The sequence below is a fragment of the Pistacia vera genome, unplaced genomic scaffold (genome assembly GCF_008641045.1).
Source record: "Pistacia vera cultivar Batoury unplaced genomic scaffold, PisVer_v2 Contig462, whole genome shotgun sequence".
Lineage (NCBI taxonomy): Eukaryota > Viridiplantae > Streptophyta > Magnoliopsida > Sapindales > Anacardiaceae > Pistacia > Pistacia vera.
The window spans coordinates 399,133-471,221 of NW_022196293.1; the positions used below are offsets into that span (position 1 = coordinate 399,133).

At 34.8% G+C, this 72,089-nt stretch overlaps 5 protein-coding genes across 6 annotated transcripts; 3 read left to right on the forward strand and 2 right to left on the reverse strand.

Moving 5' to 3' along the window:
- Positions 1 to 6,624: 6,624 nt before the first annotated feature.
- On the forward strand, positions 6,625 to 7,933 carry LOC116145508 (squamosa promoter-binding-like protein 6). Its single transcript, XM_031430967.1, has 2 exons — positions 6,625 to 7,292; positions 7,900 to 7,933. Exons 1-2 carry the CDS (start codon positions 6,625 to 6,627, stop codon positions 7,931 to 7,933), a joined length of 702 nt encoding a protein of 233 aa, XP_031286827.1.
- A 17,856-nt stretch (positions 7,934 to 25,789) lies between these two features.
- On the forward strand, positions 25,790 to 27,396 carry LOC116145509 (G-type lectin S-receptor-like serine/threonine-protein kinase At5g24080). The gene is made up of 3 exons (XM_031430968.1): positions 25,790 to 26,013; positions 26,175 to 26,370; positions 26,635 to 27,396. The coding sequence occupies exons 1-3, from the start codon at positions 25,790 to 25,792 to the stop codon at positions 27,394 to 27,396; spliced, it is 1,182 nt and encodes a 393-aa protein (XP_031286828.1).
- Positions 27,397 to 51,210: 23,814 nt separating this feature from the next.
- LOC116145510 (probable protein phosphatase 2C 80) lies at positions 51,211 to 54,468 on the reverse strand. The gene is made up of 3 exons (XM_031430969.1): positions 54,341 to 54,468; positions 54,212 to 54,245; positions 51,211 to 52,053 (listed from the first exon to the last, which is right to left on the reverse strand). The coding sequence occupies exons 1-3, from the start codon at positions 54,466 to 54,468 to the stop codon at positions 51,211 to 51,213; spliced, it is 1,005 nt and encodes a 334-aa protein (XP_031286829.1).
- Positions 53,992 to 55,941, reverse strand: LOC116145588 (putative pentatricopeptide repeat-containing protein At1g53330). Its single transcript, XM_031431040.1, has one exon. It carries the CDS (start codon positions 55,919 to 55,921, stop codon positions 54,530 to 54,532), a length of 1,392 nt encoding a protein of 463 aa, XP_031286900.1. The 5' UTR covers positions 55,922 to 55,941; the 3' UTR covers positions 53,992 to 54,529.
- Positions 55,942 to 63,207: 7,266 nt separating this feature from the next.
- LOC116145497 (anaphase-promoting complex subunit 6) lies at positions 63,208 to 71,783 on the forward strand. Of its 2 annotated transcripts, none has more exons than XM_031430954.1 (16): positions 63,208 to 63,571; positions 63,737 to 63,871; positions 63,979 to 64,052; positions 65,285 to 65,324; positions 65,743 to 65,788; positions 66,118 to 66,197; positions 66,370 to 66,551; positions 66,642 to 66,767; positions 67,838 to 67,930; positions 68,789 to 68,914; positions 70,022 to 70,091; positions 70,171 to 70,253; positions 70,719 to 70,832; positions 70,988 to 71,087; positions 71,237 to 71,272; positions 71,413 to 71,783. In XM_031430954.1, exons 1-16 carry the CDS (start codon positions 63,326 to 63,328, stop codon positions 71,515 to 71,517), a joined length of 1,656 nt encoding a protein of 551 aa, XP_031286814.1. In that variant the 5' UTR covers positions 63,208 to 63,325; the 3' UTR covers positions 71,518 to 71,783. The 2 variants fall into 2 exon arrangements, with proteins under 2 accessions (XP_031286814.1, XP_031286815.1); XM_031430955.1 differs by having other exon boundaries at positions 67,856 to 67,930; positions 71,413 to 71,781.
- The last annotated feature ends 306 nt before the right edge of the window (positions 71,784 to 72,089 follow it).

Sequence of the window (72,089 nt, forward strand, 5' to 3'; positions counted from 1 at the left end):
TCTGTCAGATTGTGAACCTTCTAACTCAGGTTTGGAAACACGATTTGTGTCACTAGTGGAACCATGTGAGCTATTTAAAGTACCAGTTGAGGCTATATGTGTTGAACAGTTGTACAAATCTATTGCATTGAATTTTTCAAGTCTTATTTCATACTTCTGCAGTAAAAATTAGGCCTCTTGCAGTGTGACAGAATCAAATTTTAACTCAATGCGTGATGTTAAATTCACTACCACAGCATCAAATTCAGGTCCTAGCCCATCAAGAACATATTGTAATAGATCCTCATCAGCAATTACCATTCCATTAGCTGACAAACTCTCAGCAATTTCTTTCATTTTTTTTTTTTAACATAATCACCTACACTTAGATTGCCTTTTTGCGTAGTTTGAAGAAGATTCTTAAAATGTAATGCTCTAGCCTTTGAGTCAGTAATGAATTCATTCTCTAAGGCAAACCATATTTCAATGGAATTCCTACACTTTGATACACATCCAAACATACTTTCAGAAATTGATGCCAAGAGCCAACTGACTAGAAATTTATCAGTTCTTTTCCACATTATATAGGCAGGATTCAATTGTTCATTTACAAAAACATTACTTGATTTAACCTCACCACTAATTCGACCTAAATCTTGAGTAATTTCAAAATCGGCAATGATAAGAGGTGAGGGACATGCAATCTTACCAAGAAGATGATCCTCAAGTTCATGTGAGCCAACGATAGATAATACCTGAGAACTCCAAAAGTGATAATTGCTTTGAGTGAGTTTGGGATTGATGACTTGTAAGCTGGTGGCTAGAGCTGATGAAGTTCGATTTGTTGAATGGTTTAACAATTCATTTGAATTGTTGAGTCCATTAGTAGGTTTAGAAGGATTTGCCATTGACGCAAGTCAGTGGCTCTGATACCATGTACACAAGGATGGATATTGAGTTGAATAAGAAGAAAAACGGAAAAAAGGGCAAAATGCTTTCTTGATTGTTAACTGAAGAGTAAAACAGTTACACTTATACAGAACAGTTCAGTAGCTACTTCAGTAGCTCAACTGATTCTCAAAAACGACAGTGTATAAGTACAAAACTTAACAAGCTAAACGACAGCATACATGTGCAATTATTAGCACTTTGACTCATTTAGGGAACATCAACTTTGTATGATCAATACTAGTTATGGTGAGAGATTTCAGTATTGGTGATCAAAGCTGGTTTTAGAGTTGCAAATATGTTTATAGAAATGATATTATATAAATATGAATGTTCTATTGCACATTGAAATGATTTTAGAAAGGGTTTTTAGAAAGCACCCACTCACTGGGTATTTCCGCTCACCCCTCTTTTTCAAATGTTCCCCCCGACGCCCCCCTAGGTCAAGAAGGAGATCGTGCCGAGGAGTGATTTCACTCAAGGTTGGGCCAACATGACGTCTTTTTCATTTGAGTGAAGCATGACATGTTTTGTTTTCCTGCTGCTTAATTAATATTTTTATCAGGCATTCTATCTTATGTTTTTAGATTGTAAATGATTTGGAAAACTGATACCATATGTTACTATTGGATTTGTAAAAGATGTGTTTATGAGTGTTTGTTATGAAAATTATGAGAAATGTTTCATGATGTTATTCAGAAAAATAGGTTTTATATTTTTTAGCTTTTCCCACATGACACGTCTCGATCACCTGAGTATCATGGGTGCACCCGAAGCCTATAGGATAAGGAGGGTCGGGTCAGATCGTGTCAAAGACCAATTATATGTCAGTTGTGGCTGCTCTAATGTTGCAATTGGCCTTGTAAATTGTGAATCGGCAAAACCTTCTAACTTCATAACCAATGAACCTTTCCCAATTTCAAGGTTAGGCTATATATTTTATAACAAATCCTTCAGAGATATCAAGGAATAGTTTCATAACCAAAGAAACGAAGAAGGAAATATCTTCTTAAAAATAAAAAAGTTCGGAAAGAGACCAAGTCACTTGAAAGTCTCCAGTTCTGATTGTTTTATGACTTTACCAAGTTCATTAAACTTAAGTGGAATGGGTTAAACATGTTCATTTGTGTTTGTGGGTTTGTTCATTCATCATCAACATAATCTAAACATCCATGACGTAATGTAAAGCACACAAATCAATTTTACATGGTTTGGCCAACTGCCTACATCCATGGGACCAAGTCCAGACGAAGCTAATCTAGTATGATAAACATTTATAACTTAATTATAAAGCCAAAGTTAAGCACCAGTTGTAAAACACTCCTTGTTATGATAACACTTCAAACTTCACCCTCTGGTTGGACTTCGTTCTACCACAACTAGCTTTACACCAGGAAACAACCTGGACAACCTTGAGCTCCACTCAAGGTTCAATGCCGAAGACACCCTTCAACTCCAATAACTCAAAATCCCATCAAGCATCATCAAAGGAAACTTGTTCCAACAACACTAACAACAAAGGTTAACAAGGTATTTTAAAGCTTACCAAAGCATATAGAACCTGATTAAAAATAAAGAAAACCTCAAATGATAATCAAAGAAAAATCAAAGGTATATTAAGGCTCAAAAGATAATGCAAGGTTAAAGACGAATACAAAAAAAAACTTGCTCAACAATGCACTAGACAACCAGTCGACAATTTCTTACATGTTTAGTTATTTTGGGAAAGTTTTCATCTACTTTCTTAGACCATTTTTGAAAAGCTAAATGAATTTTATTAACATGTGTACATGGACCACTCTCTCATATCTTTGGTCTCGAGAATATCCTAATGTCTAATGAAGACATGACATGTGTAAGAAAAATTTGACTGGGCAATTGTCTCGACACTAACACTAAGTGTCATGGCAACAGAAAGCTACAAAAACAATTGTGCATAAACACTATGATGTCCTAACATCAAAATTTAATGTAGCCACACAGAATTCATAAGTTGACAAAAATACATATAAGTTTCATTACAAGTTGTGATAATATGAGAGTTGAAAAAATTAGGCCACTTACAAAATAAGGGGGCAACTTCCCTGATAGCCTCTCTTAATATAAAAAAGAATTTGCTATATATATTATATAGAGCACCAGAAACAGCAGGCTGCAGACTTTCCACTAGTAGCAATAGTGTCATGCATACTGAACTTTTTTGTCCCCGGCAATCTGAAAGAAACCACTGTATTTTTAGTCAATACGTCAGTCAAATATTGCCTTCATGACAACAGCAGTTGATAATTCTAATACAAGATGTACCCATCCTTATAAATAAAAATAGTACTTTTGCCGGCCATAAATCTCAGTAGACAAGAGTCCAAGCATTTTCCTAGTTATATATATTAAAATAAATCTGAGTAAACAGATAAGTCAATCTGCAAATTATTTTTCCCATTTAGAATTAATGGTCTGTTATTGACATATTGTGTTGGTGTACTCTTATTAAAATAAGGATGGGCTCTTAAATTCTGAAGATATATGGCTGACGAAGAACATCCAAATTGTAGATAGATTTGAAGCTAAAACAGTAGAAGGAAGGGCTGCCAATAGAGGCACGAGGTATAATCGTACATGGTTATCTAATCAAGGAAAACAACTTCGATCTAATTTAAGCATCAAAAATTAATTCCAAGTTTCCAATTTCAGCAAAAGCAATGCATGTAATTTTGCTAGGTTACTTCATTTAAATTAATTTCATGAAAAGCCAAAAACGTATCACGTAATTATCATACCAAAAAAAAAAGTATCATGTAATTATTAATTATTTGCACATTTATTGTTTCGCATAAATTCTATTAATCGAAGAGTAAACAACTTTTTCCCACTCTAATAATGGCTTAATGACACTTTCTCACCCATAAACTTTTAAAATATCATTTTACTATCCAAATTTATATTTCAATTCTGATTCCAACCTCGTTCCGACCTCACACCACCGTCATTCTCTTATCTGATCATTACTCACCAAAACCCTCAAACCCTACTCCCGCAGACTCTGCCAACGAAAATAGCGCGATTAGGGTTTGTGCAGCCGTCCCTCCCAAGTCAAATTCCGATCAATCTCAAACACCAAAATCCAACCTTTCACCACCAAAATACTTATCTACCTCCCCTCTTCAAAAGCCCTAATAGTCTAAACCAAGTTTGCTCTCTGTTTACCACTGGAATATAAATTTAGGTAGTAAAGTAGTATTTTAAAAGTCTATAGGTGAAAAAGTATTATTAAGCTATTATTTGGGTGAGAAAAAAATCCTTGACTCATTAATTGAAATATAAAGTATGCATATATGTCGATTGAATAACAACTTTTATTGCAAGTATTGATGGAGATGAGAGGTATGAGTATGACAACAAAAGTCCCATATGAATTGCTAAAAGAGAATTACATGCACTAGCATAGATGTTTTGCTATTATTCATATGAAACACAATATGAAAATGCATGAGAAGAATAATTAATAAAACCATAATTCCATTCTAGCCCCATCATGACCAACTCTCAAATTGGTCTACGACTGATCTGGTAGGGAGGACACTGTTGGCGGTGGTTGCGACGGCCGTCATGGCCAGATCCATGAGTGCTTGGACCGAATCTTAAAACTCGATGATCAAGATCTATCAGGGCGGCCACAGGTAATTGTGCATTCCATGTGGGCTTGGACCAGATCCTAAAATACGATGATAAGGTTCAATGTTCAAGATCAAGAGTTCCCAAGCATGCAACACGATAGTGAGAAGAACATTGTAATTGTGAAAAGGATAATACTACACTTACAACTCAATCTCACAAACTTTCTCTCACAATTCCGACATGACAGCTCGCAATGGATCTCGTCTGCTCAATTACGAACTGACCAATTGCGAGCTGTTACATCGGGATTGTGAAAAAAAGTTTGTAAAATTTGGTTGTGAGCCAATCTTTATTATAGCAAAAAGGAGAAATGTCATTCTCAGGTTAGACATGTTAGATAGATTGGTTTTAGAGCTGGTTGGATACATTGATGTTGTTCTATATTCATTTATTTATAAGGATTTAAATAATACCTAAAAATGGAAAATAGTCTGGACATTCAATTTATGATAAAATGACAGGTATATACAAAAAAGAATGCAAAGATCTAGCTGATACAATCAAGAAAATTCGAATTTGTGATGAATATAAAAATATATCATCTATTTATAGGGATGTCAATAATACCAAAAAATGAGAAAAAGAATTTGATCGAACATGAAATATCTATGGTAAAATGTATATATGGAACAAGATGCAAAAATCAAATACATAAACCAATAATCTGATATGCCTTGACCTAAGAATTAGAAAAGTTCATTGATTGAAGCTTTGTGCCGTTTGGCCTTCTGTTTTTTTTTTTTTTTTTTTTTTTTTTTTTTTCTTTTAGTATTCTTTTTATAATCTTTTCCTATTTTTTTTTTTATCCTAAGTCTATTCGAATGGAAAATTTTGTATTTTGACATGTGGTTTTTTTTCAATTGAAAGTAATAATTATAATAAAAAGTTATTTTAGTAATTTCCATAAATCAATTATTTTTAACTGGTAGGCCCATAAATGGCCCCTTTTTTAACTTTAAGTAGATTCACAATTTGATGTTCTTTATACATGTAAGTTGTTGCACATAAATTGTCCTATTTGATAATCGGATTGTTCTTATCTTTTGTGTCTTAACCTACAAATTTAAAAAAAAAAAACAACAAAAAAAAAAAAAAAAAAAAAAATAGCTTTTCCTTGCCTTTCATTGGGCTTCCTTTGTCTTGAGATGGAAAGTGTTAAAGCTTCTAGATCTTGTTTTACGAGCGATCATCTTCTATACTTCAAAATCACAAATTGTAAAATAAATAAAATAAAAGAGAATCCTGAAAAGTGAAAAGTAGACCTGGCAAAACGGGTCTAGACCCACGGGTTGGACCGTACCTGGGTAAAAAATATAGGGTATGGGTCCAATTTATTAAACCCGTTTTTTTAGACCCATACCCGTACCCAGCCCAAAAACACACGGTTTATACGGGTGAACCCGCGAGCACCCATATTTGCAGTAATGAATTTTTTTTTAATCCCTAATTTTTTCACACATTCGCCATTCAGCCATTCACGCAGCACTGCAACAGTCACGCACTCACGCCTCACTCTCTCAGTCTCATCTCATCTCTGATCTCTCACTCTCATCTCATCTCTGATCTCTCACATCTCTGATCTATTTTTGGTATTTTTGGTTGTGCTATTTTTGGTTAGTCTTTGCACGAACAAGATCTTTCACTTCCCTTGGTTCGTTGTTTGTTTCATTATTGAATTCAAGTGTATGTGCTGTCAAAGTTTGAAGCTTTTTTGTTCGTATCTGTCTGCGTTCTTGTGCTGCTGCTTTTTTCTAATGGTTTTTCTTTTTTGGTGCATTTGATATCTCAGGGACTGAGTTTCTTGACTGTTTGAGCTTTCAAAGAAGGAAACTTTTGGCTTTTCTTTTGTGGGTTATGTACTCTCTCAAGCGTTAGTAAAGTTCTTCAATGGATACTCTTGAGCAGGGTGAAACTTGTTAGGATTTTAAATTTAATTAAGCTTGGTGTTTGGGTAAAAGTGTTTAAAGAAAAAGTTTAAATTTGTTGCTTGAATTGAAGTGTGTTAGGTTTGTATGCAATTTAATGGAGTCTTGGAGCCATGTTTCTGGGGGGAAAGGATCTATCGCAAATGATACAATTTCACCTTCGGATTCTTCTGCAAGAAGTAAAAACATATTGATAGGCTGGGAATTGAAAAGTTTTGGTAATAACATGTTAGTCTCAGGTCAACAACAAGCTATTGAGAACCAAGGTTTTAGTGAATTTGGTATTCAAGAATTGGTAGGAAAAAGAATACCTAGCAATCCAATTAGAGATGTTTTGAGTAGAAAAGAAAGTAGTGGAAGAATGATGAGTCCATTTATGCCTACCTCAAGCTCATTTCTTGTTGAAGATGAGTCCACTTCAAAGCTTTCAAGCTCTGTGGTGGACTCCAACAGCAGTAGGGACTCATCACTTTTTGATCTAAAGCTAGGCAGGTTTGTTGAGCAAAGAGATGCTCATGCTCATAACTCTAAGATTTCTAGAGGAGCCCCTCTCTTGTCTTCTTCGGAGTCGTCTACGCCTCCAAAGAGAGCGAGATTAGCCGAACTTACTTCGCATACTGCCTTTTGCCAAGTTTATGGTTGTAATAAGGATCTCAGCTCCTCAAAAGACTACCACAAGAGGCATAAAGTTTGTGAGGTTCACTCAAAGACAGCTAAAGTTATTGTGAATGGCCTTGAGCAGAGATTTTGTCAACAATGTAGCAGGTTGGTTATGTTTTATCAAGTCCTTTCTAACTCTATTGTAATTTTTGAAGCTTTCAAAAAACAATTCCCCTTTTTGTTTCTTCTTGTCATTCATAACAGAGGACTAAGAAACACTGAGTTCACCCGTATCCACCCGTACCCGTACAGGGTAGGGCACGGGTCCAACATTTTGCACCCGTATAAGGACCCGTACCCGTTTGACCCGTACCTGTTTGACCTGAACCGTACTCGGCCCACCCACCCGTTTTGTGAGGTCTAGTGAAAAGGGATGAAAGTGCAATAATATATTAAGAGAGGGACTAAACAAACTCAAAGAGAATAGTATGACTTTAATTTATTTCTCAAGTGACTTCACTTAACATGGAATACTTCACAAATGGAAACGGCCCTATTTATAGGAAACTAAACTGGCAACTCTAAAATTACCTGTCGGATAAGAATTTCAATGACCACTCATATTAAACGTTGAGGTGAATCAAACTCGGAACCTCTTGAGTAATACTCTCAAAAGTCTTACTTGACCACTTGGTCACCCAGTGGTGGTTTACTTGCCATAAACTTGTCTTCATTGAAATTTTCTATTTGTCAAGTATTTTTCATTTGTCAGGCAGAATGCCATATGTGATGTAAAATGTGGTTAATAATTTTTCCCTTATACAATTTAAAAAAAAAAAAAAAGTGATTAAATTGATAATACCCTGTAGAAATAATCAATTTTACCACTCTTGACAGAGACATTTTTCATTATTGAAGCTATATGTTTCTACATCTATTCATTTTTATTTCTAATTGTATAGACTTTCCTCCCAGCTCTGAAATCATAAACACAAGACAGTGCTTCACATTGATAGCAAATTTTCCCATCAAACTAACAATAAATTAAATCATTGATGTATGATATAATATTTTATAAAAAAATATGATCATAAAACAGACTTTTGGTTTATAAATACATGTGTAATGGTTGATATTCAAAAGCTTAGGAACTACAGAGTGTTTTCTAGCAAGTTGAGAGTCATCCTTCATCCTTTGATAGAGAAAGAATATTAAATACAACACATATATATATTCACTAACAACACATATTTCATAGAGTCAAAGTACATGAATATTTCAAGGTTTGATCAATATGATTATTTTGTTTTGCACAACACTTTAACTAGCTAGAATTTCAAAGTAATTGATTTTGGAACTGAAACATATGACACACTTATAAATCACCAAGAGAGAAGAAGTATTATTCTATCTTTGTTGAGAGTAAATGTTTTCTAATTTCCAATTCCAGGACTAGGAACTGATCTCTTCAGAACTGGGACATCCTTTGCAATGTTCATGCCACTCAACTTTTCATTTGTACCCAGTTTATAATCAAACTGTTTCCCAGAAGAAAGTGTACTTGTGGCCTCCTTATTAAAGCCACTCAAAACCAAATTTTCCTCCAGAGAAGGGACGGCCTTCATTTTCTCCACGCTCAAGATTTTTCTACCTTCAAAAGAAGGTACATAGAAGATTGTGATGACAAGAACATAGACGAGAGCAGTTTTGCTCAAAGAAGCCATGGAAAATGGTTGAAGAGAAAATATAGGCAAATGTTTGCAGATAAGATAAATGGTTGAGTAGTAAGGTCTAGGGGTTCTGGTTTAAGAATTGCAAGCTACTCTAAATTTATAATGGGGAAGAGGCGCAAGGGTCAAATTATTTTTAAGTGTCCTTGAAACAATGCCTTCTGAATGCTGGGTTAGGCAGATTTGAACTAAGTTGAGGGGCTCTGTTCCTATTACTTTCATGTCATTTCTTGGAGCCATTATTAGTCCTCGACATTATTGACCAGTGCAAGCAATATCAGAGAATTAGAAACACGTACGCATGGATAATTAATATAGTCATAAAAATGGGATTAAGAACACAAACTGAGGGCTACCGTTCTTTTTCATGCATACAAAATTTCAACATCCTATAGTGAAACTTTACACAAATTAAATGCATGTACCCAATTATTACAGTACTAGAGCGTTAAGTCGCAATAGTTTTTCTAATTATAGATTACGTCCAGAAAAAGTTTCAAGAGGCTACGCAAATTCTTGGTTCTATTTGGAGTTGATGAGCCGATTTTAATTCTAGTTCAGTGGATCGAATATTTGTGGAAAGTCACTTCATACGAAGTAGTGCTCTTGGTAAGGTAATTTTGTAGATTGCGACATTAATTGCGTAAATGGCTTCACAAATTGCAGCACAAGAATTTAGTGGACGCCAGCAAGTTCTACGACTAAAACTGAATGCTCATTAGTTCCTGGGAAGTATATAGGAACAAAATAACCTAGAGCAATGATTTAACTTAACTTGTGAGACAGAAAGCAGTGCTTATATTCAACCATTTCAATCACAACTTTTCTTTGCTTTGTAGAATTACGTGTTTGAATTTTCCTACAAATAGTATTAGAAAAGTGGAAAAAAGATGTAGGGAATAAAACTATAAAAGTAAGCACCAAACCCACCAAAAATTATGAAACTAAGATTGACAAGGAAACTCTCCAGCAAACCATAAATTGATCTTTAATTTCAAAGGCCTTTAAGATTGACAAGTAATCCCAGTGTAATGTTTTGTCGATTTCATTCCTTCGAAGAGTCTTCAAATGAGTGCCTTTGAAACGTGTTGTTCAGTAAATCTCAAAGAAGAATAGAGGATGAAAGAGAGAAAGGATTTCTATTGATATTTCGTTAAGGAAAAACAGTTACAATTAGCTCATGTTTTATACTCTCATGAGCTGAAGCAAAGATGAGTAAACTGATAACTGATAGCATCGTTACAAACAATGTAAACCTAAAGAACAAAACGACACCGTATACAAGAGAGGCAAGAGACAAATTACAAGGAGATCCTTAACTCTTCATTTTATGACAAACACTTCCCCTTAAACTATACGGCTCTGTTTTACACCAAGAATGACTAACATCCCCTTGTAGACCAGACCACTCAACTGCTATGACTAACATCCCCTAGTAAATCAAACCGTTGGTCTTGTTTCAGTAAACTGCTTATTACAAAGAGCTTTTAGCTGATTTAAGCTGAAAAAGAAACTGTGACCTCCTCTATTCTGGATTCAGTTTCTGCACTTTTTTGTTCTCCATTCAGTCCTTACTCAGAACTCTCTGTTCTCCATTCAGTTCTTACTTAGAACTACTATGTTCTTTATGCAGATTCTGCACTGCTCTATTCTCAATTCAGTTCTTCATCAGAGCTTCAAAAGGTGACATACTCAATAGCAATTAAAGCAGCAATAACCGCAGAAAGCACGAAGTTCTTACTCAGAGCTTGAAAAAAAAATCTCAACTTATGTAGTCATGCCAATTTGGTTCCTGCACTAAGCTTCAAAAGATAACAATACAACAGCAACAACCAGGCTAAACAGAAAAAATCTCAACTTATACAGCCATGCCACTTTGGTTCCTGCACTGAGCTTCAAAAGGTAACAACACAATAGCAGCAACCCAAAAAAAAAACATAATAGCAGACAGATCAGTAGGCAAATCTGTAGGCAGATCTGTATCACATCATCTGGACTAAACAATTATCACAACATCTAGTCTGAACAAATCAGTGTGAAGTGTGAATCAAACCAGTACATTTCATGACTAAGTCTCCAAGTGTGCTGCAACCACTGTAAGTTTTTGTTTTAACTCCTGAAATTATGAGATAGAAAGAGCCTTTATCAAAACATCAACAATTTGTAACTTTGACGAAGCATATTGAACCAAGACCTTTTTGGCTAACACTTGATCCCTTATATAGTGGGCATCTATCTCTATATGCTTTGTTCTAGTATGAGAAACAGGATTGGCTGCCAAAGCTCCTGCACTTATGTTATCACACCAAATTATGGGAATGGAGTTCAATTTCACATCTAATTCAGAGAACAAGCTATTCAGCCATGCTAATTCAGTTGTTGTTTGAGCTAAAGCCTTGTATTCAGCTTTGGTAGATGAGAGTGCAACCACTTTTTACTTACGAGAACTCTATTGCACTAGATTGGGACCAAGATACACACAATACCCGCTTGTGGATTTTCTATCATCCAAATTACTACCCCAATCAGCATCAGCATAACATTCGACACACAACGAGGCAGCTGATTTGAAAAGAAGACCATGAAATGAAGTGCCTTTAATGTATCTCAACACACGTTTGCAAGCCTGCCACTGAAGCTCTGTTGGAACTTGAAGGAATTGAGTTAGCTTATTGACTGTAAAGCTAATGTCAAGCCTTGTTAATGTTAAGTATTGTAATGCTCCAATGGCGCTATGATAGAGACTAGGCTCCTTAAATAACTCACTATCAGCAACAAAAAGTTTTGTCCCAACAGCCATGGGAGTAGGACAAGAATGAGCATCTTGCATTTTTGTCTTGACAAGCAAATCAGTGACATATTTGGACTGCCTTAAGTGAATTCCTTCATCTGTTCTTGTAGCTTCCAACCCCAAGAAATATGTGACTGATCCCAAGGTTTTTAGTGCAAATTGAGTGTTTAAATCATGAACCAACTTACTAATGGAAGAGTTGCTGGATCTAGTTATCAAAATATCATCAACATACATGAGCACATAAAGAACTTGACTTGTATCTTTGAGAATGAACAAGCTAGAGTCAAAAACTGAGTTTTGGAAACCTTTTTCTAGTAATGCTTGCTTCAATCTGTCAAACCAGGCCCTTGGAGCTTGTTTCAGACCATACAATGCTTTATTGAGCTTGCAAACATGTAGAGGACAGGCTGAACTCTCAAACCCAGCAGGTTGTTGCATGTAAACAATTTCACTCAATGTGCCATTCCAAAAGGCATTGTTTACATCAATTTGGTGTATGTCCTAACCATAAGAAACAGCAAGTGTAAAAATAATGCAAATGGTGCATGGTTTAATGATTGGGCTAAAGGTTTCAAAATAATCTAGCCCGGGAGTTTGCTGAAACCCTTTTGCTACCAACCTAGCTTTATATTTTTGTAAAGTGCCATCAACATGAAACTTGGTTCTAAACACCCACTTATTTCCAACAACGTTCATATCAGGAGTTTTAGGAACAAGAGTCCAAGTATTGTTCCTTAAAAGTGCATCAAACTCATCTTGCATAGCATCTTTCCACTCAACACTAGCCAAAGCTTCAGGTATGGAATTAGGTTCTGGTTGTATGGCTGGTGATTTGGAGGAAAGTAAGACTGTGGTTGTTTGTCCAGTAGCCTTTGCACGAGTGAGCATAGGATGGGTATTGGAAGGTTGAATTTGATTCTGTTGTGGTTGGTGAGGGTAGGCTGTTGCTATTTGATGTTGGTGAGAGTAGGCTGGTTCTGTTTGATGTTGGTGAGAGTAAGCTGGTTCTGTTTAATGTAGGTGAGGATAGGTTGTTGTTGTTTGATGTTGGTAAGGGTAGGCTGTTGTAGTATTAAAGTGATTATCGTTGGAGGATGTCTGATTAGTTTGGTTTTGTAGATTAGAAACTGAAGTGACCTGATTAATGTGTTCTATTTGAAGCTGTGATAGTGCTAGATCAACTACAAGTGGACAAGAGGATGGTGTCTCTAGGTTGGTTGATTGAGAAGTGGGAATATTTGCTGGTTTGTAACAGGTGAGATCAATGGCAATAGAACAATTTGTAGGTGATTTATGAAGGGCAGATGGTGAAGATTGTAAAACAGAATGTGAAATGGTTAAGCCTTGAGACCTATCTGTTTTTGGAAAGGCATTATCATGGGTTGGAATGACTGGTTTGTTGGAATTATCACTGCAAAGATCAGCTACAAAACAGTCATGATGCAAAGAGGATTGTCTGCTAGAGCTGTGATCAGTTGCAGTTGGCATTACAATGAAAGGAAAATGTGTCACTGGAACATCAGGACTGACATGGCTAACTTGTTCTAAGGATGTCTATGAAGAAGACAGACCAAGAAAGTGAGACTCAAAACCCTTTTGAAATGGAAATTCAGACTCATTAAAGTGGACATTTGGGGTGATAAACATTTTGCCTTCAGAATTGACACACTTATATCCTTTGTGAATAAGACTATAACCAACAAACACACATTTGGAAGAATGAAAACTAAGTTTATGTTTATTAAAATCTCTAAGATAAGGAAAGCAACCACATCCAAAGATTTTAAGAGAAGAATATAATGGTTTTGATGCAAACAAGACTTCATATGGTGAAAGCGAGTTCAATACAGAAGTAGGCATTCTATTTATAAGGAACACTGTTGTATCAAATGCAAGCCACCAATAATGTAAGGGCATGGATGCATGAGCTAATAGGGTAAGACCAGTTTCAGCAATGTGTCTATGTTTTCTCTCACTTCGCCCATTTTGTTGATGAACATATGCACACGAATGCCAAAATTGAATGTCGGCAGTGGTGAGATAAGAAATGAGACCCTTATATTCCCCACCTTCGTCTGATTGCAAGCATTTGAGCTTGCAATTAAACTGTCTTTCGACCAAGTGATGAAATTTGACAAACACATAATAAACTTCAGCTTTTGTTCTTAAGGGAAATAACCAAGTGAAACAATTATAATCATCTATAAAATGGACATAATATCTATATCCTTCTAAGGAAATGACTGTGAGATAGACCCCAAACATCACTATGAACAATTGCATGAGGATGAGTGGCTTTAGAGTGAGAAATTGGGAAGTTATTCCTATGAAGTTTACCTAATTTACAAGCATCACAAAAAGGTAACTATGACATAAGACCAGCAGGATTTTTATGCATAGAAGATAGGATCTTATGTAATGATTCAGCATGCGGATGTCCTAGTCTATTGTGCCAAAGTGATAGTTGAATTTCTGGATTATTACTGACTTGAAAGACACATGGTGTATTATGCAATGAAGGTGTATTATGTAATAAAGATGCATTATGTAGTGAAGATGCATTATTGGTGGTTTCATTCAGTTTATCACAATGCTGAGATGATAAGCAAGATAATTGCAATATTCTTTTATTTAAAGAAGACACATTACAAGATAGAGATGGTTTACAGATATTTGAGTCAGTGGCCTCTGACTTACAACTGCTATTAGAAGACTGTATTGCAGTCATAATACAACTGTTATTAATAGAACTAGCTATATTTTCTGCATGTAAAGTAGGTCCTAAGGATATTTTTTCAACAACAGTAACATAAGTTTGAGGAACAGAAACAGACTGACTACTAGACGTAACAGTAGATGATAGTAGGGAAGGAGAAGTATGTGATGACAGGTTAGAAGGTATTTGCAACTAATACAGCCCAGCCTTAAGTCCTCCCTACAACAGAACTGTTCTGGAAGCTTTGTCCTTTACAGTGCAATAATCACAATCAAACTCAACAACAACATTATTATCTTTGGTAAGTTTTGAGATACTAAGCAAATTCTTTATAATCCTAGGCACACAAAGCACATTCTTTAAGTAAACACATTTAGATTTCAAGGAACTAGGAAGCAAAGCAAAACCAACATGAGAAATGTTTAGAGACTCACCGTTGCCTACTTGTAGTTGATCATTACCATCATAGTTACGGCTGGCTGTTAACTGATTTGGATCTGATGCAACATGATCAGTTGCACCAGAATCCATATACCAGGCTGGATCAAGAGGTGAGTTAGAAGTGATGATGGTAGGATGAAATGAGTTCATGTTAGGGAAGGGTGTAGCTGACTGAGCAGCAAAAAAGGCTTGGTTTAGAGGTTGCATTTGTGGATTAGGAACCTTAAAGCCTGGCTGTTGAGTTGAGTAAGAAGGTTGCTTTTGCTGATCAGGCTGATACTATTGAGACTGGTGATTGTGGCTTCCATTTTGTTGTATATGATGGTCATAGAAGTTATTGCTAGGACCAAACATATTGCCAGATGAATTAGTGTTGAAGCTGCCAAGACTAGCACCAAGACCTTGAGAAAAACCATTCAACTGCTATGGTGGATTGAAGTGAGCTGAGGCACCACTAGTATAACTGGTATTAAACTATGGTGAAGAACCATTATAGTTGAGTGAAGAACCATTGTAGTTGGAGTTGTAACGATTATAACATTGAATGGCTGTGTGTCCCATTTTGTCGCAAACTTGACAGATTGGTTTGCCTCTCCCATGTTTCTGCCCCTCCTTCTGCCATTTCCAACATATCCAAAGGGTCTATAGGCAGGTAAATTGGAAAGCTGACTTATAACCTCAGATAAGAGGTGAAGAGAGTTCTGATTCATTGACAAAACTCCAACAGTCAATGGATAACTCTGTGAAGGTACAGACAGAGCATTCTGCAGTGGAACCATATAATTGATTGATCCAAAATGTCCAGATCCAGGACTTCTAGAAGAACCTTCAATAGAGTTTAAATGTACTAACGCTTAGTTGGGACAAAGAAGTTGATACTTAGTTAAGTTGGGACTGAGTGATGCCACATTGACTGAGCAATTTGGAAAATCAGGAGAATTAAATTTCTCAAGTCTCAATTCATATTTCTGTAGCAGGAATTGAGCCTCTTGTAAAGTAATTGAATCAAACTTGGACTCAATCCTAGAAGTTAGATTAACAACAACTACTTCAAACTCTAGACCTAATCCATCTAAAACATACTGTAACACTTCTTCATCTGAAACAATCTGACCACTGGACAATAAACTCTCAGCAATCCCTTTCATTTTCTTCACATACTCACTAACACTCAGATTGCCTTTTTGTGTGGTTTGGAGCAGGTTTTTCAAATTCAGAGATTTAGCTTTAGAATCAGCCAAGAACTCGCTTTCAAGTGTAAACCAGATATCAATAGCAAACTTGCATTTCGACACTTGACTGAACATGCATTCAGAAATTGATGCTAGGAGCCATGTTACAAGAAACTTATCTGTCCTTTTCCAGATTATGCATTCTAGATTAATCTTTTCTTTTCCTAGGGTTTCCTTAATCTCACTTGAGCTTAGCTCTTTCAATTCATCATCACAAACAATAAGAGGTTCAGGACATGTAATCAAACCTATTAGGTGTTCTTCAAGATCGTGAGCACCTACTGTAGAGAGAACTTGAGACCTCCAAAACCGATAATTGTCTCAGTAATTGTCTCTAGTCAGTTTTAGAGTGATCACTTGAAGACTGGAACTGAAAATCGAAGAATGAACACTGGTTGAGCAGTTAAGCATCTTTTCTGTACTTTTGTTTGACAGATTATTACTAGGAACTCTAGCCATTGATGTTAGTCTTTTAGCTCTGATACCAAGTAAATCTCAAAGAAGAATAGAGGATGAAAGAGAGAAAGGATTTCTATTGATATTTCGTTAAGGAAAAACAGTTACAATTAGCTCATGTTTTATACTCTCATGAGCTGAAGCAAAGATGAGTAAACTGATAACTGATAGCATCGTTACAAACAATGTAAACCTCAAGAACAAAACGACACCGTATACAAGAAAGGCAAGAGACAAATTACAAGGAGATCCTTACCTCTTCATTTTATGACAAACACTTCCCCTTAAACTATACGGCTCTGTTTTACACCAAGAATGACTAATAGTTCATAGTCAAAACAGAGCTCTACAAATCCAAGAAAATGAACGAAAAGTGCAGCCCCTAACTGAACTATTACGAGTCTTAAAAGTGATCAATATTTTCTTCTAACACAAACTCGTTAGGGTCAGAGTCAATACACTTGATTTTAGATACACTGCATTAGCAATAAGTATGGAGTTACATGAAACTCTAAAATTCCTCTCTATACACACATCTCTAAAATTTAAGATATGATTGATTTATACTCTTTACAATCCAAAAAAATCCAAAAATAATAACCCCGTTTTATGTTTCTCTCTTATTTTTTCATACCTAGAATAATCATCCCTAAAAGCTATAGATTTGATTAAGTTTTGTGGTAATGTAAATCGATTGTAGGGTAGACTTTATTTTCATAATTAATTAGAGGTAGCCATGGGTCATTTCATTTTACATTCATAATTAATTAGAGGTAATCATAAATCATTTCATTTGACATTCATAATTAATTAGAGGTAGTCATAAAAAGTCTAATACTAAAAGTAGTCAATTCTCAATTTCAGTACGTCAACCAAACATTATTTATATTACAACAATAGTTTGTGTCATTAATGTCACATGTATTCACCCTAAATAAAAATAGTTTCCATTTTGCCGGCCATCAATGTCAGTCAACTTTAGTATGAAAGTATAGAGTCTCTTTGTAATTTGTCCCCTGCTTTCCTCTGTTTTCTCTTACACGATGTCATTTTACTCTTGTGAATATTATTGTAAAACAATCATCTGCTTCAGCTCATTACAAGTATAAAAGTGAGCTGTTGCATCTATAATTCTTTACCTAAGAAATGAAAATACTGGTTACTTGAGTACTCTTTGAAATTCTCTCCAGAACTCTCCACTTCTCTTTTAAGGTTTTACATGGTATCAGAGCCAAAGACTAACGTCAATGGCAAGAATTCCTAATCATAATCTCTCTAACAAAAATGCAGAGAAGATGATTAACAGCTTAGCCAGTTTTCACTCTTCAATTTTCAGCTCCAATCTTCAAGTCATTACTCCAAAATTAACTAGAGACAATTACCGAGATAATTATCTGTTTTAGAGGTCTCAAGTTCTCTCCACAGTTGGTGCTCACGATCTTGAAGAACACCTAACAGGTTTAATTTCCTGTCTTGAACCTCTTATTGTTTTAGATGATGAATTGAAAGAGTTAAGCTCAAATGAAATTAAAGAAACCCTAGGAAAAGAAAGGATTAATCCATAGTATATAATTTGGAAAAAGACAGATAAATTTCTTGTCACATGGCTCTTAGCGTCAATTTCTAAATGCATGTTCAGTCAAGTATCGAAATGGAAGTTTGCTACTGATATCTGGTTTGCACTGGAAAATGAATTTTTGGCTAATTCTAAGGCTAGAGCCTTGCATTTGAAAAATCTGCTCCAAAATACACAGAAAGGCAGTCTGAATGTTAGTGAATATGTTAAGAAAATGAAATGGATTGTTGAGAGCTTATCATCCAGTGGTCAGGTTGTCTCAGATGAAGACCTATTGCAGTATGTTTTAGATGGATTAGGGCCAGAGTTTGGTGCAGTGGTCGTTAACTTGACATCCAAAATTGAATCCAAGTTTGATTCAATTACGTTACAGGAATCTCAATTTCTGCTACAGAAGTATGAACTGAGACTTGAGAAGTTTAATTCTCTTGACTTTCCAAACTGCTCAGTCAATATGGCTGCACTCAGTTCCAACATGAACAAGGCTTAGATTTCTAACTCTGCACCAGCTTCCACGATTTCTGCTGAAGATTCCTCTGGAAGCGTTGAATCTAGAAATTTTGGGTTAACAAATCATATGATACCACAGCAAAATGCTCTGCCTATGCCTTACCAAAATTATCCCTTGACTGTTGGTGGATTGTTGATGAATCAAAACACTCCTCATTACTTACCCGAAGCTACAAATCAGCTTGGTCAATACAATGTTCCTTTCTATAGACCTTTTGGCTATATTGGCAATGGCAGATGAAGGGGTAGAAACAATGGCAGAGGTAAACCAATTTGTCAAGTATGTGGTAAAATGGGCCATACAGCCATTCAATGCTATCATTGTTACAACTCTAATTATAATGGCTCTGCACTTCAGTTCAATATCTCTAGTTATTATGGTGGTGCTCCAGTTTCTGGTTATTCTAGTGGTGCTCCAGTTTCTAGTTATTCTGGTGGTTCTCCAGCTTCTTTAGTCCATTTTAATACATCATCACCATAGCAATTTTCTAGTTTCTCTCAACATGACAGCATTGGTGCTAATTCCTCCAGAAACACCTTTGGTACCAGGAATCGCCTGTATGGTTCTCATCCACAACAACACGGGAGTCATAATTCACAGTCTCCACAGTATCAATTCATTGACCAGCAAAAGCACTCTTCCTACTCAAACCAACAGCCAGGCTTCCAGGTTCCCAGTCCACAAATGCAACCCTCAAATCAAGCTTATTTTGCTACTCACTCACCTACATCTGTTTATCACACCACCATCACCTCCAACACACCTGCTGGCCCTGCAAGGTATATGGATTCTGGTGCAACAGATCATGTTGCATCAGATCCAAATCAGTTAACAACTAGCCGAAGTTATAATGGTAATGATCAACTACAAGTAGGCAATGGTGAGTCTCTAAACATCTCTCATATTAGCTTTTCTTTACTCCCTAGTTCTTTGAAACCTAAATTTGTTTACTTAAAGAATGTGCTTAGTGTATCTAGAATTACAAAAAACTTGCTTATTATTTCCAAACTTACCAAAGATAATAATGTAGTTGTTGAGTTTGATTCTGATTATTGTACTGTAAAGGACAAAGCTTCTAGAACAGTTCTGCTGCAGGGAGGACTTAAGGCTGGTCTGTATCAGTTGCAAATACCTTCTAACCTACCATCGCATACTTCTCCTTCCTTGCCACCATTTGCTGTTCCTCCCAATAGTCAATATGATTCAGTACCTCAGTCATATGTTACTGCAGTTGCTAATCAACCTTTAGATTATGTTTTACAAGAAGGAAATAAGTCTAGTTATGTCAATAAAGGTTGTATCATGACTGATTTACAGTCCTCTGATGATAGTTGTAAGTCAGATGATAGTTGTAAGTCAGATGCTACTGTCTCAAATTTGTGCAAAACATCTCACTCATGTAATATGCCTTCTCTAAATAAAACAATATCATCATTACCTTCTTTGTTGTCTTTACCTTATGATACATTACATATAAACACCAATAATGCTTGTGAGCTTAACAATACCAATCAACCTTTGTTAAATAATAAACCTTGTGTTTTTCAAGTCAGTAATAATAAAGAGAATCACTTATCTCTTTGGCACAACAGATTAGGGCATCCATATGCTGAAACATTGCACAAAATCTTGTCCCATTTTCAGCAAGTTCCTGCTTGCAGTATGTCCCAATTACCATTTTGTGATGCATGTAAGATAGGTAAACTTCATAGAAATAACTTCCCAATGTCTCACTCTAGAGTAACACATCCACTTGACATTGTTCATAGTGATGTTTAGGGACCATCTCCAGCTGCTTCCTTAGAAGGATATAGTTATTATATTCATTTTATTGATGGCTATAGTCGCTTCACTTGGTTATTCCCTTTAAGAACAAAAGCTGAAGTTCAATCTGTTTTCATTAAATTCCATCACCTGGTCGAAAGGCAGTTTAATTGCAAGCTCAAATGTTTGCAATCAGACCAAGGAGGAGAGTATAAAGGCTTAATTTCTTACCTCACTACTGCTGGTATACAGTTTAGGCATTCATATGCATATGTTCACCAACAAAATGGGAGAAGTGAGAGAAAACATCGGCACATTGCTGAAACTGGTTTTACATTATTAGCTCATGCATCCATGCCTTTGCATTAATAGTGGTTTGCATTTGATATTGCTGTGTTTCTTATAAATAGGATGTCTATTGCTGTGTTGAATTTTCTATCACCGTATGAAGTCTTGTTTGGATCGAAACCAGTTTACTCCTCTCTTAAAACCTTTGGCTGTACTTGCTTCCCTTACCTTAGAGACTTTAACAAACATAAACTTAGTTTTCATTCCTCCAAATGTGTGTTTGTTGGTTATAGTCTTATACACAAAGGTTATAAGTGTATCAATTCTGAAGGTAAAATGTTTATCACTCCTAATGTCCATTTTAATGAGTCAGAGTTTCCTTTTAATAAAGGTTTTGGTTCCAACTCTCTTGAGTGAAATTCACCTGTAGCACCTGTTGAACAAGTAAGTTTAACCAGTCCTGAAATTCTAGCCCCTAGTCTTCCATTTATCTTTGAACAATTTGCAACTGATCGTAGGTCTAGTAGAAGAACTCTCTTGCATCATGGTTGTCCTGTAACTGCTTCTTGCAATAATAATTTCAACAAACTAGAAACCTCAAACACTGTCATCTGCTCTTCACAAAATTTTGAGACTCACGATGTAACTACTTCTTAACCGCCTTCTTTATCTGCTCCACAAAATCCACCCACACTCCAGTCTACTAAATCTGCCTTACCACTTTCTTCACTTCCCTATTCAATGTCTGAACCAGAAAACTCACAAGAACCTTCCAGTTTTCACATATCAGAATCCTCCCCAAACAGTTTTGTTCCTGAAACACAAAACAATTATTCAATTGTGGTTGACTTCACCAATTGTAAACCAGATAGTTCTTTAAAAACTCATCCAACCAGTCTAGAGACATTGTCCTCTTGTCCACTTGTGGTTGATTTAACACCATCACAATTTCAAGTTCCACCATCAACATTATTACCTACCACATCAGGTCATAACCTACAACAACAACCAGATTCTATAACCTTAGCAACTGATCACACTCAACAAGATCAACACAACCAAAAACAACCTTTCAATGTTCATCCCATGGTAACCCAAGCTAAGTCTACTGGTCAAACAACAACAGTCCTAATGTCCTCCAAATCATCAGCCATCATACAACCAGAACCTGCCACTATACCTGAAGCTTTGGCTAATGTTGACTGCAAGAATGCTATGCAAGATGAATTTGATTCACTTATAAGGAACAATACTTGGACTCTTGTTCCTAAAACTTATGATATGAACATAGTTGGGAACAAGTGGGTTTTTAGAACCAAATTCAATGCTGATGGTACATTGCAAAAATGTAAAGCTAGGTTGGTAACCAAAGGATTCCAACAAACCCCGGGCTAGATTATTTTGAACCTTTCAGCCCGGTTATTAAACCTTGCACCATTCGCATTATCTTCACACTTGCTGTCTCTTATGGTTGGGATATACAACAAATTGATGTCAATAATGCCTTCTTGAATGGCACATTGAGTGAGACTATTTACATGTAACAACCTGTTGGGTTTGAGAGTTCAACATGCCATTTACATGATTGCAAGCTTAACAAAGCATTATATGGCCTCAAACAAGCTCCAAGGGCCTGGTTTGACAGATTAAAGCAAGCCTTGCTGGAAAAAGGTTTCCAAAATTCAGTTTCTGATTCTAGTTTGTTTATTCTCAAGGATGCAAGTCAGATTTGTATGTACTCATTTATGTAGATGACATCTTGATTACCGAATCCAAGAACTCATCCATCACCAAGTTAGTTCATGATTTAAACAACCAATTTGCGTTGAAAACCTTGGGATCAGTTACCTATTTCTTGGGTTTAGAAGCTACAAGGACTGATGGAGGAATTCACTTGAGGCAATCCAAATACATAGCAGATTTACTTGTCAAGACAAAAATGCAAGATGCTCATCCTTGCCCAACTCCCATGGCTGTTGGAACTAAGCTTTTTGTTGGAGATAGTGAGTTGTTTAAGGAGCCTAGTCTTTATCAAAGCACCATTGGAGCATTGCAATACTTGACATTAACAAGACCTGACATTAGTTTTACGGTTAACAAACTAAGTCAATTCCTTCAAGCTCCAACAAAACTTCAATGGCAGGCTTGTAAACGTGTGTTGAGGTACATTCAAGGTACAAAATTCCATGGTCTAATCTTCAAACTAACCACCTCTCTTTGTGTTGAATGCTATGCTGATGCTGATTGGGGTAGTAACTTGGATGATAGAAGATCCACAAGCGGGTATTATGTGTATCTTAGTCCTAATCTAGTTCAATGGAGTTCCCGCAAGCAAAAGGTGGTTGCACTCTTATCTACTGAAGTTGAATATAGGGCTTTAGCACAAACAGCAACTGAATTGGCATGGTTGGACAGTCTATTCTCTGAATTAGATGTGAAACTAAGCTCTATTCCCATAATTTGGTGTGATAATGTAAGTGCAAGAGCTTTAGCATCCAATCCTATATTTTATGCTAGAACAAAACATATAGAAATAGATGCACACTATATAAGAGATCAAGCGTTAGCCAAGAGACTCCTGGTGCAATATGTTCCATCTAAGTTGCAAATAGTTAATGTTTTGACAAAGGCTCTTTCCATTTCTCAGTTTCAGGAATTAAAAGGTAAGCTAACAGTGGTTGCAGTAGAATTGAAAACTTAGTTGCTGAAGAGATCTTCATTTGCTGGTTTGAGAACTTGCTATTGTTGAAGTTGGTATCAGTTGCTATAAATGTTGAAATGAGTATCAGTTGCTGTATATGTTGAAGTTGGTATCAGTTGCTGTTGTTGAAGTTGGTATCAGTTGCTGTAAGTGTTGAAATGGGTATCAGTTGATGTATATGTTGAAGTGGGTATCAGTTGCTGTTGTTGAAGTTGGTATCAGTTGCTGTAGATGATTGAAATTGGTATCAGTTGCTGTAGAGATGGCTCTAAGCATCAGTTTACTGGTTTCAAGAATTTAACCAGTTGTTAAAGTTATAATCAGCTCAGTTGGTTTTAGTTCACTGGTTTGCTCAGTTTTGCTTGTTTTGAGAACTTACTCAACTCTTGAAGTTAGTATCAGGCACAGTACATTGATCTGAAATCTTAATCAACAATTGAAATTGATGTCGACTTTGAAATTGACGTCAAGATCAACTCACTGATCTTAGAACACCTCTTACTACCAATCGTATCACAAGTTTTTCACACTGCAATAGTGATTCACTATGTAGTCTGCATATTTGCAGACTTTATGCTAAAACTTGAGTTTAGTTCTGATCAGTTCAGTTCAGATTAGAAAATGATTATGAGCTTTGAAGTATTAGTTCAGATCAGAGAATGCTTATGAGTTTTTTTATGTCAAGAATGAGGAAGCAAGTAAAAGAAACGTGAGCTGTTTATTGGAACAAACTAGTGGCTTAGTCTACGGGGGAATGTTAGTCAGTATTTGATTAAACCCGTGGCTTGGTTTACGAGGGAATGTCAGTCAGCTTTAGTATGAAAGTATAGGGTCTCTTTGTAATTTGTCCCCTGCTTTCCTTCATTTTCTCTTACACAATGTCGTTTTACTCTTGTGAATATTATTGTAAAACAATCATCTGCTTCAGCTCGTTACAAGTATAAAAGTGAGCTGTTGCATCTGTAATTCTTTACCTAAGAAATGAAAATACTCGTTACTTGAGTACTCTTTGAAATTCTCTCCAGAACTCTCCACTTCTCTTTTAAGGTTTTACAAATCTTAGTAGACAAGTCCAAGCACTTTCCTAGGTACTAAATCTAAATAACTTAATCAACGATATAAAGAGCCAAACAACACAAAATCTAAAACAGCTTTTTACACGTGACCTTATGGGTCTAGTTTAAGGTCTCTCCAAGACATTGATATTTATATGACACATGAAAATTTCTAACATAGAACTTTTAATTTTGTCATCATGTTTAAAACCACTTGGATGTTTTCTAATATTAACCCTCTGACACTATTTGTTTGTTAATGGTAATAGAGATAAATATAACTATGTAAATTGCTTGTAAAGGGAAAGAAATCTCCATGGATTGTAAATTCTTGTTAGTTCTACTGTTCCTTTACCACTATACTACAAATGCCTTTCTTACAAACCAAACATCAGCCAAACCCAATGCTTCATGGGAAAACAACCCAAATAAAAGAGGTTATCAATTCATTGATGGTACTTAACTCAGACCCATCCTTCTTAGACTTGACAAAAATGGCTACCCAAATTTCAGCCTTGGTTTCTTAAATACAAATTCGACTTCTTATGAAAACTTATATCTTGTGATAGTTAAATTCTTAAGAACCTCCAATTCATCCATCGGAAACTTTGATCTTCCATTCGTTATTATCTGGTCTGCCAATGGAAACTCTCCAGTTCAAGAGAATGCCACTCTTGAACTAGCTGGAAATTTGATATTGAGAGATGTCAATGTTGAGATTGCGGAGCCAAATTCAATCCAAATTAGAATTGGATTAGGACATGGGTTTTCCTAATTTGTGTTTAAGTATAATTGTTTTCTTCTAGTAATACAATTGGAAATAAGATTATAATTATATTAGGAATTAAAATATAATTCCTATTAGGATATGGGATTAGAATTGTTTTCCTAATTTGAGGCATGAGAGATTCTTGCAATATTTCTTCTTCTTCATGGTGAAATGTTGCAGCAGCAAAGTTGACATAGCTCTCATACGGAGAGTGAACCACTGTAAATCTTGTGTTTGTGTGTGTGGTTATTTTGTATCCTTTGTTTACATTATTTTCGCTTTCAAGGATTTAGGATTTACTATTATTCAATTAAATCCCCCCAACAGTCTATGGTCGTCAGGTTTGGTCTACCAATACCTCTAGCAAAAAGGTTTCACGGATGTATTTACATGGAAATGGAAGTTTGGAACTTGTTGGTGCCAGAAGGAAATCGCTCTAGAAGTCCTTTGATCACCCAACAAACACATGGCTACCGAAACAACTCCTGAAGTTTAAGAAAATTTGACTTCTACCATTTCGGTATCCAATCTGTCAACAAGCAAGTTCTCCCTTCAGTTATCGTATAAGAATATTGGTTTTTACTTTAATCTTAGTTCTCCACAAAAATATCGGACTCTAGATATTCAAAATGGAGAAAAACAATTCATTCGGCATAGACCTCTTAAAATTCTCTTTCAAAGAGGAAGGTGTGCAGTACACAGCAACAAGGAACCACTCCCTGTTCTTGAGGCCGGAACCGAAAGGCCAATTCAATATCTATCGAATTACCAATGGGAAGCTGGAGATTTTCGATCTCTCTATACAAAAACTATATGGGGAGTGTATCTACCCACATATTGTGGCAATTACAGGGTCTGCTCTCAGGATAAATGCAGTTGTCCAGGAGATTCAAGATACTCTAAGCAATTGAATGCTACCGCAAATGAGTTTTCATGTGCATAGGATGTGCCGTTGTCATGCCAAAACATAACTCTTCACAACTTTTTGAAGCTTGAAAATGTTTCTTACTTTAGATTTGTCTCCCAGTTTGTTGATATAGATGTAGAGAGCTGCAAAATGGCATGCCTGAATGATTATTCCTGCAAAGCTGCCTTGATCCAATACAAAAGCAACCTTAAAATTGGTAACTGTTCTTTAGGAATGGAACTTTATTCTCTGAGGAATAATACGGGAGTGGTTTTTAATGACAATGCATTAGCATTCATCAAGGTACAAATGCAATCAAATATCATGGCAAAAACACCCTCGAAAGAACAGAAACTGCCTCTGGTTTTATTAATGGTATTGCTTGTTTCTGCTTTCCTAGTTTTATCTATTGGAGCATGCTATTGCTACAAAAGATGGAGGACGAAAAAATTTGTGCTTCAAATGCAAAGACGAGACAACTCCAATGACTCATCTTCCCTTCATGTAACCAACATTTTGAGGAAGTTTTCCTTCAAAGATCTGTGATCTGCAATGCAAAATTTCTAGGTTAGGCTTGGTCGTGGAGGGTTTGGATCTGTTTTTGAAGGAGTCCTGCATAATAGTACTAAAGTTGTAGTGAAACGCTTAGGACCAGATGCAAAGCAAGGCAAGAAAGAAATCCTATTAGAAGTTGAGACAATAGGCAACATTCACCATTTTAATCTGGTAAGACTTGTTGGTTATTGTGCTCAAAGATCAAATAGACTTTTGGTCTATCAGTACATGTTTAATGGTTCATTAGATAAATGGATTTTCCACCGAAACCACGCACAAACTCTCACTTGGGAAACAAGAAAGAAAATCATAGTTCAGATAGCAAAGGGACTAGAGTATTTGCATGACTATTGCAATCCAAACATCATTCACTTTGACATCAAACCTCAAAACATCCTCCTGGACATAGATTTGAATGTCAAGATTTCTGATTTTGGGTTAGCTAGATTGATTGATAAGGATCACACCCATGTGATGACTATGCCAAAGGGAACGTCGGGATACATGGCTCTTAAATTGATAGGGGGAAGAAATATCACAGTGAAGATTGATATTTACAGTTTTGGAGTTGTGATGTTGGAAATCATTTGTGGAAGAAAAAGTTCTGACTCCTGGCACGGTGATTATCTAATTGATACTCTGAAGATCAAGGCAGAAGAAAATCAACCTTTTGATTTAATTGATGAACAAAGTGAGGACATGCAAAACAGCAAAGAAGATGTTGTAAGGATGATCCGAATTGCCATTTCATGCTTGCAAAAAAAACTTTTATAAAAGGCCTTCCGCATCAATGTTGGTAAAGGTTTTTGAGGGTTTATTGGACTTGGAACTTGCAGCAGACTATAGCTTCTTAGATTTTATCCTTGAAGAAACACCCCGAGATATCATCCCAAGTGCTTCATCAACAATCATACCATCAGTTTTTAACAAATTGATTATCATGCAATCAAAATAACATTGTACCTATTCTTTTCTAGAATGGAACAGTGTCAAATCTAATCTTGGTACTATTTGCTAACAATTAATTTATCCATTCACCACTTCTAATTTCTACATTTGCACAAATTAATTCCAAGCACTGGCAAAGAAGATCATGACTAAAATAGTTTTTAGTTTGTAGGCCTGCAACCCCACTAACAAAAGTCAGAAGAATGGAAATAATGCCAAAGAAAAAATAGAAAATTGGCAATCAGGAATTGAAGAATTTAAGAAAAATTAGAAAAATAAAGACAGAATGCAAAGTTATGTCAATGTCTTATTCTTGACTATCAGTTAAGACAATAAGGTTATGGCTCATATGGTTTGGATTATTTGCTTTGTGTGTATTACTCTTCTGTAGCCTTATTAAATGAACTCCACTTTTACTAACTTAGTCAACCACTGTTGGAATTTGGGAGTGACAAATCAAACTTGCATGGCCCAAAAACGTGATGAACTATAGAGAGAAAACTAAACTTCTTCTTTTATTAATCTGAATGACTCAACATACATTGGAGACTTCTCATCTCTTTTATAGGAAGAGACCACAACTCTAATCCTAATGAAAAACTACTTCCTTATTCTACTAAAACTAAAAAAGGAAAAAATACATAAACTCAAATTCATATTCCTAATTAAACTCAACATAAAAGGAAAACAAACAATTAAACTTAAACTTAAACTCCTAAAGTAAACTAAAACTCTAAAACTAGAAACTAAGTCCAACTCTTCACATTTTACGCCCTCTCTTACGCACGCCTCTCTTCTTTGTTTTTGCACTCATTGTCATGACCTTTTCTGTTGCCGCGGTGATCGCTCTTTTTGCTCCACATTCTACGCTTTTTCCAATGCTCACCGCGATGACTAGGTGGTCTGCTTCTTTCTTCTTTCTCTTCAACCATTCTTCTTCCATCTCTTCGATTGTGGCCATCATTTCCTTTACCAATACAAGTTCATCTTTCAACAGCCATGTTATCGGCTTCAAGGTTAAAAATAAACTGCAATACTAATAGAGGAAGACGATGATGCAACTTTTAAAGGTACAAAAGTGAGACTCTAATCCCCATGTATTTGTTAGTATCATGAATGAATATAGTACTATTTAAGTTGGATATGTTTCATACTTTACATGGGATTAACGGATTATCGGTATTTGCTGACACACTCGGGGGATTGTTCGTACTTTACATGGGATTAATGGATTATCGATCAACCGTTCCGTGAAGAGGAACAAACGTTCCACGTCTCAGAATGAGCGTGGGAACTGGTCGTTCGTATTGGAACAGCTTGCCCTAAAAGTCCCCAAAAATTCCAAAAGAGTGAACGAGCACAAGAACGGGGTCATTCCTTATGGAACAACTTGATTGATTTGAGGATTAGGCATTCCTCATGATGGAACGGGCATTCCTACCCAAGTCATCAAAAGCTGTAATTTTGAACAAAACAATGAACGACCTAGAGAATAGTGTCGTTTATGCTAGAAAGGACTTGCCTGGAGATTGGAACTGGCATTCCTCAACTTGGAACGGGCATTCCAAGATTGACAAAAGGGGGTGGAAATGTCAGTTTTAAAAGTGCTAGGCAAGGGAGCTTTGTGAAAAGATGCATATTATGTGGATTGTTTTAAAAGGATGACAAATATAGAGGTTGTACTGGTCAAATGCTAATGTATTAAGGGTACAAGAGATTATACAAAAATTGAGGGGGAAAGTGATATTTGCTGGGCGCTCACTTTATATCCAATTGAAGCTAACTATAACAAGGAAAAAGAAAGAGAAAAGAAGAAGAAGAAGAAGAATAAGAAAATAGAGGAGGAAAAGGTGTACATCGGTCGAAAAAGCATTAGGAAAGTTAAATTCGACTTTTATTTTTTGTAGGTAAGCTTTAGAATTGGGTAATTTCCCATCCTTACCTCTCTATTCTTCTACCTTAGCGTTTTAAGTTAATTTTTTTCAAAATTAGCTCAAATAAAACCCTAACTTTCATGTTAATAAAATTCTCTCTAATGTTTTAGTTAAGCATGCCTATTGTTTTAAATTGCCCAAATTGTTTGATTTCTCTATAAAAATGAGGTTTATTGCATATTATTGATGAATAAATGTTTATTTACATGTGGAAGATGAACTTTGATGTTTTTGGACAAGTGTTTGACAATGATGCTAAAATGGGTTAAATTGTCAGTTTGAAAACTTGTTTGGAAACCTTTATTTTTACCCTTGTGTTACATGTATATTTTAATGTTACTATATATGTTTCCAACTTGAGAAATGGCATGAGTTTTGTGATAAATGATGTTTGGAAAGCATGTTTATGATGATAGTGGTTTTCAAACCACCCTACGTAATACTCATCCCCCTCATATTCAGTTTGGCTTTGCGCATGCGATGATTAGTTACAGTGCTTTGCCCGAACGATGTGAATTTCGTTGGGCATGATAGATTATGATATTCGGCCCGAGCGATGCTGAAACCGATACCATATGTTCCTATTGGATTTGTAAAAGATATGTTTATGAGTGTTTGTTATGAAAATTATGAGAAATGTTTCATGATGTTATTCAGAAAAATAGGTTTTATACTTTTCAGCTTTTCCCACATGACACGTCTCGATCACCCAAGTCTCATGGGTGCACCCTGAGCCTATGGAATAAGGAGGGTCGGGGTTAGATCATGTCAAAGACCAATTATATGTCAATTGTGGCTACTCTAATGTTGCAATTGGCCTTGTAAATTGTGAATTGGCAAAACCTTCTAACTTCTTAACCAATGAACCTTTCCCAATTTCAAGGTTAGGTTATATATTTTATAACAAATCCTTCAGAGATATCAAGGAATAGTTTCATAACCAAAGAAAAGAAGAAGGAAATATCTTCTTAAAAATAAAAAAGTTGCAGATTATTAACAAAAGAGACCAAGTCACTTGAATGTCTCTAGTTCTGAAAGTTTTATGACTTTACCAAGTTCATTAAACTTAAGTGGAATGGGTTAAACATGTTCATTTGTGTTTATGGGTTTGTTCATTCATCATCAACATAATCTAAACATCCATGACGTAATGTAAAGCACACAAATCAATTTTATATGGTTTGGCCAACTGCCTACATCCATGGGACCAAGTACAGACGAAGCTAATCTAGTATGATAAACATTTATAACTCAATTACAAAGCCAAAGTAAAGCACCAGTTGTAAAACACTCTTTGTTATGATAACACTTCAAACTTTACCCTCTGGTTGAACTTCGTTCTACCACAACTAGCTTTACACCAGGAAACAACCTGGACAACCTTGAGCTCAACTCAAGGTTCAATGTCGAAGACACCCTTCAACTCCAACAGCTCGAAATCCCATCAAGCATCATCAAAGGAAACTTGTTCCAACAACACTAACAACAAAGGTTAACAAGGTATTTCAAAGCTTACCAAAGCATATAGAACCTGATTAAAAATAAAGAAAACCTCAAATGATATTCAAAGAAAAATCAGAGGTATATTAAGGCTCAAAAGATAACACAAGGTTGAAGACGAATACAAAGAAAACTTGCTCAACAATGCACTAGACAACCAGCCGACAATTTCTTACATGTTTAGTTATTTTGGGAAAGTTTTCACCTACTTTCTTAGACCATCTTTGAAAAGCTAAACGAATTTTATTGACATGTGTACGTGGACCACTCTCACATATCTTTGGTCTGGAGAATATCCAAATATCTAATGAAGACACGACATTTGTAAGAAAAAATTGACTAGGCGATTGTCTCGACACTAACATTGATTGTCATGGCAACAAAAAGCTACAAAAACAATTGCCCATAAACACTGTGATGTCCTAACATCAAAATTTAATGTAGCCACACAGAATTCATAAGTTGATAAAAATACTTACAAGTTTTATTGCAAGTTGTGATAATATGAGAGTTGAAAAATTAGGCCACTTACAAAATAAAGGGGCAACTTCCCTAATAGCCTCTCTTATATATATATAGAGCACCAGAAACAGCAGGCTGCAGACTTTCCACTAGTAGCAATAGTGTCATGCATACTGAACTTTTTTGTCCCCAGCGATCTGAAAGAAACCGCTATATTTTTAGTCAATATGTCAGTCAAATATTGTCTTTATGACAACAGCAGTTGGTAATTCTAATACAAGATGTACCCATCCTTATAAATAAAATTAGTACTTTTGCCGGCCATAAATCTCAGTAGACAAGAGTACAAGCATTTTCCTAGTTATATATATTAAAATAAATCTGAGTAAACAGATAAGTCAATCTGCAAATTATATTTTCCATTTAGAATTAATGGTCTGTTATTGACATATTGTGTTGGTGTACTCTTATTAAAATAAGGATGGGCTCTTAAATTCTGAAGATATATGGCTGACGAAGAACATCCAAATTGTAGATAGATTTGAAGCTAAAACAGTAGAAGGAAGGGCTGCCAATAGAGGCACGAGGTATAATCGTACATGGTTATCTAATTCGATCTAATTTAAGCATCAAAAATTGATTCCAAGTTTCCAATTTCAGCAAAAGCAATGCATGTAATTTTGCTAGGTTACTTCATTTAAATTAATTTCATGAAAAGCCAAAAACGTATCAGTAATTACCATACCAAAAAAAAAAAGTATCATGTAATTATTAATTATTTGCACATTTATTGTTTCGCATAAATTCTATTAATTGAAGAGTAAACAACTTTTTCCACCCAAATAATAGTTTAATGACACTTTCTCACCCATAAACTTTTAAAATACCACTTTACTATCCAAATTTATATTTCAATTTTGATTCCAACAACGTTGCGACCTCACACCACTACCAATCTCTTATCCGATCATCACTCACCAAAACTCTCAAACCTTACTCCTACCGACTCTGCCAATTGTCGGAAATCACACGATTAGGGTTTGCACAACCGTCCCTCCCAAGTTAAATTCCAATCAATCTCAAACACCAAAATCCAACCTTGCACTACCAAAAGACTCATCGACCTCCCTTCTTCAAAAGACCCAATAGTCTGGACCAAGTTTGCTCTCTGTTCATCACTGGAATATAAATTTAAGTAACAAAGTAGTATTTTAAAAGTCTATGGGTGGGAAAGTATCCTTATGCCATTATTTGGGTGAGAAAAAAATCCTTAACTCATTAATTGAAACATAAAGTATGCATATATGTCGGTTGAATAACAACTTTTATTGCAAGTATGGATGGAGATGAGAGGTATGAGTATGACAACAAAAGTCCCATTGGAATTGCTAAAAGAGAATTGCATGCACTAGCATAGATGTTATGTTATTATTCATATGAAACACAGTATGAAAATGCATGAGAAGAACAATTAATAAAATGATAATTCCATTCTAGCCCCATCATGACCAACTCTCAAATTGGTCTACGATTGATCTGGTGGGGAGGACACTATTTGCAGTGGTTGCGAGGGGTCGTCGTGGCTAGATCCACGAGTGCTTGGACCGGATCTTAAAACTCGATGATCAGGATCTACCAAGGCGGTCACGGGTAATCGTGCATTCCATGTGGGCTTGGACCAGATCCTAAAATGCGATGATTAGGTTCAATGTTCAATGTTCAAGATCAAGATCAAGAGTTACCAAGCATGCCACACGACAGTGAGAAGAACATTGTAATAGCGAAAAGAGCAATATTATCTTTACAACTCAATCTCACAACCCCAACGTGACAACTCATAATGGGTCTCGTCAGCCAAATTACGAACTGACCAATTGCGAGTTACTACATCAGAATTGTGAAAGAAAGTTTGTAAAATTTGGTTGTGAGTTAATCTTTATTGTAACGAAAATGAGAAATGTCACTCTCAGGTTAGACATGTTAGATAGATTGGCTTTAGAGCTTGTTGGATACATTGATGTTGTTCTATATTCATTTATTTATAAGGATTTAAATAATACCTAAAAATGGAAAATAGTCTGGACATTCAATTTATGATAAAATGACAAGTATATACAGAAAAGAAATGCAAAGATCTAGCTGATACAGTAAAGAAAATTCGAATTTGTGTTGAATATACAAATATATCATCTATTTATAGGGATGTCAATAATACCAAAAAATGAGAAAAAGAATCTGATCGAACATGAAATATCTATGGTAAAATGTATTTATGAAACACGATGCAAAAATCAAATACATAAACCTATAATCTGATATGCCTTGACCTAAGAATTAGAAAAGTTCATTGACTGAAACTTTATGCCGTTTGGCCTTCTGTTTTTTTTTTTTTTTTTTTTTTTAGTATTCTTTTTATAATCTTTTCGTATTATTTTTTTTTATCCAAAGTCTCATATTTGAATGGAAAGTTTTGTATTTTTGAAATGTGGTTTTTTTTCAATTGAAAGTAAATAAATTATAATAATAAAGTTATTTTAGTAATTTCCATAAATCAAAATCATTTTTAACTGGGTAGGCCCATAAATGGCCCCTTTTTAACTTTAAATAAGATTCACAATTTGATGTTCTTTTATACATGTAAGTTGTTGCAACATAAATTTGTCCTATTTGATAATCGGATTGTTCTTATTCTTTTGTGTCTTAACCTACAAAATTTAAAAAAAAAAAAAAAAAAAAATGCTTTTCCTTGCCTTTCATTGGGCTTCCTTTGTCTTGAGATGGAAAGTGTTAAAGCTTTTAGATCTTGTTTTACGAGCGATCATCTTCTAGACTTCAAAATCACAAATTGTAAAATAAATAAAATAAAAGAGAATCCTGAAAAGTGAAAAGGGATGAAAGTGCAATAATATAATAAGAGAGGGACTAAACAAATTCAAAGAGAATAGTATGACTTTAATTTATTTCTCAAGTGACTTCACTTAACATGGAATACTTCACAAATGGAAACAGGCCTATTTATAGGAAACTAAACCTGCAGCTCTAAAATCACCTATCGAATAAGAATTTCAATGACCACTACCATTAGACGTTGAGGTGAATCAAACTCAAGACCTCTTGAGTAATACACCCAAATGTCTTAATTGACCACTTAGCCACCCAATGGTGGTTTACTTGCCATAAACTTGTCTTCATTGAAATTTTCCATTTGTCAAGTATTTTTCATGCGTCAGGTGGAAAGCCATATGTCATATAAAATGTGGTTAATAATTTTTCCCTTATACAATTTAAAAAAAAAAAAAAAGTGATTAAATTGATAATACCCTGTAGAAATAATCAATTTTACCACTCTTGACAGAGACATTTTTCATTATTGAAGCTATATGTTTCTACATCTATTCATTTTTATTTCTAATAGTATAGACTTTCCTCCCAGCTCTGAAATCATAAACACAAGACAGTGCTTCACATTGATAGCAAATTTTCCCATCAAACTAACAATAAATTAAATCATTGATGTATGATATAATATTTTATAAAAAAATATGATTATAAAACAGACTTTTGGTTTATAAATACATGTGTAACGGTTGATATTCAAAAGCTTACGAACTACAGAGTATCTTTCTGGCAAGTTGAGAGTCATCCTTCATCCTTTGATATTAAATACAACACACACACACACACACACAGATATATATATATTCACTAACAACACATATTTCATAGAGTCAAAGTACATGAATATTTCAAGGTTTGATCTATTTGATTATTTTGTTTTGCACAACACTTTAACTAGCTAGAATTTCAAAGTAATTGATTTTGGAAATGAAACATATGACACACTTATAAATCACCAAGAGAGAAGAAGTATTATTCTATCTTTGTTGAGAGTAAATGTTTTCTAATTTCCAATTCCAGGACTAGGAACTGATGACTTCAGAACTGGGACATCCTTTGCAATGTTCATGCCACTCAACTTTTCATTTGTACCCAGTTTATAATCAAACTGTTTCCCAGAAGAAAGTGTACTTGTGGCCTCCTTATTAAAGCCACTCAAAACCAGATTTTCCTCCAGAGAAAGGACGGCCTTCATTTTCTCCACGCTCAAGATTTTTCTACCTTCAAAAGAAGGTACATAGAAGATTGTTTTGACAAGAACATAGATGAGAGCAGTTTTGCTCAAAGAAGCCATGGAAAATGGTTGAAGAGAAAATATAGGCAAATGTTTGCAGATAAGATAAATGGTTGAGTAGTAAGGTCTAGGGTTTCTGATAGACCTCCCATTAATCATGTTTATCAATATAAAGGGCATAAGAGACATTTGAGGCAGTAAATGCAGGGTGTGAGGTGCCTAGTTGTTTGGAGAGTCTGTTACAGTCACGTGAGTAGGGATCAAAGTTGTTAGTAGAGAATAGGTGGTTAAGAAGATAGTTTAAATAGAGGGGGTCTGTTCTGGAGTGTTATCAAGTTTTAGACTATTGTCATTGAGGGAGGTCCCCAACTCCTCGAATTGCTAGGATCTATCAGTTTGGTGTTTTATGCATTATTGGTTATTCTTCTATTTTTCAGTAATATAATCTTGTTGAGACTTCATTGAGTATATTACTTTCTATTTTATGGATTGCTTGTGTGTTTGCTGGTTGATAGTGCAGGGAGTCTTAACAAATTGGTATCAGAGCTTTGTTGGGTAATGGTTAAATCGAAGATGGAGAACAGAGTGGAAGGTTTGGAAAAGGAAATGGGGAACATTGAGAAGGAAATGGGAACTGTAAAGGAAGAACTAGGGAGTATTAAGGGCTACTTACTAGAGCTTCATGAGTGGATGAAGTTTAAAGAGGAGAAGGATGAAAATCTGAGCCGGGATAAGGGGAAAGAATCTAACAATGAAGCTTCCAACAGTAGTGACAATAGGGGAGTGGATAGGAACAAGGAGGGAGAGAACTCAAAGGTGAAGAAGTTGGAACTACCCATATTCAACGGGGAAGATCCTTATGGATGGACATTCAGAGCTGACCGATATTTTTCGGTGAATCAATATAGGGAGGAAGAAAAAGTGGAGGCAGCCGCCGTGTGTATGGAAGGTCGTGCCCTGAACTGGTATCAGTGGGTGGAGTCTAGAGCACCCATCGGTTCTTGGACAAGTTTTAAAACTACAGTGGTGGAGAGGTTCAGACCATCATTTAAGGGCTCAGCTTATGAAGCTTTGGTAGCTGTGAAGCAGATGGCTACAGTGACGAAGTACAGGGAAAATTTTGAAGCTCACGCAGCACCCTTGCGTGAGGTAGGAGAAGACATTCTGATGGGGGTTTTTGCAAATGGGTTAAAGGAGGAAATAAGAGCTGAGATTCGTTTAACAAAGCCCACGTCTCTGTTTGCCTTGATGGATCAGGCCCATCACGTGGAGGAACGAAATTGGGTTTTAGACAAAAATCGGGCCAAATTTACTAAAGCCCAAGGAAACAAACTGGAGTATTACACTCAGGTCACCCCAAGCCCAAACCCGGAACCCAGTCGCCCAAATTGGTAGACTAACCGATCGCGAAATGCAGATCTAAATCCCTAATTTTCCCCAAATCGATTTCACGACAGAAACCAATTAAGCAGCAACGCGACGATGCAAAACTTCCGCGGGGATAATTTCCGACGAATGTCCAACGCTGAGCTGCAACAAAAACGAGAAAAGGGTCTCTGTTTCCGTTGTGCTGAGAAATATGGGCCAAATCCTGCTGTCGGAGCAAATCGATCCAGATACTGTTAGTGACCGATGACGACGAGGCAGAAAACGATGACGGCAGTCCTGAACCCACCTCGAAAATATCCGATGAAGGTAATCCATTGGCCTTATCCATGCATTCAATCGTAGGGGTAACCACTGATAAAACCTTAAAATTAAAAGGGGTGATTGGAGGGACAGAGGTGATTGTTTTGGTTGATAGTGGGGCTTCCCACAATTTCATTTTGCATGAATTGGTGCGAAAATTAGAGCTACCAGTGGAGAGAGGTAAATCCTTTGGGGTGATGGTGGGAAACGGATTTACAGTTAGAAGAGAGGGAATTTGCAGAGGAGTGCCATTGCAAATGCAAGGTATTGAATTGTGTCAGGACTATTTTCCATTTGAGTTAGGAGGGGCAGATGTAGTGCTAGGCATTTCTTGGCTTAGTACACTGGGGGATGTTTGTGCAAACTGGAGAAATCTGACAATGGAATTTTTCAGTGAAGGGAAGAGGGTGGTTCTACAAGGGGATCCATCGTTAGTCAAGACAGTGGTATCACTAAGGGCAATGCTGAAATCCTTGCAGAGAGAGGATGCGGGATATGTGGTCGAGTTATGCTCCATTAGTGTTAAGGAAGAGGAAACAGAGGAACCCATGGACCCCGCAGTCGCAGCAGTTGTTGATGGATTTAGCCACCTATTTGAACAGCCGAATACACTCCCACCCAAGAGACCCACTGACCACGCCATAGTTTTAGAAACCAAACCAAACCTCCCAACATCCACCCGTACAAATACTCATTTACCCAGAAAAATGAAATTGAAAGGTTGGTAGGTGAGATGCTGATGGCAGGAATTATACAACCCAACAGAAGTCCTTTTGCTAGTCCGATTCTATTGGTAAAAAAGAAGGATGGCAGTTGGCGGTTTTGTGTCGATTACCGAGCACTTAATAACATCACTATTCTAGACAAATTCCCAATTCCCTCAATTGATGAACTGCTGGACGAACTATCAAGGGCAGCCATTTTTACAAAACTGGACCTCAAATTAGGTTACCATCAGATTCGGGTTAAAGAAGAGGACGTTCCCAAAACAGCATTTAGAACCCACGAAGGGCACTATGAGTTCCTGGTCATGCCCTTCGGTTGACCAATGCCCCTTCCACTTTTCAAGCTTTAATGAACACTATTTTTAAATCAGTCTTGCGGAAGTTTATACTTGTATTCTTTGACGATATTCTGATTTACAGCCCTGATTTGAAGACCCATCTGCTGCACATGCGACACACCTTTCAGATTCTCACCAAGCACGAATTGGTTATCAATTACAAGAAGTGTCTATTTGCCCATCAAAGATTAGAGTATTTGGGTCATTTAATATCATCAAAAGGGGTAGAGGCTGACCCATAAAAGATTGATTCAATGTTATCTTGGCCCGTCCCACACACCATCAAAGGATTACGGGGTTTTTTGGGCTTAACCGGTTACTACCGCCGCTTTGTGCAGAATTATGGTTTAATCGCGCAGCCTTTAACACAGTTACTAAGAAAGGATTCTTTTACATGGACTGACCAAGCACAGCAGGCTTTTGAAACTCTTAAAGTGGCAATGACTGAGGTGCCTATTCTGGCAGTCCCTGATTTCATTTTGCCTTTTGAAGTCCACACAGACGCTTCGGGACAAGGGATTGGTGCTGTCCTGGTCCAAAATCAGCGTCCCATCGCATTCCTTAGCCAAGCCTTCTCCAACCAGTCCCGACAGAAATCTGCGTATGAAAAAGAGCTGATGGCCATTGTGTTTGCTGTACACAAGTGGAGCCACTACCTTAGTGGCCGCAAATTTATCATTAAATCTGACCAACGCAGCCTGCAGTTCTTGACAGATCAACATGCCAAGACACCTGAACAACAAAAGTGGATTTCTAAGCTCCTCGGCTTCTCCTTTGAAATCCATTACCAACCTGGTAGCTCAAACTAGGTAGCTGATGCATTATCAAGACGAGGAGAGGGTGCTGAATTGGAGGCCATTTCGATGGTCCAATTTTCTGAATTTGATGAGTTAGCTGCTGAGGCATAACAAGACCCCAAGCTCCAAGCAATCATACAAGACCTTCTTTTTTACCCTTCCAGCCATCCCTATTATGGTTTTCGCCGTGGCTGTCTCGTCTAAAAAAACAGATTGGTATTACCCACAAATTCGAAATTCATTCCTAAACTATTAGCCGAATTTCACTGCAGCCCGGGAGGGGGCCATTCAGGTTTTTTCAGAACATACAAGAAACTGATGAATATAGTGTTTTGGGCTGGAATTAAGAAAGATGTGCAGAGGTATGTCCAACAGTGCTTAGTCTGCCAATTAAATAAGTATTCTGCCCTCAAACTAGCAGGTTTACTTCAGCCCTTACCGATTCCAACCCAAGTTTTTGAAGATATCAGCATGGATTTCATTGGTGGGTTACCAAAGTCAAAAGGACAGATACTATAATGGTTGTGGTGGATAGGCTTACTAAATATGTATGTTTCATTCCCCTGTGCCATCCCTACAGCGCTAAAGATGTTGATGTACTTTTTATCTCTGTTATTGTGAAGCTCTATGGATTTCCCAAATCCATAGTATCCGACAGAGATAGGGTCTTTCTTAGTCAGTTTTGGAAGGAGCTATTCAAGGCTGCTGGCACTTCGTTGAAGTTCAGCTCAGCATACCACCCTCAAACTGATGGCTAGACGGAGGTTGTCAACCGCTCTTTGGAAACTTACCTACGCTGCTTCTGTAGTTCGCAGCCCAAACAGTGGCTTAGGTGGCTATCTTGGGCAGAATATTGGTACAATACCACCCATCACAATTCCATAAAAATGACTCCCTTCAAAGCCCTCTATGGAAGAGATCCACCCACTCTCCTCAGGTTTACTGATTCTCCTTCTGCTATGGAAGAAGTGAACCAGCAGATGGCTGCACGCAATGCAATTTTGGAGGAATTGAAACATAACTTAGCTGTTGCTCAAGAACAGATGAAGGGCACAGCTAACTTGCGCCGTCGGGATGATAGTTTTCAACCAGGGGACCAGGTCTATTTGAAGCTCCAACCATATCATTTCAAATCCTTAGCCAAGAAACTGAATGAGAAACTAAGCCCGAGATTTTATGGCCCTTTTACCATCTTAGCAAAGATTGGGCAGGTTGCTTACAAGTTAGAGCTACCCACTACGGCAAAAATTCATACGGTATTTCACATTTCTCAGCTTAAACGCAGTCTGCACCCCTCGGTGCCCATCCAGCCCTGCCCTCTTTCCTCATCGAGGAAATGGAACTTCTTGTTCACCCAGAATCAGTTTTGGCCATCTGCACTTTATTAGATGGCTCTGGGGAAGTCCTTATAAAATGGAAGGATTTGGCTCCCTTTGAAGCATCGTGGGAGGCTTTTGATGTTATCAATCTGCAATTTCCCCAATTCCACCTTGAGGACAAGGTGGCTCTTCATGGGGGGTGGGGGTGGGTGGTATTGATAGACCTCCCATTAATCATGTTTATCAATATAAAGGGCATAAGAGACATTTGAGGCAATAAATGCAGGGTGTGAGGTGCCTGGTTGTTTGGAGAGTCTGTTACAGTCACGTGAGTAGGGAATCAAAGTTGTTAGTAGAGAATAGGTGGTTAAGAAGATAGTTGAAATAGAGGGGGTCTGTTCTGGAGTGTTATCAAGTTTTAGGCTATTGTCATTGAGGGAGGTCCCCAGCTCCTCGAATTGCTGGGATCTATCAGTTTGGTGTTTTATGCATTGTTGGTTATTCTTCTATTTTTCAGTAATATAATCTTGTTGAGACTTCATTGAGTATATTACTTTCTATTTTGTGGATTGCTTGTGTGTTTGCTGGTTGATAGTGCAGGGAGTCTTAACAGTTTCTAGTTTAAGAATTTCAAGCTACTCTAAATTTATAATGGGGAAGAGGCGCAAGGGTCAAATTATTTGCAATTGTCCTTGAAACAATGCCTTCTGAATGTTGGGTTAGGCAGATTTGAACTAAGTTGAGGGGCTCTGTTCCTATTACTTTCATGTCATTTCTTACAGCCATTATTAGTCCTCGACATTATTGACCAGTGCAAGCAATATCAGAGAATTAGAAACACCTACGCATGGATAATTAACATAGTCATAATAATGGGATTAAGAACACAAACGGAGGGCTACCGTTCTTTTTCATGCATACAAAATTTCAACATTGTATAGTGAAACTTTACACAAATTAAATGCATGTACCCAATTATTACAGTACTAGAGCGTTAAGTCGCAATAGTTTTTCTAATTATAGATTACGTCCAGAAAAAGCTTCAAGAGGCTACGCAAATTCTTGGTTCCATTTGGAGTTGATGAGCCGGCTTTAATTCTAGTTCAATGGATCGACTATTTGTGGAAAGTCACTTCATACGAAGTGATGCTCTTGGTAAGGCAATTTTGTAGATTGCGACATTAATTGCGTAAATGGCTTCACAAATTGCAACACAAGAATTTAGTGGACGCCAGCAAGTTCTACGACTAAAAACTGAATGCTCATTAGTTCCTGGGAAGTATAAAGGAACAAAATAACCTAGAGCAACGATTTGACTTAACTTGTGAGACAGAAAGCAGTGCTTATATTCAACCATTTCAATCACAACCTTTAAAGAGTTTTCTTTTCTTTTCTTTGTAGAAGTACGTGTTTGAATTTTCCTACAAATAGTATTAGAAAAGTGGAAGAAAGATGTAGGGAATAAAACTATAAAAGTAAGCACAAAACCCACCAAAAAGTATGAAACTAAGATTGACAAGGAAACTCTCCAGCAAATCATAAAATTGATCTTTAATTTCAAAGGCCTTTAAGATTGACAAGTAATCCCAGTTTAATGTGATGTCGATTTCATTCCTTTGAAACGTGTTGTTCATAGTCAAAACAGAGCTCTACAAATCCAAGAAAATGAACGAAAAGTACAGCCCCCTAACTGAACTGTTACGAGTCTTAAAAGTGATCAATATTTTCTTCTAAGACAAACTCATTAGGGTCAGAGTCAGTACACTTGATTTTAGATACACTGCATTAGCAATAAATATGGAGTTACCTGAAACTCTAAAATTCCTCTCTATACACGCATCTTTAAAATTTAAGATATGATCGATTTATACTCTTTACAATCCAAAAAATCCCAAAATAATAACCCCCGTTTTATGTTTCTCTCTTATTTTTTCATACCTGGAATAATCATCCCTAAAAGCTATAGATTTCTTGATTAAGTTTTGTGGTAGTGTAAATCGATTGTAGGGTAGACTTTATTTTCATAATTAATTAGAGGTAGCCATGGGTCATTTCATTTGACATTCATAATTAATTAGAGGTTGTCATAAATCATTTCATTTGACATATATATTATAATATTTTCTATCCAGCTTCTTCCGGTTGGTTTGGAAAATTATGTTTGTTGGGATGTTATGGTTCCTTTTTCTAAATGTTTACTTGTAAAGTTACAAATGTGAACCCTATTAAGAATAGAGAAAACAAGTGTTATTAAGAATAAAATAATATTCTTACTAGGAGTAAAATCTCTTATATATCAATATCTCATGTACCACCTATAAATATAGGGGTGAAAACTTATTCAATGTTATGAAAGTAGGATGGGTTAACATAGAGTATGTGATGTAAATGGTTTGTTTCTACTCTGTTAATTAGATACTGTGTTTATAATATGTTTACTCTTGTATATCTTACTTAACATTACTCTAATGAATATCTTTCTCATCCGTAGATATAGATGGGTTATGTTAAGTCACATAAATATTATGTCTCTTTGTGGTTTGATTTTGTTAAACAATTCAAAGAAATAATAATAAAAAAGAGAAGGCTAGGGTTTCATTGATACTGCACAATTCAATTGAATACAAAAAGTATAATTTAACCTAAATACAAAGATATATATATACTAAACAAAGGAAATAATGAAAAGACAGATCTACCCTTAATAAACAATAAAACAAAATAACCCATATTTCTTAACAGATTTATATTCTTATTTATCTTGATGACTAAATTTTTTCTTGTGGAATCTCTTAACCACCATCTTCACTAATTGTCTAGAGATGGACAAAGACAATACGTGATGATCGTTTGAACCTCAAGTCCATTGAAAGAGGTAAGGAATATTATATATAACTAGAGATTTTCATTAATTTTGAAAGTAAATAGTATGTTCATGAAATTCCGAGGAAGAATACGACCATAATAAAAAAATGCAGTATTAAGAAAGTAGAAAAAAATGAAGGGAATAAAAGTAGGCACTCAAATTCTCAAACCAAAAGTATGATTTTGACTTGTCTTTTTGGAAAAGTCTACGTTACATCTGATTGTACCACGTCTTTTGACTTGATATTTTATATGCTTATCAATGTAGGATAACCCCTGTTATCATCTTCAGATAAAAGAACACTGAGATCTCTGTTTTGTTCTTTGCTCTGTTCTTAAATGAAGCCATTACAAGGAAAGTGGAATCCTCCTTTTGTCAACTTTTGGTTCATATGAGACAATAATTCTTCTCCGTCCACAGGAAAAAAGGTTTTTTTATAAAGCTGTATGCAGAGAAGGCTGTCTAAGTCAAGAAATTATCCATTGAATTAATGAAGGAACCACACAAATACATTACTGAGTAAAGGAAATATTGTATTGCTCAATCGCTACAAACTCATAATGCACTCTTTTTATGTCAATCTAATAGTTTCAATTGTATCATATTTAAATGTTTTCAAGGGTTGGTAATGTTACAAACCCGGTACAAAACTATACCAGAACAAATAAACAAATATAATCAAAATTGAGTAAAAATAATAAATATGAAGTTACTAGCTAGTGGCCTACTCCAGGACTAGGAACCGACTGAAGAATTCGATCAATTCCGGCGAGATGACCGAGAAAAAGCCTTTCATTACCAGCCATTGCATTTGCATGAACATTTTCACTGGGAACAGAAGGTGGAGGGCCTCTTGACAAAACAGAGTCTTCGAATTCTCCCTTGATCTCTACGCTTGAGAGCTTCCGTGATTCAGAAGTTCCTACATGGCAGCAGACTAGAATGCAGAAAATGAACAAAACAGAAATCAAACGAACCATTTTCAGAATGTTTAGAGAAGGTACTAAAATGGCAAGGCTGATCAAATAATGGTTTACGTCGGTATGAAGTTCTGCAAATTGGAGGAGGATTAATTATATACGAAGCATACAATAACCATATATATAAGACTAAAAATACAAGTAGACTTGGCATATTTTTGTCAGGATTGAAAATGTTCGTGGAAAATGTTGGGTTAGGTACAAATGGGCTAATTTATTAAGCTGCCGGCTTCTCTTTTGTATTAGTCTCGTGCACTGTACTTGCTCACATAATACAACTCCAAATATCTGGTCAATATTCAGCAAAAAGACCAATTTTTTCATGTCTGTTTCTTGTATCATACTGCTATGATCATAATAGACAATTGTTTCATGAATTTGTTATTATCAATCGCACGATTTCCATACATACAAATTCACTGCTTTCATCTATGCATAAGTATTGCTCTGTTTCATATATCACTAAGGATTCGAGCTGTCCATTTTACTTTGACCAAAATTTATCAAAGGTAAAAGACGTCCCACATCTTCAGTTGTCTGTATTGTCATATCCTAATTTCCTTTTTTGCTTTTCTTTCCACTATTATTATTATTATTATTTTTTTTTTTTTTTTTTTTTTTTTTTTTTTTTTTTTTTTGGTTTCCAGAAATCGATATTTGACCACCCAATGCTCTCATTGATTATGATTAGGACAAGCTAATTAAGGCCGGCTTACTTCATAATAGTGTTGAAACTGAGCCAATCGAGCAAGTTAATTAATTTAGGTGAAAGAAACATTCAAGTTACTATATCTAATGTGATTCTCACGTACTTTAGATTAGGATCTTCTCCTTACTTTCTGTGAGCTTTTAAAGATCTTATTTTATTTCAAGTAAAAAGTTAACCGTGAGAGAATTTGCAAATTGCAATGTCCAGAGTTTGTCGGAAGGAATGATGTTGCCCTTCTCTTGCGTCTTGTTCAAGATCAATTGCCTAGCATTCAAAAGGGCATTGAAAAGATGAATACAAGAGCGAAAATGAGAAATGTTGTTCTTAGGCAAGCAATGTTTAATTAATTAATTAATATTGCTTATGTTGCTAATTCTATAAATTGATGTTTCCACTATTTACATCTCTCTATATATATAAGGGTTTTGAGAATCCATAATCGTAAGCGATCTGAAAGAAAAGTGTATATATATATGGGAAGATCTGATATTATAATTAATAAGAGAACACTTTTTTTCTTAGGTAAGTGACGTATCCAGCCCACGTTAGAGTCAGCCTAATCCTATATATATATATATATATATATGGGAAGATTGATATTATACTTAATATCATAATTAATAAGAGAACATTTTTTTTAGGTAATTAAGTTACCTCGGCCCCTAGTTAGTAAATACGGGTACGGTAAAAAAAAGGTACTGGAATTTTACGAGTATAATACGACAAATGGTGAAAAATAACCATAAAATTTGGATTTAGGAAATACGATACAAGTATATACAGGTTTAATACGGCATATTGTAAATAATACGTTTTGAGAAATATGACAATATCAATCTTGGTTTTAACACTTTTCATTATGGACCACCTGATTAAAATCAATGTAACATTTCAAATGCAAAGTATTTAATTAACAAATAACCATTAGACTTAATAATATAACACAAATACACAATATATAATTGAGATTCAAATTATAGTCTCCATAAACACAATATATAGTCAATATTCAATTATAGTTTCAAACCAAACACATAACAAAACCAAAATTCAAAGTCGAATTAGAGCTCCAGACAAATAAAATACACAAATAATACAACCAAGATTCAAATTAAGAATATTAAGTATATGTTTTTAATTTGCCCCAAATGATCTTTTGGTTGGAAAATGGTAATGAACGATCCAGCATTTATTAAGTTGATGTTTTTAATTTGCTCCAAATGATCCATTATTCAGCAATCAAAGGAACCTTTAGAGGCTGTCTTAAATATATCAAGTTTCACTTTGATGATTCTTGAAAATCAGTCCCAAGTATCTTCTACTACTCTAATTGTCTTCATTGTTTCATGTTACACATAATTGGGTAGTGGGTATCCCATATACATAGCCTAACCATTTCTAAAAAGCTAACACTTCAGAGTTTTATAAATTAAAACTTTTATAAACAAAAACTGTTATAACCATTTCATTTTGACCCATACAATACAAAACAACAATACTAAATGCAATATTATGGCACGGATACCAAATAACAAATATAACTCGCACAAGTATTTTATCAAACATATTTAAAGCTAATCCACCAACATAACAAATCTATCAATCCATCAGTCCCTATTACTACTCACACATCAGCACAAACGCAAGCAAATCACTAGCATACGAGATTCAAAGAGAGTTAAAAAGAGAAGAGAAGAAGAGATCAAGAGTCCAGAGTCAAGAGATTGAAGAAAAGACAGTTAAAAAAATGAAGATCTGTTGAAGATTTGAAGAACTGTGGAAGAGAATTGACGAAGAGCCAAAGAGGAGAAGGACAAAAGAAAATCTTTTATAGTCAATACACACCCCAACCCACCACCAAAAAAAATGGCTTTTCACTTTTATTTATTTATTTATTTTTTTTTTTTTTTTGCCTGCAATAATACTCATATAATTCAGGAATTATATGGATTGGGCATATAATAAATGTATTATATAGCAGCCTTGATAAAATACGTAATTCAAGTTTTATACGCGAATTTACTAATTAGGTCTAGGCTCACATTTGGGTCTGCCTATCCTCGAGACCACGGAACACCCTACAAGCCCAACGAACCAAAGTAATTGTACAAATATGGTAGGTACATTTTCTGTAACTTGAACACAAGACCCCTTGGGTATAACTAACCTCAATGGCTAAAGGGTTTACCATCCGACCACAATGGAAGATATTATAAGAGAACACTTTTGGGGCCAGGGGACTTGAATTTTAGGAATCATAGATGGAAGACAATCTGAATTTTCTAAACCCTTTTAATTTTCTCACATATGATTAATTTGAAGAATGTCTTCGAATTCCTTCATGAATTATCACTTGTATAAATGGTTGGGCACTTGTTACGTATAAATTTTCTCAGTTCTTGATTCAATTCAGATTCAAACTTGTGTTAAAATGGTTGTTTTAGTATTCACTATTCACACATATATTATGGTGGTGGTGGAGGCGTAGTCATTCTTTTAAGAATAATATTGTAATTGCAAATTTTTTATGCAAACTTTTTTATTTAAATTATTACTGAATATTATTATATATATGATGACCAAATCATTTATTTTAATGTAAATTAATTTACTTCAATTTTAACAATTCATTACATTCTAATTATATAATTTAATAACATGAGTGAATGAATAAAATTTGAGAACATTATATATAATTTTTCAGGAAAATAATGTAGAAATCAAGAAAATTATATGTTATATTGCTATTAACATAAAAACCATATCATATGTATTTTGTATACCATTTCAGTATAACATCAAGGACATTAAAAAAAAAAAAAATTATATATAATGATAAATTTAATACTCTATAAATGCAGGATACTGCACACCGGATACAATGAAGTGTCTAAACCAAACCCACAATTATATATAGCAATTTGAATATATAATTCAGTATAGATAAGCAGCGACGACTGTAATTGGACTATATAATGAGTCTAATTAATGGCCGGCTCCCGGACTCGGAACAGACTGCAAAATTCGATCAATCTCAGTTAAATGACGAACAAAGAGACGCTCATGCTCATCACTGTCCATTGCATGGCCCTCAGGGAGAGCTCCAAGAACTAGACTGTCCTTCATGGAAGGGACGACCTCTCTCTTCTCCATGTTCAAGAGCTTTCTAGCTTCAATAGACGGTGCAAAAATACAAATTAAAGCAAAGAAAACCGCTAGCAAAACAGGGTTTGAGCGAGCCATTAATGTAGATTATTGAACGAATGTAAAGCTTGAGAATGAATGAATGTTTGAAGTACTGGATCAAATTGGTGGGGTTGTGAGCTATATGTTTATATATTTATAGGTGTGCATAAGGAGAGTCGTGAGGGTAAAGTTATGAGCAGAAAAGTCAGCAAGTTTGAAATTTGTTAAGGTATATTTTGATGGAAGATTAATAAATATGGAAATGCCTCGTGGAAGTTGGGTTAGGTACAAATGAACTAAGCTGCCGGCGACATAGTCCGCTAAAAGTTTCATGCACTGTTCTTTCTTTCTCATGTGCATCAAAAATTTATGCATATTATTCAAAAGGTCAAACTTAATTTATTGTTTTAGCTTTTATTTCATGTGAGAATCTGGGGATCTTCTGATTCAAATTCAATGGAAAAACAGTGGATCTGAAAGCTACACTTTCTGCCAACACGGTGTCGACCCTAATTAATGGTGATTATGTGTAATTTTGTTGCGTGTAAGGCTTTTCAATGGTAGACCAACACAATCACACATCTGTCTCTCGACAAATCAAATATGAAGGAAGATAGAATTTATTAATATGCCGGATTTTAATTGTTACTGGGTTAATTAATATGCCCGATAAGATTAGGTCCAAATTAAAATATATAAAAATAAATAAATAAATTATAAACTTAATGTTCATAAAAGGCAAAATATATTTTGATTTGACATAAGCGTATCTGTTGAGTAATCTAGTTGAAACAAAACTACTTTGTATGCTTATGAGATTCAATGGAAAAATGACAATAAAAAGGGACAAAACGAGAATTCGAGAAGTCAAGACTTATTAGGGAGCTCAAGGCAAATTGTTTAACTACTTAGCATTATTTTACATTATCGTATTGCAAAGTACTTTGCTAATTAAAATATTAAATCAGTTGACATTGATTATATTATACTTCAACTCAAAACTGGAGCAAATATAGCCAGCAAAACATTTCTGGACCCAGAAACTTGGGATATTTGGCTGATTATTGTTACTTAATTCTAACAATATTATTATTTTAAACATTAATAATTTTGTTAAATCAAATATCAAAATGTTTTGTTAATCAAAGTCGTAGAGTTTTATCTTTTAAGTAGTAGAAAAAGATAATTTTTTTACGAAATCCGATCGAATTCTCATAAAGAATTCTCAAATTTTAAATCCGCGCCTAAGAATAATTTCTTTGCATGCTCCCATCTTAGATTCATTTGTTTATACAAGTCAGACCCTAATATAAAACTAGAAGTCAGAATAATGTGTTAAAGGAGCATCGAAACTAAGATTCGCAAAGTATGGTTGAAAAAGGATTAATTTGGACGTACATTGGAAGATGATTTTTTTTCCTTCTCTGAAAACACAAGAAGACTATAAATTAATTAAACCATGGCGGCCATTAATCCCTAGAGAAGGATATTTTAACAACCAAAAAATGTCAAAGCCGGTTTCAATATTATTTTAACAAAGAAAATACTAATGTACTTACTGCTTCTAAACTAGAATTAGCCGGCAATATTATGATAATTTATATAAGCCATCTTAATATTAAGCTTAGACTTGCTAGATTCATGTCACAAACGAATACATTACATCACATAAATGCACTTTTTTTTTTTTTTCCTATTGCATGTTTCTATTGATCACTAATTAATCAAACTAATAAATAAATATAAATAAAAAGTGGTTTGTAAATTAATTTCAAAAGTTATAAAAAATGTATGCCTAGAGTTGATTATGGAATAATTCAATTCATTAATGGTTTCCAAAAGTCGGTTAGGGACGTGCAAGGTGTGGGTGGCTATTAAAAATCAATTTTTTTTTTTATAAATTATAATTTACTTTATATTAAAAATTTAACAAAAATTGAAAAGGTATAATATGTTTATACAGTATATATACCTGCTTCAAAGAGGATTTGACATTTAAAGCAGTTTCAAGTAAAATATAAATTGTCATGCACTTTGCTTCAGGATTTATTGATAAAATTTTAGCGGTGTGGATATTGATTGAGCTATAAACTTACTTCAAAAAACGGACTTGATATATGTCAACTAGCCTCTTGATAAATCACAGTCTAATTTTGTATTAAACATGACAGAGAAAGAAAGATTTACCCAATAATCAATTAAGTAAAAAATAATTTAGAATTTCCAGACTGCCACTCTCCTATGTATAATCAAAAAACTAGAAAATATCTTTGTAAAGATAAATATGAAATTAATTAAAAAAGAATTAGCGATATAACTAGTTAAGCAATTTCCTAATTCACCATCAAGATGCTATATGAAGACACACGTATACAAGTAAAGTAGCTCTCTTTCTTATTTTTGTATTCAACAAATGCTTCACGGTACTAAATTAATCTTGAGAAACCCTAATATTTATAAGATGAAAGTTGGGAATATCAAATCAAAAGGTTAATGTCATGATAAACAAAAGATTCTTGAAATGATCGAAGAGAAAAATTAAAATCATCATCAGAACAACATATATCATACTAATTACCAAATAAACTCTAATATAAAAGAAACTACTGGATGAGTTATTTTCATAACAATTTTTTCTAATATAAAAGAAACTACTGGATGAGTTATTTTCATAACAATTTTTTGCAAAAAAATTCAAGAACTGACACCATGTATTCATTAATTAATGAAACACAAACTAATTAACAAAGATATCAAACTCCTTGAATTATTGCAAAGATTACGCAAAAAAATTATTGAAATTATGAAACTGTCGCAGAAAAAAATTGTAATTGACATAGGAACCCATATAAAACTAAACAAACTCTATTGTATTGAGTGGTGCTAATTCTTCATAATTAATTACATTGTCGATTTAAAGTTCTGGAAGAATTCTTTACATACAATTTTCACCAAGAATTCCAAGAAACAAAAAAAATAAAAATAAAAAATAATTAAGAAATATCAAACTGCTGGTTTAATTATCACAACGATTACAGAAATATCATCGATTTTGCCTCCAACGTGCTTGTATTTCGCTTTCTTTGCAGCTCTTGCAAACGGAGAATCTGTTAATCTATCGAACGAATTATAGAGTGCATGTTTTGCTATGTTCTCCGCTAAACTCTCTGGACATATTTCTCCTTTTGTTCCCTTTAGAATTTCTTCAATCTCAGACGGAAACATATTATCAAGTAACCCATCACTTCCGCAAACTACAATATCTCCACTCTCCACCATTACTTTCAACTCTTCTGCAATATCAGGACGATCGCTCTTCTCGCCATTACCCAATTGATATGGACAATTAAAACAACGTTGTTGCATCGGTGACTGGTATATAAATTTCTTGTTACGAAACTGCATAAATCCACTGTCTCCCACATTCGCAGCATGTAAACAATAATCTTTCAAAGTAACAATGCACGCAGTGGAAGAACCTTGAGCCGTAGTGATCGAATAGGCATCTTTCAAAACTTTCTTTGGATTCACCACGGCTTCCTTGGGTAAACCGGATAATGCAATAAGAGAGTTTGTCATGAGTTCACGTGCATATATACCTGCGTCAATCCCTCTTATATTCCAGGCACCAACGCCATCAGCCACCCCGAAAGTCTGCTGCTCTTGACAAACGAAGTGGGCATCTTGCCCAAGTGGCAGTGATACTTCATCTTTAGGGAGATAGAATGATCCCATTGTTATCTGCAGTAATCTTCTCTTGCATGGCGAAACCTTCGATTTCTTCTTTTTCTGCGACGGCAGAACTTCTGGGTGAAGTCTCTTCCGTTTGATTATCATTGGAAGAACCTGAAATTTGATGATAAAATTACCAAGTAATCAAGCGAAGTAGTAATAAAGTAGAGAGTGAGTTTAATAATGGGTTAATTTCAATTCCACTGGAGATAGGAAACTCTTCAATGTAGGAAACTCTTCGATTTCGGAAACTCTTTTTTTGTTTCCTAGTAGAGATATGAAATAAAAAAGGCTGATTTAATTTATCCATCCTAACTATCTTGAAACAACGATCACGATCAGTTCCCTAAGTTTTGAAAACCATCAATGTTGCACCCAATTTTAAATCTCAAATGTTAAAATTAACAATCAAAGGACATTTATATCTTTCTTTCCATCATATACAATATTAAAAGAAAATAAACCCTAATCTCCCTCAATATTCTCTTAAATTACAAAAATTACCCAAAATCAAGTGTATACAAAAACCTACTAAAAAATATATATATAATAATAATAAATGAATTGTTTATTAATCTAATTTGTGATTATTTAAGTGCCACCATTTATACAAAATCTTGTTTTGTCTTTAAAAAAGAAAAAAAAAATTATAATAGTAATACCACCGTGATACCACATCAGAATATTTTAAATTAGAATTAAATTATTTTTTTGACCTATGTTTAATGCTTCTCACCATGGGATTTAGTAAATGGAATTAGGGGAAGCACTAAATTAATTCATCCCTCCTTTGGCTTTATCTTGTTTAATATTAATAACTCGGGAATAGATAAAGATTGACTTAATAATTATATTAATCATATAGTGTAATTACTACATATTAAAAATTGTGCGATTGACAAAGAAAACCGCCATAAATAATGGTACAAGCGAGCTTCATTAATTATATACCACTTTTAATTAGACAACATTTGAAGAGTACCAATAGTGAAGGGGCATATTCAGAAATCTCTGTTAGGGTTTGCCAAATTAAAAATTAATTACACATTAATTTTTTTGTCCATTAATATTTATGTTAAAACGGATCAAAATTTGGAAATTGTATATATTAATATATTTTTTTTAAAAAAAATTGAGGATGGTCCACTAGAGTAGCATCCGCCACTGCCAATAGATAAAAAAAAATATATTTATGTCTATACAATTGCTAGAAAAAAAAAAAAACCTTCATAATACTAGATCCCAATACATTAGATACTATAGTTATGGCACCAATTTGAGCTAAATTGATTAAATAGAGTAATAGACTATAAATATGAAAGTTTCATATTGTATTAATAGTTTAATATGACACATATATAATACGAATTTATGTTTAATATTTTCAAATTATTAATATAATTAGTCATGTTATGATAATTTCAAATTTATATTTAATCTACAATCATTTTTTTTTTTTTTTCACTAGCCTAGCTACTTATTCTGTCACGAGTTATATTATATGTTAAGAATACACTATTTTTCTCATTTTTTAAATTATTTTTTGATGATATATATAATAGTCTACCCGTAAAACTCAATTTTAAAATAGTCCCTATGACTACTCCACTCTTCACTTGGAGGGTTTCACAAACTATTTCAGCTTTAAGTCATAATGTACAACAGATATTAGTTAACAAACACTATAACTAATGGACCTGAAATCTCCAGCAAGTCAGTTGAGTTTCCCAAAGAAAAAGGTTATATTTAGAAATTTCTAGCGCTATATAAATAATTTGTGAATCATAAACCCTTAATAAAAGTTTTCTACCAACTCCAGATAGTCTATGAACCAGAGATGAAGTTTAGCTTGACAGCTAATCAAAGACATACATAATGAACGTAAGAACTTTGCAACTTCTAGCATTAACCAACTGAAGTATGTAATTTGATGATGAGTTAAATCCTCTCAACAGAAACTTCATAAAAGTTCTAACCTAGATGAAACAGAACACAAAAATTCACCAATCCAGATTATAACTAGAAGCAACCATGGTAAAACATAAAGCACACCAAAACAAACCCCATTATCCCTTTCCCTTCCATCTATAGGCCATTTGAGTATACATCCAAATTTATAATGGTGCTCTAACAGAAAATAATTTATATTTATCTTCTGCAGGATTACCGGATGTAAATTTTTGCTTTACATCTTACAGTGGTTTTAGTTCAAACAATAATCAAGGTATCGACTAGCAAATACATATAAATTAGCACCTTTCTCGCGTCACACCATAGATAATGTCATCCCAGCATCGCCTGTGAATCTGTATCAAATAGCACATTACTTTCTCAGAGCATCAAAGATGTTCTTAACAACTCCAAATTATGCAGTGATCAACAATGTGGCCTGGCCACACACCTTGTGCAGCCCAGAAGTAATTTATGACTCACCTCTTCAGAATGCCTCACTTCTTGCAAGTATGGTGAAAATATACAAATTTTGCGAACAGTAAGACTTAAGCTAGCATATCCTGCACGTGCAGACATCATAACAGAAAATCATGTTTTCAGTTGAATAAAACCCAATTTTCTTATCAGCAATCTTAATTTAGGGAATAATCAAGATTTTGTTAAGCTCTGAGGCATTTGAAAGCTCATTCTCCTTGCATACTGTAGAAACTATCATCCTCCAGGTTTCATAATCAATAACATTTCCTCTAGTCAAAGTACTCAAAACTGTCCATAAACACTCCATATCCCCTACCTGACACAGACCATTGATAAATTTATGTACACTTGCAGTACGAGGCACATGACCCTTGAAAATCATCTCATCCAGAATCGATGCTGCAGCCTTGAACTGCATCCCATCACACAGCCCATCAAAAAGTATCCTATATGATACCACATCAGGAGCACAACCTCGTCTAGGCATGTCTTCAAGCAGATCATTTGCCTCGCTCAATTTTCCCTCCTTACACAACCCGCCAAGTATCACATTATAACTAATAACATCCGCCTTACACCCATTCTCTCCAATCTCATCCAAAACTTTAAAGGCCGCTTCAAAATCCCTTTCATTGCAAAACCCATTAATCATTGCATTATAAGTCACAATATTCATTTTGCACCCATTCTCTCTCATTTCCTCCAATACCCCAAAAGCATCCGCCTTCCTCCCTGCCTTAAAAAGGGCGCTAATGAAAGTAGAATAAACCGCCGTATCCACTTCCATCTCGTTTCTCACCATTTCTTCTTTCAACCTAAAAGCTAAGCTCAACTCACCAACATCACAATATCCTTTTATCAATGATGCATAGACATTCTCATTAGGCCTCACCTTATACACTCTCACCATATCATCCTTCAACTTCGATGCTTGTTTTAACCTCAATTCCAAACAAAGCCCATAAATCAACGTCCCAAAAGTCACCTCATCAGCCTTCAGACCTCTTCTTAGCATTGCACCAAACACACTCCACGCCTCCTTCAATTTCCCATTCACAACACAACCATGAATCAATATATTATAACTACAAGAATCCGCGCTCCCATCTTCCTCCATACGTGCAAAAACTTCCCTCATCTTATCAAACCTCCTGCACTTCAATATCGCACTCAACAATGAGTTAAAAGATTTCACCGTTCTCTGCACCCGAAAACTCGGCATTTCATCGAACACCAGGAGCGCGTGCTCGCACAAACGCGCGCGTCCATAAAAACCTATAACATTGCAGAAGATTATCTCTTCGGGAGAGATGCGAGTGTCTTGCTTGAGTTGATGAAGTATTTGACGCATTTCGTCGAACATCTTCGCGCGACCGAGCTTGGTGATGATGAGGTCATAGTTTAGATGACTGTAACGAAAGGGTTTGACTGGAGGTGTTTGACTGGTGTTTGGGTTAGGGTTTTGAAAGAGTTGAAGGGCGAGTTTGGGGTCTTTTTGGAGGCGGAGGAGGGAGGAGAGTCTGAAGGAAGATATGAGTTTTGGGTTGGTCATGTTTTCTTCTGTTTGAGAGTTCGTTGGGCACCCGCCAAAACATGTTACGCAAATGGCAGTTTAATTAAAGTTCAATTTAATTCTTCTAAATTTATTATTGTAATCCTAATTAATAGAATTTCGATGATTATATAGTTTTGAAGCAGATATTAAAAAACTAATTTAATCAAATTTCAGTTTCTAAGAGAAAGAAATTGATAATATATAAATTTATTTTTTTATTAATTGAGAGAACAAAAAATCTCTTCTAATTCATAACATATTAAAAAATTATATCATAATAAAAATTATTTCTGATTATGATATAAGTTGTTGAGTTAATGACATTTGAAAAGAGAATCATTTTTATTGAGTCCCTGTGTGTTTTGATGTACTAAAACTAAACAAAAAATTGATTAGTATTTAATAAATATGCAAAAGTATCGATAAGAAGTCACAACTAAAAAACCAAAATATAGTTTTCTCAATTGGTATGATCGTGCAGGACAAAGGAGTGGTTGTTCCCAGTTTCATCGAATTGCCCATATGGACGTTCCTCTAAGCACAACCATGTTCCATATGATCATGCGCTCTTCTGCCTCAAATGAAGTCATGTCGGTCGCAACGGCACGACAAAGGCGTTGCACATTCATTCAAATCAAGACAAAAAGTTAAGTACTTAGAATTCAAATGATTTCGCGCCTTTGACAAATCTTGAAAGTCAAGCATTGAAGATCAAGTTAAAATGCATGTATTTCAAGTGGAACATATGTTCCTTGTGGTGACCGTTCCCACTCAAAGATCATTCTTGGCAAAATGTCATTGTTCTAGGAACCCGTGCATGCTTATGAAATTTTATGGGGTTTAAGGAGTTAATGGACCGATCTTTCCCTATGGTGGAATGATCATTCGCGATGGTGGAATGATCGTTCACGATAAACCCTAAAGTTGTACGAAAGTAACCGTTATGTCCAGAATGACTATTCACGATGGCAGAACGCCCGTTCCCCTGGGTTTTGCAGCTTTTCAAAGTTGCATTAAATGCAGTTACGATTTTTTACTTCAAAGGAAAGAGACAGGCGATAAATAAAGCGTTTTATTGTAAAGAAAGACAAAGAGAATATCATGGAAACAAAAGTCTTATAAAAACCATTCTCACATAATCCCTTGAGCTAAAAATCCAAATCAATCATTACTCTTTTGTACTCATTTGAAAACCTTTAAGAGTATTGTTCTTAATGTGTGTTTAAACCTAGTTTAAGAGGCAATCATTCACAAGCTTTTATTCAAACATCTTGCGGGTGAAATCCTGCAAATCTAGAGACGAAATCCTATCAAATTATTGTAAGAGGCAAAATCTTGTCAAGCTAGTGTAAATGACGAAATCCGATTCTAGTGAAACTTCAAGGAGGTTGCCTTAAAGAAATGGATGTAGGAGCCTTATAGATATAATTTCGAACCACTCTAAATATCTCAGCATTTCTTCTCTCTCAACTCATTTATTATTCATTGCATATTTACTTGAACATCATTATCATTTGCAATAAATTCACTACTCATATTTATTACTCTCATCTCATTTATTGCTTAACATTGTTTATCTTCATTGTTCATATTCATGCTCGTTTATTGTTTATCATTGTTATTGTTTTAAGTTCTTAATGTGTGTGGTTGGTGACAATTTTTATTTTGCAATTATTTTTATCGATTTCTATTCACCTCCTCTAGGAATAGTCTACCATATAGGGTTTTACAATTTTAGTTTACTAATATCTGAGAAAGTCATTACTACAATAAGAGAAAATTAATCTGGTTAAGGGTATGGTTGTTGATATAATCAAATGAAACTTATAAAAATGGGTGTGTTTGTTTTAGTATTTTGGATAATATTTTTGAAAAAGTAAGAGTTTAGTGGTAATAACAAGGTAAAATTTAAAAATTAACAAAAATACTCCCTAAGTTTGTTAATTTACTAAACACCCCTATAATAAAAACATTAAAAATTATAAAAACACCCCCACTCACCCACCCATTAGATATCGGCAGCCAGCCACCACCACTGGAAAGTGGTCAAGTCAACGTATCAGCGCACGACCGGCTGGATTTGGCCTATCGTGCACCAAGATGACATTTTCCGTTGGATCTGGCTGGAAAATGTTATATCTACTACTAGATCTGGCCATTGACTGCCAAATCTGGCCGCATTTGGTTGTCAACTACAGTTATATCTTGGTTGTCGTTGACGACTAGCTACAGCCAAAGATCTGGCATTTTCTTGCTAGATCCACGGTGGATCTAGCCGAAAAAGTCTATATCAGCGCACTACCAGCAGTTAGATCTAGCCAGTAGTGCACCGTTATACTAGATTCCGATCACCTTCTGGTGGTGGTGGCCGAAATCTGGCAAATGTGGGTGGGTCGGTGGGTGGGTGGGGGTGTTTTTATCAATTTCTAAACTTTTTTGGGGGTGTTTAATTAAATTAACAAACTCAGGAGATTTAAAAATAATTGAATAAAATATAATAGTATTTTCAAAATAAGGAAACAAATGTGTATTTTGGAAATGATAGGAATATGATAGGGCAAAAATAGGGAAACAATCCCACCCAATTGTAATTTATAAAATCTTAAAAAATTGATGAAGAAAAGAAAAACAGTAAAAGGCTCTAAAATTATAAAATAAATTTAATATGATTTTTTTTTTTTTTTTTTTGCAAGTATGAATTTTTATTTTAAATCTTTATTTTTAGTTGTGAAAAAAATTGTTTATGACTTCTATTAATTTTATTTTATTGTAATTTTATTATGTTAATCTCTAAAGTCTAAACTCCTAATTTTGAAATTTATATTTATTATTCCTAATAAGACAAACGGGGGTATAATAGAAATTTCGATTTCAAAGTATTAGTGAGTCTAACTCTGACTGAGAGACTGAGATTATAATAACTTTTTAAAGATTTTATTAGACTAAAGTAATACTTTCTTCAAACCTCGAGCTGAAAATATTATTAAATATTTACTTAACAATATGTTTTATGGTTAATTAAAGGAGGATTATCTTAATTACAAATTTTTATTTAAAAATCTTATTTTCATTAAAAGATTCTGAATCATAATCATCAATTAATCCAAGCATTACAAAATAATTAATCGCATACAGATTCAAGAAAAAGGAAGAATTAGCCCAAATTTATTCATGGTAGGAAAATTAAGCACATATGTGGATGCATTAAAATGAAGTCAAATGGACCGACCAACTTTGAATTACTGAAAAAAGTAAGAAGGGAATCCAATTCAAGTTATTAAAATACAAAAGGAAGAACAGGTAAGAAAGAAAGTTTTGTTACAAGTGACTTTAGATCTTAAATGAACCGTTGTGCAGTGTCCTTGTATTAGATTCAAAAGCAAATCTGATCATTCTGCTTTGTCTGCTGACGGGTCGTTTTAACCATTCAAAACCACTGCATTTTGCTTTATTCAGAACGTTGACACGCACTTGGTTATGATTCTGGTTTTGATTTTCACCCGTTGTGCCTTAAATCTAAACTTAATAATTACTTATATTTGTATCGTAAGACTGTACGTGTATTTAAGGTTTACCTTTCTTTGATACTTTGAGTGTCACATCAACGTCCAAATTAAGTAGACACATTTTAAGTGAAAGATGCTTGCGTGAAGTTTAAAGGCAAACCCGACTGTGTCCAAAAGTAACAAGTTTAAGGTTTAAGGTTTAAGGATCTTTAATTTAACAATCTATATCAAGGCGATGGAACGAATGTGACGATGACTTTAAAGTAGGTGTATACGTCTTCATTAGAACAGACTCACTACCCAATAAGGCGACTGTGACGACTTCAAAGCACAAGATTTGGCATCAAGATTATTGAATCAATTATCTTAAAATTATATAACATATAATTAATATGTAGTATGAATATAAATTATATATAATAGCTCGTCAATGGCACACATATCTATTCATGCGAATACACATAAAAGTAAAACAAGGGATGTAAAGCTTGGTGTATTATACTAAAAAAATGGTGTACCAGTACATGCAGCAGTAGATGAATACATGCAATTTTTAGTTGTACAAAGCTGGAGTGGCAAGACAAACTTAATTAGGGTTTCTTTTTTGACTTGAACCTTTTTGACCATTTGCTTTAGATGCATGGAACGTGGAGGGTGAAGTTTATGAGACGAAACTAGGCTTTGCGGAAGTTAATTATGGAGGTCGTGGCACCCATAAGCCATGAAAGGAAAGCTTCAAAAGCACCAAAAAGCCTGCAAAACTCAAAAGAAGCAAAAGCAACCAACATCATTTTGGAAGTTGAGTCCGAAACAGGCAAAATATTGTCTTTAAAAAAAGTAGATCAAGAAAAATGCAAATATCAACATCAAGCAAAGGGAAAATGAGAAATTGAGTCGAGAAATGAGAATAACATAAAGCCATTCATTATCATCTTCATAACTTTCTTTTATACATTTTCAGTATTCTCCCCATCGAATTTTATTTAAAAATGAAAAATCTAATTGTTGTTTTCTTTCATTATACATTATTAAAAATGAAAATGAAAAGGAATAAGAAACAAATATGTCATCTGTTCATCTGAAAGAAAAATTAACAAAAATGCAAAACCTGACTCACAATTAGGTTAAAATGAACTCAACTGTAAAAAAAATGGGAGTGTTTGAGTGCGTACATTTATACAGAAAATCCGCCACCTGCAAGCCTTCTTTGCTTTCTTAAGTTTGGAGAACATTTGATCTTCTGAGCATATGTTTCCCGGCGAGTCCAAGTAAACTTTCCGACGTACGGGAGGAGACCACAGCCCGCTCTGCTCATAATCAAAATCATACTGTAACGCGTCGAAGAATTTACCAAGCAGCCTGTCAGATGCAGTTTTCGAAACCATTTGAATACTGGGACTGCTTGCAGAAGAACTCCCAGTCTCCGTACTGCTACTTTCCAATGTCTCTGGTGAAGAAGAAGCTTCAGACATGGCGGCAGCCATTGGAAACAACTAACAAGAAGAGAACGATGATGATGATGATGATAAAGGTTTCAGAAGTTAAAGAAGGTTAATTGGAGTAATCAAGATGGGGAGTTGTGGGTTGTATGATAGAACGTGTTTGTAGCAGAAATTAAGAAAGAAAAGGCGAAGATGTGGTCTCTGAAACTTGAGACAAATTATCTGGCATGGGACCTGGCTAATTAGCTTCAGATTGATGTATGTATATTATATAATATATCTAAGAAGCTTGTATTATTAAGTACCGTTTGGATATATAGGATTGACTTGTCAATTTAAAGGGCTTTTTTTTATCTTTTTTCTGTTGAGAAATCAGAATATTGTTTGAATTTTGAATTGTTTTGTATTTTGTGGACTGAGGTGCATAAGGATCTCTTCAAGCACAAGAGTTACGTTATTTAGTCCATTGTCAATTTGTCATTAGCTGGAGCAATTCTTTGATTTTGAAAATTGATATATTGGTAGCTCCGCAATAATATTATGATATTAACTATTTTTGGGTGGTCGAGTGATTCGATAAGAACTATCAGGTGTATTATTCAAGAGGTCCTAAATTCGAGTTTCTCCTCGATTGCTAATAAGGATAGCCAAACATTGGAGCTCTTACCCGACCGGTAGTTCTAGGGTCTCGGGAGATTAGTTGAGGTGTGTGTAAATTGGTCTGGACACTCTCGGTCAATATAAATAAATAAATAAATAAAAATATATATATTGGGACACAACACTAATTTGACTAACAAATTCTATTGTTAAATACATGGTTCATGATCATTTAATTACGCAGGGATTGATCAACAATTAGTAATTGACCATCTTTGACTTTAAAAGATATATTAGCTTTTAATAAATGAATTTTTGTTAGAAAACAAAAATATATAGCATCATATAAATATATAATACAATGTTATGCTATGTATTTTGCTTCATATTATATATGATATATCGCATGCCAAACATAGTTAAAGAGTACTATAAGTTATTCAATTTGGATGAATAAATGCGGGGTGCTACAAATTTAGACGATACTTTATTCAAGTAACATCAAGATTAAATACATCGCAAACTCAGGCTACTGATTGTTTCCACAAGATATGAGTTAAATTTGAGATTGAAAAGTTTGACTTGGCAATTAAAACTATAATAGTGTTTGGTTTTGTTAAGTGTTAGTAGGTAGGGCGCAAGAAACTGACTGCTAACTGGTAATTTTCAATTTTGTGAGGGCAGCGTCCCATTGGATCTCTTATGACCATATTGGATCTTACCAAGAGTGGTTTTGGTCCGATGATCAACGTCAACATACTAGTTGAAACTTTTGTTCACTTTATAAAAAGTCACGTTACAAAAGTTCACTGATAGACATTATCATTACAACTTTTGATAAGCTTGCAAAATTGTGTGTACCATAATTCTATCTCACTATATCAGCCAATATTTTTCTTTTCTTTTATGTTTATTTTATTTTATTTCCAATTACTAATTTATTCTACACATTTAATGATTGATGATAAAAAAGAAAAAAAAATTAATACTAGAAAATACTTTAAAAACACATTCATTTTCTAAAAATTAGTGTAAATTTGTGCACATAATTCTTTTTATTGTCAAGAAACCTTTTTTGAGAATCATACCCCTAATTTTCTATTTTTTTACTTTATAAATAATATATAACCAATCTCTAAGTGGCCGAGTGGTTTAATAGGGACTTTTTGGTGTATTATTAAAAAAGTTTCGAGTTCGAGTCTTTCCTAGGTTGCTAATAGGGGTGATCACTAAAACTCTTACCAAACTAGTAATTTCAGGGTTTCGAAGATTACTTGAGGTATTGTAAACTGACTCAAACACTCTAGATCATTAAAAAAAAAAAAAGATAGAGATCAGTTGGCAAAACCATGAGAAAGTCTATGATATCACATTGGTATTTTTGACTTGGTATCACAAGACAATTCATGCATAACAAATAATTATTACATTTAACCCAGCTCAACATGTAACATTAAGCTTGATCCAATAGACCAAACTAAAGACCTCCGATTTTTAAGGCCTCTACCCAGTCATATAACTTTGGGCTTGATCTATTATGTTAAATTGGGCTTGATCCAATGGGTGTAATAAAAGCCCTTAGGCTTCATGGAGTTTGACCCAAATTACCTGACATTGCAAACTGAAGCCCTTGGGCTTCTTAGGCTTAGCCCAATAACAAAACTTTGGGGTTGAAAAATTAAAACCTTCGGCTTGTTAGGCTCTAGGCGAATTCAACAAAATCTGCTCCCGCTCATTTCACTTCACGAAAACCCCATCAGAAACCCTCATTTTCCTTCAAGCCTAAAGAAACAACTTTCCCCGGGAAACAAACACACTTAACACTCACAGATCTCCTTTCCCCCGCCCCAAAAATGAGAGAAGAAGAGATCGAGAAGCTTCGCGGAGTGGTCCGTGACTGCGTGAGCAAGCACTTGTACTCGTCAGCTATATTTTTCGCCGATAAAGTTGCGGCGCTGACGAACGACCCCGCCGACGTCTACATGCAGGCTCAAGCTTTGTTCCTCGGCCGCCACTACCGCCGTGCCTTCCATCTCCTCAACGCCTCGAAAATTGTTCTCCGTGACCTCCGATTCCGTTATTTGGCAGCCAAGTGTCTGGTAATAATCATTAATTTTCAAATTTCATTGCTTTTCAATTGCATCTATTCGAGTTTTTGTGCACAATCTGTTGAATTTGAGCGGAAAAATTGTGACTTTTGTGCGTTGAAATTTGATTTATTGATACGACTTTATCATTTTTGTTTCTCGCTTATGAATAAATAGGAGGAACTGAAGGAGTGGGATCAGTGTCTATCAATGCTTGGTGACGCTAAGGTTGATGAAGATGGGCATGTATACGACACAAAAGATAGCAATTTTATGTACTTAGATAAAGATGGGGAAGATAGAGAAATTAATGTAAGTTTTTTCCACATGTTAATTGATCTTTTCATTTATGTTTTACTGTTGCAAGCTGTTATGGAAACTTGTATTTTCTTCACCTACTCTTTTTTTCTCTCTGAAAGATTTCTTCGGCAATATGCTTTTTGAGAGGCAGAGCATATGAAGCTTTGGAAAACCGTGCCCAGGCCCGGCAGTGGTTAGTGTTTCCATTCCATTTTACTAAATAAACAGAGTTTCTTTCTTTTGGCAATCATTTCGCTTATTATGTGATGCTTTATGCTAATTTTTATTAAGTGTTTCAGTCAAAATGGTAATAATCGACTGTCTAATTTTATTTGTTACTACATCATATTATAATCATCAAGGTCTATTAATAAGACGATATCCACAATTATGTTTATCTGATCCCCTTGAAAAAGTGAATTGATTTTCTTTTATTGGATTGGAAAATTCTAGATACGTATGCCATTTATGTAACTTAATGAAAACATATATATATATTTTTTCATTTTCATTTGCTAAGCCGATCTTTTATGAGTATATTAAGGTTTGATAAATATGGTCGTTTGCGAGGTCTTCTTTTAGGACACCACTTGAAGAAACATGCAACATGGCTTGGGTAGACCGGATATTCTGTCTTGGGTAACTCAATGGAAAATTCGATGAGACAATTAAATTTGATTACGTCTTATTTGTTCTTGGACCCAATGGTGGGACAGAAATAATAGTGTTTAGATGGTTCAATTTGAGAAGGGTGCTAGAGCTGGTGTGCTTTCACTTAGAGTCTGGATTGCATAATGGAAGGCCACATTAATTTGTTGCTCTAATTGCTCATAGATTTATATATGCTAAATGATTGGCACTTCCAACCATTATTAGTGTTGTTTCTTTTGCTTCTTTTTCTTTCGGTCCTTGTATGAACCTTCTGGCTGCTATGCAGAAACAAATCAGTGACACCATTTGGTCATATAAGTCAATTTGGTTCTGAAAACAGAGTGACTGATTTGCTGGTTCTTTCATGTTGCTTTATTATTAAGATTTTAGACTAAATTTTTAGGCTTATTGTTTTAGAATTTAAAACTAATAATACTTTAATGCCTTTTGTTACCTACACCTGATATTGATGCTAGAAGTTCATGTTGTGTGACACAGTGTCTTCATTTTTTCCAATCAGAATGAAAGTGGCATTTATTTCTGTTAGATAAGGTCCTTCTTCAAGATACTTTTTGAGTAACTAACGTTGTATCATTTACTGCTTTACTGAGCTCATCTTTGTAATTCCTTTCTTTCAACACGAGTGCTCTGCTATGTTCTTTTCCTCTCTTTTGTTTTCTCTTCTTTTTTTCTCCATTCTCTCAATTTTGTTGAAGAGAAACTCCATATGTTGTTCAAAAGCTCATTAGATCTACTCTTTGATGATGATCTAAGGTACAAAGCCGCAATCAAAGCTGATCCTTTGTGTTATGAGGTATGCAAGACATTTCAATTGTTGTGTCTTCATTCATTTATCTTTTGGGATGGCAGGAGCTGAGAAGCTTCCCTTGCTTCACAAAACCCCAAAAAAAAAAAAAAAAAAAAAAAGAACCCAGCTGCTTTTGAGTTTTGTGCCTTAATAAAGTTGAGACTTGGCTTTCTGAAAAATGTTGGAGTATCCATGTTGCAAGCTTTTGTAAGTTGTTTTGCCTTCTCGAGGATTAATTATGTACTCTAAAATGTTTGTCCTTGACTTTTCTGACTGTGGGGCCTTTTTTGTTCTAATTTTCCCTTCGTACAGCTGCTACTGATTGCTTAGATGTTTTATGGATTTATGATACATGTTCCCAATAGATAGTATAATAATTTCATCATTATGGTTTTCTTCTGTCTGTACCTAAATTGTTTTTCAGGCTTTGGAATGCCTTATTGAAAAGCACATGCTAACGTGTGAGGAAGGTACTTGTTCTTCAAACCAATCTTCTTTGAGGTTTTCCTCCAGTAATATTTCATGTCATTTGAGAGAAGTGAATTATAACTATGTTTTCTAGTTGAAATTCTAGTTCACATGAATGAATATATTTATACTTATATTATAGTATATTTCATATGGAAATTTCATGCTTGTGTATATATGTGTTATACGTGGCAAAACTTTTCTGTGTCTGTCTTGTGCTACCATTTGATATTTCTACATGTTCATTTTATTTTGCCAATGCATTGCTATAGATAATTTTTCTGCAGATGATCCAATATTTAAATTTGTTATATTTACCACTGAATTTCAGAAACAAGTTTACTTTCATCTTTGGAATTTGGTCCTGAAGATGGATGGCTCTCGTCATTTTACTCATGTTTGATAAAAAAGGTGAACAGTACACAACTTGAATATAAGCTAGTCCAGATATAAAACATTTGCATAAATTTATAAATTTTCTATTCATTTTACTGGTATTTAATGATATTTTATTCTTGCTGTGTGCTTGCATGTGCTGAACAATTTTTTTTTCTCTTTTCCTTGGCCCTCTGGTGTTACTCAGTATGACAAGGAGAATGTCGTAGAAGCCAAATTCAGAGAGCTTGAAAAAGAAAGCTGTGATAGTAATCATTTGGGCCCATCCTTCCCATGTACTCTGAAAAACAATACCGATCTTTTGGCCTGCAAAGCTGAATACTACCATCAGTGTGGTGAATACCAAAAATGCTTTGAACTAACCTCCGTGTAAGTGATAAATTTTGAACAAAATATGGCTACGTTATGTTCCTGAGATGCTCTACTAAACTCTCTCTCTCCCCTTCTTGTTTGTTAAAGTCTGCTTGAAAAGGATCCTTTCCATCTAAAATGTACGTTGGTACACTTAGCTGCTGCTATGGAACTTGGACATTCAAATGAACTTTATCTAATGGCGTGCAATTTAGTGAAGGATTATCCTCAAAAGTAAGAATGTGAATTTTAATGTTCATTTATTACATTTATGGTTTTCTTTTTATTTTTTATTTTATAGAAAAAATTAGGAAGAGTGAGGTAAGGATTAATAGAAAAGATAAAAATTGGGAAAAGAAAATATAGGACCTGATGGAATTGCTTTTGAGGTTTGAAGGTTTTGGGTAAATCAAGTGTAATCTGGCTAGAAAGTTTGTATGTAAGGATTTAAGAAAATTGCATCAAAGTGGTTTAAGTCCTAGCGTAGTGGCATTCAAAGAGCAGTGGAAGCTCAGGATCTTTCTTAGATCTCAATAAGGCCCCTAAAAGGAGCAGTATTCTTGTCTGGAGATAGGATTACTAGCTATTTAAAGAGTAAAAAAATAAAGGAGAAATCCGTCCTTACATAAAAAGAAAAATTTAAGGGAATGACAGGATAAAAGTTAAGAACTTCATAAAGGGAACTAGATAATTAGGTGATTGAAACTTTAATAGAAATGTACCCCATTTGATGTTCATGGGCTTAGGGGAAAATGTATGAATCTGGAAATGAATTTGTAATGGAAACCAGTGGCTGCAACCTTTAATGACCAACGAGAGACAGAATAAAGTTGGTTTGAGTGCTCAACCATTTATTTGGTTTAAATATGATGGTGCAGGGCTAGATTAGACGTTGGGCGATCAAATTGTAAATTTCAGAGTGTTTTTGGCACCACCCAAAATCCTTATGATAAGGCTATATGGGACCTTGTGCAATTAAAATGTGAAATTAGGAATGTTTTTACTTTCTAGTTGCACCCAAAAGCAATAGTAGAAAGCTGAGGATGCTTCTTTTTAATCTATTTTATAGTATTTGGCTGAAGTAGAGAAAAGTATATTTGGTTTGTGGGTGGGGAAGAAGTACTAGGATTGCCTCCCACTTACCAGGATTAGGGGATGGGAGTAAAGGGTAAAAGAAGATGGTTTGCCGATTTTTGGTAAATGTAAAAGCAAAAGAAAATGAGAAATTGAAATCTTGTCTCTTTTAGATCTTGGGAATGATTGCTTTTTGATTTGCTTAAACTTCTCTATTCAAGTACTTACAGGGACTTTGAACCTTTTAGGGCTTTATCCTGGTTTGCAGTTGGCTGCTACTACTATTGTATAAAGAAGTATGCCCAATCACGCCGTTTTTTCAAGTAAGCATCACAAATTACTCAGTTGCTCATTGTTATGTATTCTTCCATTGTTAGCTCCATTACTTTCAATGTTGAATTTGTAAGTTCTTCGTCCTTTTTTCTCTAATATGATAAGAGGTAAAGTTTTTATTGTTAGATTCTGGAGATTCTTGTATTATGCAATCATATTATCTTTTTTCACTTTTGAAGACCTCATGATGCTGTTAACTTGTGATGATACTAGAGTTCATATGGGTTTTCTTTGAAACATCGGTGCTCTTGGTTGTGCAATTGCCAAATTTTAGAATACCAAATGAGATCATTTTTCTTGCGTAGTAAATCATCCTGGCATTGGGTTGGTATTGAGTTCTGTAATATGAGTCAGTAGATTATTATGGGTTGTAACTGATCCAACTTGTAAAGCTGTTGATTAGAAATTACCAGATCTTTCAATACTTATTCCACCTGTGTATATTAGATTTGCCTATTTTTTTAAAAACAAAAAGATTGGTCTGATTGCTTGTTGAATTTTGATTTAATGACTCTTAATTGGATTCTTTGGATCCATTTTAGTTTTTCCTTAACATCATATGTTACCTAGCACTAGTATATATTGAATTTACTGTTGTATCCTTATTGCTTCTCTATCTCTCTCTCTCTCTCGGGTACCAAAGATGTGCACAGCTATTTTTGTTTTTACTTTTTAAAATACATTTCTTATTTTATCAAAAGAACTTCATTGCAGTTTAGTTTCAAATTATATGTTATCTAGTCACTGGTTATATGTTACTCTTATTAAAAATTTCCTTTTTTTTTTTCTAATAAGAATTGAGGTTATAAGAATTAGATCTGATTTCTTGTTGTATCTGTTCACTACAGCAAGGCTACAAGTCTTGATGGGACATTCCCGCCCGCTTTGATAGGTTATGGAAATGCCTTTGCTGCTCAAGAAGAGGGTGATCAAGCGATGTTGGCTTATCGCACTGCTGCTCGTTTATTTCCAGGGTAATTTTTAGTATTATTTTGTTGGATTTGTGTTCTCTGTCTAAGGTTGGATTTTTTTGGTTGCATATTTAGCAATGGAGTGAGGAGACTGAATATAATAATATGGCTCTTAGCTTTGTGCATCTTTGATGACAGTTTAGCATTTACGCTTTTTTTTCCCCATTAAAGATATCTTAATTTGTTGATCAATTTGAATGATACTGGTTTTGCAGATCTTACTTCTGTTGATCTTTTTCAATTCTTTATTTATTGAAGTATATTGTGATGTGGGTAATTATGTGGGTAAATTATGTTCTGATCCTTTGAGTTTGAATCATGCCTCAATTAGTTTTCAAGTTCTGTAATTGGTTTATCTGATAGAACATTGATATATAATACTTAATACCATCTGAATATTGATATATAATAATTAACACCATGTGAATATCGTTGTTCAGCTGTTTTTTGCATACACATTTTTTTGCCCACATGGGAATTATATGTTGATGTGTCAAAATCATCTTCCTATGGGTAACAATTATATTGTCATGACCACCCATGACACCACCTTTCTCTTGCCATACTCTTCATGTCTTCCCATGTTCACTTCTTAGTCACATCTTGGGTTGTTAGCTCTTTTATAGGCGGCAGCCTGGCAGGGTTGTTTGGCAATAAGTTGCTGTACAAGTTATAGAACCTTTTTTATCGTCAAAGAAAACCTTCTGATTAAATTTGTTGGGAATCTGGATCTGCATTTTGGGCTTCCACTTATTTTATTTTATTTTTGTATTTGGGTTATGCTCCTATGAAGTCTTGATAAATGGATTTATAATTATATGTTTTTTTTTCCCTTTCAATGATTGGCATTTGAAATCCCTTTATTTGTTTCTTAGCAACATACTCTAGTTCTGATAAAAGTTATTCATCGCATGAAGTCAGGGTATAGTCCTTGTAGTTTTCTTTTTGGAATAAAACAAAATGTCATAAGTAGTTTTTTTGGTCATTAATATCCAGTGTTTCATTAATTATTTGCTTAATGATGCATTGCATTGGATTGCAATGTGGGAGTACTCTTATTATTATGAATTGTTCTTTTACAGGTTGAATGTTGATATTCTCTTATTCCAGGTGCCATTTACCAACTTTATATATCGGGATGGAATACATGCGAACTCACAGCTTTAAGCTTGCCGAGCAGGTGCTCTATCATCCTGTAAACATAGGCAATTATCCATTTTGTTATCTTCATAATTTTGATTACCCTGTCCATTTTCCAGTTTTTTATGCAGGCAAAGACCATATGCCCTTCAGATCCACTTGTATATAATGAACTGGGGGTTGTTGCTTATCAAATGAAGGAGTAAGGAACTTTTGTTTTCTTGAATTAATCTCGTTGCAGATGCTGTTTATCCCCATTATGAACCAGCCCTTGAACAAATTTTCTGTCTATATAAAAATTAGCCCATACTTATCTTTTATTATTATACCCAGACATCCTTTGATCGCCTCTTGCTTTCCTGAGTCTTAAATTGGAGGCTATTTCCAGACACTACAATCTAGATAGTAAAGAAACTTGCAGGATACAATATGCCAAGTAACCTTTTATCAGAACCAAGGCTTTTTATCACTAGGGCCAACATCATTTCCAATTAAACTGTATTTAGAAAAAAATGATTATGAATTATATCCTATTCCTAAGATATAGTATTACTAGAGCCTTTGAAATCTTCAGTGAATTAAACTTTCTGTGCTTAGGCTCTTTTTTTTGAACAAGTATAAGGTCAACAATTTTAACAAGCACTGTTTTTTCATTTGATACTGGTAGGTATAATAAAGCTGTGTGGTGGTTTGAGAAGACTTTGGCGCACATCCCATCCTCTTTAAGTGAAATGTGGGAACCAACCGTGGTCAATCTTGCTCATGCTTACAGGAAGTTGAAGTATGTCGTTAATTAAAATAGCATTCATCTTTCAAAATATCTGGTTTTTTATTATATGCCTATCCTTTAAATAAGGATCCCTTTTTTCATGATATATAACATATCCATTCTAGTGATTGAGTATATAATTGTACTTAACAAAACATATATTTCAGAATGTATCACGAGGCAATTTCCTGTTACGAGAGAGCACTGACATTGTCAAATAGAAGCTTGAGCACCTATGCAGGTCTTGCTTACACTTACCATTTGCAGGTATCATGGTTTTTTTATTTCCGTATTCTTGCTCAAGCAGTTAAGACCTGTTTTGTTATACTAGAAATCTTAAGTTTAGAATTTTAAAATAGCTTTAATGTTCATTATATAATGGTAACTTTGATTTTTATCTCTTGGTTCTATTGCAGGATAATTTTTCTGCTGCCATTACATATTATCATAAGGTAATTTGCAGAGTACTAAAGAACCTTGTTTGTCATATTCATTCATTGTTAAAAAGAAATATGAAACTCTGAATTTCTAATTTTAATTTGCTTATAGTTTTTTCTTTTCCCCTAATTTTCTTTTCTAATTTCCAAATTAGGCTTTATGGCTGAAGCCAGATGATCAGTTTTGCACGGAAATGTTAAGTTTGGCCCTTGTAGATGAAGGGCGCCATGGCATTGACCCCAAAATCGAATTTCGCTGAATCGAGGTTGATATTTAATGATTTTGATAATATTATTTTCCTTCATGTTGTAATGTATATGTAATCTATTACTCTCATGCTACTCTCATGCCTATAACAATGTCTTGGATTTTCGCTAATGATAGAGGCCTGGTGCTTGATTTGTTGAAATCTGAAAGCTGAAGAGTTGCTGTAACTGTTGGCGCTGTATTCCTTTTGCGTCAGTTGCAATATGAAGAATGTGAAAGTGATCACTGATTTGAAAGTTATAGAGCATTCAGAATTTCTCAAAAATATCTTATTAGATTAACAATATTTGGTATGCTGTAGGATAGATTTGTCTTTCGGTGAAGGAGTAAATAGATTTAGAACTTTTTTTTTTAATAGCTTAATGAAAACAAGGAAAAAAAAAAAAAGTGTCGTGTGGGTAATAATTTATAATAGGATTATAGGAGTTATCTTAAATCTTGTGGTGTGTGAGAATTTGAGATTATAATCGTATCTTTCATAGGATATTTGATATGTAAATGATAGATGCGAGGTGGGTGTTTGAATTATGTCCAGAATATAAAGTTATTTTAAGTATCATAATA

Bases quoted from the DNA above. Each gene is read 5' to 3' on its own strand.
- LOC116145508 (XM_031430967.1), top strand. From the start codon at position 6,625: ATGGAGTCTTGGAGCCATGTTTCTGGGGGGAAAGGATCTATCGCAAAT. The intron at 7,293-7,899 runs GTTGGTTATGTT...TTCATTTGTCAG, and splicing joins TTTTGTCAACAATGTAGCAG to GCAGAATGCCATATGTGATG.
- LOC116145509 (XM_031430968.1), top strand. From the start codon at position 25,790: ATGGAGAAAAACAATTCATTCGGCATAGACCTCTTAAAATTCTCTTTC. The intron at 26,014-26,174 runs GTCTGCTCTCAG...TTCTTACTTTAG, and splicing joins CATATTGTGGCAATTACAGG to ATTTGTCTCCCAGTTTGTTG. The intron at 26,371-26,634 runs GTACAAATGCAA...CAAAATTTCTAG, and splicing joins ATGCATTAGCATTCATCAAG to GTTAGGCTTGGTCGTGGAGG.
- LOC116145510 (XM_031430969.1), bottom strand. From the start codon at position 54,468: ATGTCTGCACGTGCAGGATATGCTAGCTTAAGTCTTACTGTTCGCAAA. The intron at 54,246-54,340 runs GTGTGTGGCCAG...TATTTGATACAG, and splicing joins TTACTTCTGGGCTGCACAAG to ATTCACAGGCGATGCTGGGA. The intron at 52,054-54,211 runs GTGTGACGCGAG...ATCAAATTTCAG, and splicing joins CTGGGATGACATTATCTATG to GTTCTTCCAATGATAATCAA.
- LOC116145588 (XM_031431040.1), bottom strand. From the start codon at position 55,921: ATGACCAACCCAAAACTCATATCTTCCTTCAGACTCTCCTCCCTCCTC.
- LOC116145497 (XM_031430954.1), top strand. From the start codon at position 63,326: ATGAGAGAAGAAGAGATCGAGAAGCTTCGCGGAGTGGTCCGTGACTGC. The intron at 65,325-65,742 runs GTATGCAAGACA...ATTGTTTTTCAG, and splicing joins CTGATCCTTTGTGTTATGAG to GCTTTGGAATGCCTTATTGA. The intron at 70,254-70,718 runs GTAAGGAACTTT...TGATACTGGTAG, and splicing joins GTTGCTTATCAAATGAAGGA to GTATAATAAAGCTGTGTGGT.